The 71,524-nt window shown below is 40.3% G+C and overlaps 4 protein-coding genes across 14 annotated transcripts in view; 3 read left to right on the top strand and 1 right to left on the bottom strand.

Moving 5' to 3' along the window:
* The window catches only part of CELF1 (CUGBP Elav-like family member 1), a 51,863-nt gene extending 46,721 nt beyond the window's left edge, over window positions 1-5,142 (top strand). For 8 of the 9 annotated variants that reach the window (XR_016280947.1, XM_089521666.1, XM_089521664.1 and 5 more), the window contains one exon: window positions 2,245-5,142. The gene's annotated coding sequence lies outside the window, so the exon portion shown is untranslated. Of the gene's footprint in view, window positions 1-895 lie in introns of all 9 variants that reach the window. The other variant, XM_089521659.1, reaches the window with a different exon arrangement.
* Window positions 5,143-16,176: 11,034 nt separating this feature from the next.
* On the top strand, window positions 16,177-39,605 carry RAPSN (receptor associated protein of the synapse). The gene is made up of 8 exons (XM_089523507.1): window positions 16,177-16,671; window positions 22,942-23,280; window positions 26,493-26,651; window positions 27,861-27,959; window positions 28,067-28,189; window positions 29,447-29,500; window positions 33,508-33,707; window positions 38,401-39,605. Exons 1-8 carry the CDS (start codon window positions 16,480-16,482, stop codon window positions 38,471-38,473), a joined length of 1,239 nt encoding a protein of 412 aa, XP_089379633.1. The 5' UTR covers window positions 16,177-16,479; the 3' UTR covers window positions 38,474-39,605.
* A 4,972-nt stretch (window positions 39,606-44,577) lies between these two features.
* PSMC3 (proteasome 26S subunit, ATPase 3) lies at window positions 44,578-56,376 on the top strand. 2 transcript variants are annotated; one of them, XM_089521654.1, is made up of 12 exons: window positions 44,578-44,694; window positions 44,891-44,971; window positions 47,129-47,254; window positions 48,502-48,606; window positions 49,236-49,298; window positions 50,086-50,223; window positions 50,452-50,595; window positions 50,867-51,015; window positions 54,816-54,912; window positions 55,056-55,201; window positions 55,442-55,523; window positions 55,690-56,376. In XM_089521654.1, the coding sequence occupies exons 1-12, from the start codon at window positions 44,668-44,670 to the stop codon at window positions 55,798-55,800; spliced, it is 1,269 nt and encodes a 422-aa protein (XP_089377780.1). In that variant the 5' UTR covers window positions 44,578-44,667; the 3' UTR covers window positions 55,801-56,376. The 2 variants fall into 2 exon arrangements, with proteins under 2 accessions (XP_089377780.1, XP_089377781.1); XM_089521655.1 differs by lacking the exon at window positions 44,578-44,694 and having other exon boundaries at window positions 44,895-44,975.
* A 91-nt stretch (window positions 56,377-56,467) lies between these two features.
* On the bottom strand, window positions 56,468-71,224 carry LOC149314664 (transmembrane protein 178B-like). 2 transcript variants are annotated; one of them, XM_089521656.1, is made up of 4 exons: window positions 70,687-71,224; window positions 60,497-60,610; window positions 58,743-58,880; window positions 56,468-57,967 (listed from the first exon to the last, which is right to left on the bottom strand). In XM_089521656.1, exons 1-4 carry the CDS (start codon window positions 71,201-71,203, stop codon window positions 57,723-57,725), a joined length of 1,014 nt encoding a protein of 337 aa, XP_089377782.1. In that variant the 5' UTR covers window positions 71,204-71,224; the 3' UTR covers window positions 56,468-57,722. The 2 variants fall into 2 exon arrangements, with proteins under 2 accessions (XP_089377782.1, XP_089377783.1); XM_089521657.1 differs by lacking the exon at window positions 58,743-58,880.
* Between the last annotated feature and the right edge of the window lie 300 nt (window positions 71,225-71,524).

Raw genomic sequence — 71,524 nt, 5'->3', positions numbered from 1 at the left:
AAAATATGCCTTCCTTCTCAGTTTCATTTGATTTGTCAGTCTGATCATGTATGCTTTTCAAAGCAGATTTTAAATTTAAGTCCCTCTGAATTAGATTCACTACTGACAAGAAGGTTACTCTTATACACACATGCACACATATGTTTCCCATGTTGTGTTTTGGTGCAACCTGACATACTGTCAAAAAAAATTTCATTAAAGTTTATTTCTCTCCCCTATCCATTCCCTTTTCAAAGCTGAATAGATACTTTGGTAGAAAGCCTGGGATATTATCATGTTATGTTTGCCTCTCTTAGAAAAATTATTAGTCTCTTATGTTTGGACCAATGTAACAGATGGATCAAATAAACTATAAAAATAGTCAGCAGTATATTAACTTAAAATTATATTTAATCATGAATATAATTCTTGATGCTGTTTAGATTAAATCCACTTCTCAGAAAATATGTTCAGTAATATGCAGACACAAGACTGGAATGAGTTAAGGGAGACATGCTATACTAAAAATCATTTCAAGCAGACTTGGCATGAGGCAAATACTGAAGTATCACTTTCCAAAGGAGCCTTATTTTTATAAGAAAAAAATAGACTAGGCAACCACAGATTAGAATTGCCATACGATTATCCTGTTTTTCCCTGTGACTTTTTAAACTTTCTGTGAATCCTTGTAAATGTATTAATGGGTGGGGAATCTACTTTTTAGATTCTACTTGTATACTTCATGTTAAGAACAAAAATCCCAAAGATGCTGTTTGTTTGTTAGCTTGGCATAGTTAACTTCTGTAAATCTCCCCCATTTCCTCACCAAATACAGTGTGGTGGGTCTGTGTGCTCCCCAGCCAGGAGGGTTTGCTATTTTCACCTATTCCCCTTCTGTCTGCATTCCCTATTCCAGAGGTCCTCCCAACCTTCAGGATTAGGTTTTCTGGGGTATAGCCTGTACTGAGAGGAGGAATCAGTGTGGGTTTCCGCTGCTGCTGCTGCTGCATGGATCAGAAGCCTTCTGTTGTTGTAAAGATCTTTTCATCCATGGAACAAATACTGTGGATCCAAAGCCTTTGTTCTTTCTAGTCAACCAAGATAACTTTAAAATAAATTGTGACCTGGTAGTTCAATACCTGTAAATTGCAGATCCGCATGCTTTGGGAATCCACACACACACACAGAAGGTTGCTTTATTTCAAGGAGCTGAAATGTAATGGTATGTTTAAATTGTGCTGTATTATGCCACTGACTGTAATTTGAAATGAAAGCTAGGGCAAATTGAAGAAGCACACTTTCCCAAGTAATCTCATTCTGTTTCAGATAATTTTTCATGTAAATCATCTCATTAACAGAATGCTTAAATGTATTTGTCCTTGCAAATTATGTCTTTTGTGATGTGCCCTCCCTATTAGTGATTATATAAACTCAAAAAATTTCAAGATGCTGCAGACAAAATTTCTTCCACTTAGACTGGCAATAGTGACTGTAGAAGTTCTGAGAGTCCAGAATTCTTCCTCACAAATTCAGGAAGTAGGATTTATTTATTGAAAGAGCTGGAAAAGCAAGTTTATTTGCAGCTGTTATTGTGAAAAGGGCTCAGCCAAAGCAAGTCTTAACTTGCAGTCAAGTCTTAATTCCTTCCTAATTCATAAGGGAATCAGTTCCACTAATATGCTGTATGTCATTTTTTGGTTATAAAGCCAAAAACTAATATTGTATTCAAAACACTAGCTGAAATAAAAGAGTATGGATTTCTAAGCCTATATTGAGTTAAGAAAGGATAAAGTATCTCAACTATCAATCCCCCAAGGATTCCTTCAGCATTTCCCATCTCTTGCAGTCTTAATTGCAAACCATTTTGGAAACATGTTTTAGGAAGTCAGATTCTAGCAGAGTGGATTTACTTTGTTGTCTTCCTCAAGCGGACATAGTAGGAACACTGGCTCAGAGCTGTGATAAAATGCACAGCCATCTGTGTGCCACTTAAGCCATAGTCCATTCTGCAGCCAGTGTCTAAAGGGAATCCCAGGCCTCTCCTTCCATTTGGTTTCTGACAAGTTATGACATTAATTTGGTGTCCTGCACACTTCAACTTTTACTTGTTCATTGTTGGCATGTGCTGCCCTTCCCTGTCAACTCCCTTCCCCAAGAGGTCTCATTGTACAGTGCCCATTCTTGTTCTTTCTCTCTCTCTGTTTGGATGTACTGCTCTGTGTAACTCAGTGGGTCTCCTTCTTTCTGGTTTGTTTTTTTTTCTAGATTCCTGCCGTTTGTTCATCGTTGTGCCTAAAGCATGTCGATGTGGCGTTCAAGTACATCGTCCAAATCCTTGTCTCTTCAGCTTCTCTGATGCTTGAACTCTCACCTTTTGACCTTGTGTTGACTTTTGATGCTGATGTGTATTTTTATTATGTTTGTTTCTTCTTTCTTTTTTTTTTTTTTCCTCCTTTTTTGTGCTGCCAAATTGGTTTTGCTAGAAAGACTGCTGAAGGGGAATATTTAAACTTGCATTTGAATATAAAAGAATTCTATTTTTCTAGAACTTCGTAAGATAACCACTTGATTTTGTGATTCTGATTCTTTGTAATTGTCTTCAGAGCAGCCTTGCTAGCATACCTTGTGGAGTATTTGTATTTCTGTGAACATACAGCCAATCACTTTCTAGGCTTAGTTTTTTCTGTGTGCTTAGTTTTAAAACAAAAATCTTTGAAGGAAAAAGTAAAATGATGCAACTTAAAACTTTCAGGAGGTTTCTGGTCACATTTTGCTGAATCTACATTTTGTGCTTGGGGAGATAGCATGTATTCTTTGACTTGAGTAGCCTCAGCAGAAAACACTTGAACTACACTTTCTCCTGATTGTAGCTGCATTTTTGCCCTGGCACTTACAGCTTTTTCCTTCTTGTGTGATTATCAGCCTTTGTCTGCAGTGACAGTTTAATCAAAGTTGATGTTGTATTTTGTTAAACCCCTAGCATGCTTAGTTTTTTGTAACTACAGTCTCCTCAGCAAAATATGAGATTTTGTTTGTTTTTCCTTTAAAAACTCAAGTAATGCCCTTGTAAACGTTTTGCATGTTTCCTGCTGTTCTTCACAATCTTGTATATAGATATACACACTCTTCACCTCTGTTTTCTATAGTTTGTGCAAAAACTGAGCAATTTAATAGGTTTCAAAGCTATCCTTTTTTGAATGCCAGACTTGTGGTCATATGTCATGTTAGGACATCTCCTGTGCATTTGGACTGCTCAACAGAGTATCTGCACCTTGCTCTATCATCACAGCTATGGAAAGGTCTCAGGGGGTTTGATTGCACTGGTTCTGGTGGTGGCAGAGGTGACAGTAGCAATAGTGGGGGGGCAGGCTGTTGACAGAAGTTCAACAGAAAGTTGTGGGATGTTTGCTAATAGTGCTTCTAAGATCCATTGGAGCTAAAGCTCTTTTGGGGTAGCCTTAATTTGTACCTCTTGTATAATATGTAGCTTGCTGTGTGAGTTTTAGCACCATTAGAACTCAGTGATGCAAGCTTGATTGCTCTCCAGTCTGTACACTTGAAGTAGCATGTTCTGCATTTCCTATAGAAGGAATCTGTAAGCCTAGGCTCAAAACTGCTGGCTCTTTCTCCAAATGACAAGCACAATATAACAGCCTACTAGCTGTTACCTGAACAGGGTACCAACCCCGGCTCCTTTTCTCAGGGGCCTTAGCTGGGGAGTCTCCTCTATGGAGGTTTTTTTTTAAGTTTTTGTTCTTAAATTGGGTAAGGAGTCATGCAGTTTTTTCTTTCTTTTTCTTTCTTTCTGACCTGATGAAGAAATAGGACAGATTATTCTTCTCTGGGAGGTGTGCCTCAGCTTTGCTATACATACAATCTGCTGAGACTTAAGTACTCAGTTTCACAGCACCTGCAAGGAAGTCCTGTGGTAGGTGTTTTATCACAAGGAGCAAAGGGATGGGGAAGTCATGAAGAAAACTAAGAGGAAGAAGTGTGAAGCAAAATGTTTGCAGAGTAGAGGTGTATAGGCGACCTCTCCAGGTCATGTGGAGTGTTAACTTGCCTCATTGCTAGGGACAAAAAAATTCCCCACCCCCTTGTTGGGCAGAGCAGTGTTTCTCCATGCTTCTTAGATAAGTAAGCATAGGTAGCTTTTCCCCCAACCTTGTAGTCATCACTTCTTGAGGACAAGTGTTTGCTTGAAAAGGATATGACTGCATTATCTGGGAGTACAGCTGTGAGATGGTTGCTCTTAGGCTCACGGTCGCAATGCACAGGGATGTCCGATAGCAGGGAAGTTGAAAACCTGCACTGTATAGATTAATTTTGCCAATACATTTCTTTACAATGCTCATACAGTTTCATGAGGAACTCTGGAGAATCCTGTGGAATAAAAAATCTCTGGAGAAAACCAAAATGCCAAACATTGGATGTTACTTTTCTTTTCTTTCCTTCTTCGGTTGTTTTAATTATTCTGTGGTGGTTTTAATGGATTTGAGACAGTAAAGCAGCAGCTGCCTTTTATTTCTGGCTGCTTTTTTGTGAATAATTTAAAAAAAAGAAAATTTACATTTTGAAAACAAACCTGTGGGCTTTTTTATTGGTACAAACATTGTATTTAACACTAGGGGTTTTGTACAGTTTTTTGCCTTTTCTACTAGAAAACAATGTAAAGTGATTCACAAATGTGACAAAAAAACAAATTGCCACTATGACCAAATGTAGAGTCTGTTCTGCAGTAACAGGATTTAATCAACTCAGAGTCGTGATTCTGTTGTAGCAATGCTTTTCTTTACCTTGTTTGAGCTGTTCTTTTTTCTTGTTTGATTTGCAAAACGAAATGTCTTTTTTGTGTGAAATTGTGTTGTACTCTGTAGAAAATTATGAATTTTACTTTAATGGTTTAAAACAATGGAAGCACATGATGCTTTTTTGATCACGGAGTTTGTGTAGTGGATTTAAAAATGAAAGTTTTGTTACAAGTTTGGAACGAGCGAGTATGTATTAAGGAATTTTTTTCCTTTTGTGTGTGGTTTCTTTTTGTCCCACTGGGGAACTTAAAGCTGTTTTAATTGCACAGACACACAGATAAGAAGTCATTTTGTATATGCCAAGTGTGGTACCTCCCTTTGTTTATTTGCTATTAAACTGTTTGAGAAGAAATTCCTGTGTCTTCTTCATGCTTATTTACACATAGCAGATGAGTAGCCCAATATTTGTGATGGCCCTTCTTTTCTGTTTGAGTAGTTTTTCTTGCCCACTCTACCTCTGGCTTTAAATTAACTATCTTGGTGTTTTCTGTTTGAGATTTAGTTTCTTTCCTAAAAATTTTAAACCTCAGATGTAATCATGCACCAGGTTTGCTTTGAATGGTATTTTATGTACACAAAGAAATTGATTGTTTCATGCAGTATTGGAAATAATTGATAAATGCACTTCCACACACCCCTCATTATCACACATTGACTATTTGTCTCCCTCCCTGACCTCCACTGCAATATATAACAATGTAAATTGCCAGGCTGTTTTGGCCCGGTGATCCGTTAAGTTTCGCACTCTGTTATTCATGACAATGCTCACTCAGATACTGCAAAATACAACAAAATCCACTAGCAGCAAACCCTTTTTTTGTGTAATCTCCAAAGTATAAAATGCATTCTTTGAAGCTGACCCCAAAAAGGTATTTCTGCTTTTGGATTTTGTTGTACGTTGCTGCATGCCCAACCAGAATATTTTTTTTTCCAGATACAGTGGGAACTCAGTATCCGTTGGGGTTTGATTCCACAACCCCTTATGGATACCAAAAAAAAAAAAAAAATGGATGCTCTAGTCAGTATTTAAAATTTTAAATTACTTGTGATCAACTGCTACCAGGCCAAAAAGTGATCCCAGGACAGTAGCAGATTGTAGTCCTACGTATTACAATTAAAGGTGAAGAAACAGTAACACAAAATACAAAAGCACTTTTCAGAGAAACACACACACATAAACGTTAAGCATTAGCAATGGCATTCAAACACTTTGAATAAACTCTCAGATGTTATAGCCACTAGCTTTAATAATTGTTGTTTTAAGAAGTGCTCTTTTAAAGCAAGTTGTTTTGGTTTGAACTTAGCTTAATTGAAGGATTTGTTTCTAAATGGCATTTCTTGCACTATAAAATAAAGTAATTAAAAAGAAGCAACTGACACTGGATATCTAACAATGAAAAACTACCAATCAACTTAGTTAAAATGTTAAAATTCAAGCAGTCATTGCTTTTCAAGTAATAGGGTTAGGAAATAGTAATATAATAATAATAATAATAATAATAATAATAATAATATGAATGTATTTGTATCCCACCCAATCACAGGGAATCCAGGCAGCTAACAACAGTAAAAAAGATCCCGTATAAAAAATTACTATAAGATTACAATAAGAATAGTAATAGCCAGGTTAAGTCATTTGGTTTAAACCAACCTAGTTTAAACCAGCCAATTTTTATTTGTAGCACACTGGTCTGTATGTAGAGACAAGATTATCCATCCTACAAGTGAGGAAGCGTAATTTAGAATGGAATTGTAAGGTCTGAAGACCACCTGCATTTTTATTGTGTAAAGATGTAATAAAGATGGATACCAAACTATGTTTTATTTTTAACCTCAAAAATTACTTCGGAGGTTTATTCTCTTGTATAAAGCAAAGTAGACTCTTTGCCTTAAACAAGATCATGAGGTTTAATGAGAAGTTCATTTAGAAACCAGTTGAGACATAACTTTACTACTCCACAGAAAAGTACAGCTGAGCCACAATTACATTTTCCTATGGTCTTTTTGTTGTGTATTTCTGCAGTATTATTTTTTTTCCTCCCGGGTCAACACTTTTAGAAATATTTTAAACAATATTGTTAGGTAAATTAATGGTAATTATGAATGCAAAGAGTTGTGTATTCAGTCATGCATTCTATCCAGTGTCATCTGCAGAGTACACAGCAGGGTTCTGTGTCAGCTGTTTTGTGCAGAACAGAAAAATGAGCAGCTGTTCAGAAGTCCAGTTGCTCATAAGAAGGGTGAGTAGAAAATGAAGAAAACAATTGAATACAATTGCCTATCAGTGTGTGATGGTAAGAAGGCATTATGTTCATTGTGTGTTAATGCCAAAGTAAAGCCAAAGAGAGTGATGAGAGATGGGCCCCAGAAACAAGCTTTGTAATAAAACAACCCTGTGCTATGCTATTGATTTCCTATTACCCCTAGAATGCATGCTTTAAAACAGTTGTTCCTAAAGTTGGGTACTCCAGGTATTTTGGACTACAACTCCCAGAAGCCTCTGTCAACTTGGATAAGAGTCAAGAATTCCTGGAAATGAAATCCAAAAGATCTTGACCAAAGTTTGGGAAACATTGCTTTAAAAAGTCCACCCACACATCAGGCTATCGCCTCACTCTACTGTATATGTAAAGGAGGGACAGTCTAAATGTCTAAGAAGAGAACTAGTCTGGAAGGAGGCAAGTATGCCTAGAGCAATGGGATGTTCTTCCTGCCCCCAACCTTGCATTTACAAACAAGCACTTGTAAATTGCCAGAAAAGTGTTGTATGTTTTCTCTTGCACTCACTGTCACCAAAAACATATAGAAGTCTTTATTTACAACCTCTGTCTTAAAAGGGAATTAAGTAAAGATGTTTCTGGCCTCATGCTTTCATTTACAAATACTTAGTTTACAAGAGGGTTGCTTGTAGAGTTAAATGTTTAGGGTAAACTGTAGAAATTTTTAAATCTCACATTCCATATGTACCTTTAAAATAAGCTGCGCACTTCTGTGGACTAACAAGGAAACATAATTCCAGAGGATTAGGTTTGCTGTAGATATTGTTTCCAACTTTACAGGCAATATTGTATATGTCATGTTAGCAAGCAAATGTATGTGTAGGTTCTTTATTTGTCCATAATTCTTTGGGCTAAAAGGCAAGAGAAGTATCTCAAAAAATACAGAGAGGCAGAGATTTTGACAAACACACCTGGTATCAGTGCTGTTAACAGTACTTTGATATGCAGAAATCAACCAGTAAAAGTTTTCAGCATATACTGTATATACTCATGTATAAGTATAGAAATTTAGGTCAAAAAATTGGCCCCAAAAACCTGAGTCAACTTATCCACAGGTCAGTGTAAGTACTGTACTTTAACTCTTATTTAAAAGAAATAACCATCTCCTGATGAAAAGCAAAATTATAATATGTGAAGCTCTGACCCCCCTCTACTCTCTCCATCCAGTCTTAAGAACAAGCACATAGAGTTATGCCTGCTGGAAGTTTATAAGTTCTTTGATATTATTTTGCTTTGCTTCATCCTTTAGATCGGGGTAGGCAACCTGCGGCCCGGCGAGGCCTTGGGACCGGCCCCAGCCTGGTCCTGCCGCCGATTGCCGCCGGGGCCTTTGGCCTCTCATGCGCAGGGGCGATTGTCTAGAAGCCTCAGAAACATGCATTTATATTAACATTTTTTAAAAAAATCAGCAAATTTTTTCACGTGTCCACTTTTTTTAAAAAAGTGTCCACCATTTGAAAATTTTGTCCTACATTTGTCCCAGTTTATTTATTTATTTAAATTTTTAAAATAATTATTTAATTATTTATTTTTTGGCTTCGGCTCCCCAGTTGTCTGAGGGACAGCAACCCGGCCCCCGGCTCAAAAAGGTTGCCTACCCCTGCTTTAGATCCTTTGTTATATGCCCCTAAATTTTACCCTTGACTTATCCACGGGTTATAGCAAAACCCCATAATTTTGGCCCCAAAACTTGCCCTCGACTTATACATGAGGTCGACTTATAGTTGAGTATATATGGTAGATAAATCATTATTTTTATTTATTTATTTCAAGGATTTATATCCTGCCTTTCTCCCACAATGGGATTCATACTATATTACATGTTAATTGCTGCAAATCAGCCATTTAAAGGCACAGGGACAACGGCTGGTGAAAAAGGTGGAATCTTCAAAAGCAAGTAGGATTTCAGCATAGGCTTGAAACCCAATTTAATTGTTTCTTTGCCATGAAGTCACTGTGTCATCAGACAAATCCCATCTGTAAGTAGCCCCCACACACACACACACACACACACTGTCATTCAGAAATATACATCCCTCTGACTTTCCCACATTGTGTTGTGTTACACCTTAAAACTGAAATGGACTTAAATGGCTCAGCCTCTGGCCATGTGTTTAGCATCATCATCCTGCTGGAAAGTAAACCACCAACCAGTCCCAAGTCCCTAGCAAACTGAAAGATTTTCCTCCAGAATTCCTCTAGTACAGTGGTTCTCAAACTTGAGGGGGGCATGATCCTCAGGGGATGCATGATAGTAGGTCAAGGGGGATGTGAGACTCAGAGGCCTTGATCCCTCCTGCCCCTGCACCTTCTGATGGTAAGAGCTGTTCAACACTGAAGCACACTACCTCAGACTTCTGGAGACTCCTTTGGCCATCTGTTAGTAGTGATTTGATTGTGTATTCCTGTTCCTGCATGGGAAGGAGTTGGACTGGATGATCCTTGTGGTCTCTTCCAACTCTTGATTCCTCTGCTTCCAGACCTTTTGTGCCCTAGAGGGGAAGAAAAAGGTGAGGATAGCACTTGGAGCAGCTACCTCCATCTGAGGGAGGAGAACGGAAAAGCTTGCTGGATTGTGGCTTCCAATAGGGCCCACCACAAGCCATCACTTCCCCACCCTTCCTGTCACTGCCACTGCAGCGTCAACCAGTACAGCTGCTCAATGTGGTGCACTGTAGATGCATAGTGGCCAAAAGACCCAGCAGCTGTCCGTGATGGTCTCCAGCAGCAGAGGAGGCCAGCAGTGCCTCTTCCTCAGGACTGATTCCACCACCATCATGACCTGGCTCTGGCTGTGCCCTTTCAGAGGCAGAGAAGAAGTGGCCTTGGCCATTCCATTCCTGAATGACATGTTGGGCTGGCTAGTTAAGGAAGAGTGGTGGAAGTGTGCTGTAGCATGCGAGCCTCTGAACCACAGCATTTGTCTGATCTCACCACTGCCCTATGCTGCCACTTTAGTTGGTACCCATTTGCAGGCATGTAACTGTGGAGTAACTTAAGTTTCCTAAGGCTTCAGCCTTTGCTAAGGAAACAAAAATATTGAATATCAAAAATGTCAAAGCCAAGCCTGTTAGGGTCTAGCTTTAGATTAGCAGAGTAGCAGAAATGTGCTCTTGTCTAAATATGCTTTCCTAAGAACTAAGACTGACTCCAAAAAACAACAAGCACAAATAATAGTTTGCAGTTTAAAACAAAAGTTTGCTAATGGCTTTAATCTATGGCCCTCTCCAGACGGGCCCTTTGTGGCACGTCCACAACGTGCTAGGGTTGCCTCGGGGTGGCGTGTACACATGCCCCGCAACCCTAGCACACCTTGCACACGCTGCCATTACGCAGTGCCTTACACACAATGCATGTAACTGTTACGTCGCAGTTGCGCAGCTTCCATATGGAGCTACGCAGCTGCAACGTCTTTGGCGCTTTGCGGTGCAGCTGCACTGTCTTTGGCGCTTTACGGTGCAGCAAAAAGGAGCCGTTTTTGCAGCAGAGAGAGGTGCCGAGGAGGCGCCTCTTCTGGGCGGTCTGTACCCTGCCTATATTTATATAGAAGCTACATCCTAATCTAGGTAGCGAATAGTTCAGGTAAAAGAAATATTTATCTCGCTATCTTTCCAAAGAAAGTTGAGAGAGCAGGAAGATGAAAACAACAGTTTGGGAGAAAATCTTGAGAGAATGTTAGTCCCGAAGGGGGAGTGACCTAAGTCACATAGTTTGAATGAGAGAGAGAGGGGAGAGTTTGCATGCAGGAATTCCCTATCTATCTAAGGAGGGAGAAAGACTCTTCCAAGAGTAACAAGCAGCTCATCTGGTCTGTTAAGACAGGTGGCTGGATGCGCTCAAGGAGAAGAGGAACAAGCAAAAACACCTTTGAGCAGCCATTGAAGATATCGGAGCAGTGGACAATTTGAGGGCCCAGTGGAACCAGCTTTCAAGAGGCCCCATTTCTCTGCCCCCCCCCCAACGCTTTTAAATGTACACTTGTTTTCTCACACACTCAGTCACATTGTTTGTCTTGCTCTTTTTCTTTCATATGCTCACTCTCATGGGGGCTCATTTACAATAATTCTCTGACATTACATTTTTTTTCATTCTCAAAAGGTGCTACACAGGATTACTTTATAGAGATAAAGTAGTGACACACACAAATCTCTCTCTTGCACACACAAACACACACACACACACACACACACACACTCACATACATGGTTTGTCTTGCTGCTTTTCTCTCTCACACCTTAGCCAGTTAAATCTAACACACGGACATGGTCTGTCTCCATCCCTCACAGACACTGATTCATGCACATTCTCAAACTCTCACATGCTAATCCTCACACACGCACACACTGCAACACTCTCAGTCATAGGACTTTATCACACGGGGAAAAGCAGGGGGGTTAAACTGACATTATCACATGATAATTGCACGATCACGGTGAAGGTTTTCACATGACATTGCAATTAAAGTGTACTTATCTTGGCAATAACCAGGTAATACTAGCAATAAATCATTCACGTTATTACCTTGTTATGCCGGCATAAGTCCTCTTTAATCACAATGTGTATGAAAATTTTATAAATAAATAAACTTTTTTTTATATCCCGCCTCTCTGTACAAGCAGTCGAAGCGGCTTACATACAATTCCAACAATATCTTAAATGACCCACAGTTCCCTCCCCCCCTTAAGATAACAATTAAACAAGTGACAATTAAAATAATCTGGTAACAGACTATAATTAAAATGTCATAAAATTAACAATAACAGTAACAACAACTTTCCAAATTGGGCGAAGGCTACATGGGGTTTAGCAGGAATAAGCTCTATTGTTATGGCTGGATTTTCCTATTCAGGAAAGGCCTGCTGGAAGAGATCTGTCTTGACAGCTTTTTTAAAGCTATCTGGAGTGGTAATATGACAGCTCTCCTCCAGATTTTCACCATGATCATGTGATTTTCACGGGTTATTGTCAATTTAAACCCCTGATTTTTTCCCCTGTGTGATAAAGTCCATACACACATTAATCTATCGGACAACCTTGGCCTCTGTCAATGTGTGAGCAGTTTTCTCTCACACACACTAATTCTCTCAAACACACACTGGGGCCTTCCTTAAAGAGATGTATATGTGAGATTCTGTGGAACTGGAATTGCACACTTGGACTCCCGTGAATGATTTGTGTAACGTCTAGAGGCAGTAGGTTGCACCAGAGCTGATTTGGACATGTCATAACAAAGGGGGTGAATATTTCTATCACCAGCAAGTATCAATTTGCTTTTATTTACTTAATGTTTGTGCCACAATAAAAATATTTTGCACTTCCACAATGTTGAGTGACTTGTATACATCAAGTGGTAACAACGCTTATTAAATTCATTTCTATTCCATGTTGTTACACAACTAAATGTGGGGGGAAAGGCAAAGGAGACGATGACTACTTCTGTCAGGCACTATAATTGTGAATAATTGTGTCTTGCACATTTTTGGGGAGGGTGATCTCAATAAAAATAGTAAAGCTATTTGTAAATTTGAAGTTGCTATGTACTGGTTGCATTTACATAGAACCCCCATCTCAAATTTACCAGTGCAAACAGTTTTTAATGTAGCTCACTTTTTTCACAGTAGATTGCTTCCTTTTATCTCTCCAATCCCCCCCCCCTTTTTTTTGCCTTCATATCTCTGTTATTTTTCTGTGTCATTTTCTAAAATCTTGTGCTCTTCTCATTTGCATGAATTATGGATCACCGGATCAGAACCACATAAAATTATCACCCATCTGCAGTGGCCAAATTAAATAAGTACAGCTGTTCTCTACATGGAAAGCATCGTGTCATCTAGTAGTTAAATATGAGGAGGCTGTCACAAAGGGGGGAAATGGCTGCTGTTATTCAGCACTCCAAACATGATGGGATACACAGGGATTTAAAAACCAGACTTTTAAAGAGCTTCTCGTTTTGAATGTGCAAATCTATCAGCTTTCCTTTCTTCTCTAAAGTACATCCAGACATTCCTTCTGCTTACAAAGAGATTCATAAATTGTGGAAACTTCTTATCTAAAAGTAAAAGGACATATTTTCCTATCCCTAGTGCACAAGACGTTAAGGAGCCTTGTCTGCTCAAAGTACCACCTAATGAAGAAACATGGCTGTGTCACCTGCTGCAGTCTAAATTAATGTTTTTCTGTTGTGGTGATGGAGAACGTAGTGTTCTTTTCTTTTTCCCAGACCATCACTCTTAGTGTCCTTCCATAGGTTGGTGGAGTCCAATTCCCATCTACTCTAGCCAAAAGTATGGGATGATGGGAGTAGTAGTTCAATAGGATCTAATGAGCCATAGGTTCCAAACTCCTGTTCTAGACATTATGCTGTGGTTGTCCCTGTAAACAGGCTGCCATACTTTTTCCCCTTCTATTGAATATTACACTTACCACAGTTGAAGAATATAGTAATAAGCAGATTGTGCTCACAAAAATAGCAATAATCCAGGTAATCCCAGCAGATTTAAATATAATAAATAAATAAAGTAAGTCATGGTTCATTGCTTTTTAAGATTTCATTGCCATATTCCATCCCTAATATGCTGGATCTTTTCATTCTACAGATAGTTTCTACTTTTCTTCATGGCTTTGCAAAGTTTTAAGCTAGATGGGATGCCTCCAGATGGATGTTGACCTCTTCTCACATGCAGGAACAGCAGTACTGTGAAGAAGGGATCTTTCTGGTGGGCTTTGTGAGATTTAGGAGTTTAAAATGAGTTGCACTGCCATGTTGACAACTGGATACAGACATTTTCTTGCCGATTGCTCTGACCAGGAGAGGCACCATACGGAGGTGGGGTCATGTAGATCCAAATGAATGAATGGCTTGGCTTAGCGAGAAGACATAATGGAAATGCCTTGAGTCAAAAGCAATGTAAAATGAGAGGCAGCTATTTACCAGCTGTTCCACCTGCTCACAGTTTATTGTCCCCAGGAGACTGCACTCCTCTCTCAGTCTTCTCCACAGAATTCATTATTTTATTAACCTTTTCATAGTCTCCTTCTAAGTTGTCTGCCTTTGCTTTTATTGTTTTTTCAATACCACAAAAGCAGATCAGACGGTATCCTCAACACACCCACACTTCCCCAGGACTGCTCTCCTCCACCCTCCTCTGTAACCCCATGTATATCCCCATGACTACTGTTAAATTCTACATCAGTCACACAAGTAAAGACAGACAAGTACAGAAAAGATGAAAGATGGAACAAGGCAAAATTGGAAGTGATGAGCAGAGAAGGTGGTATCAGTGTAAGAATTCTTAAAATCCTTGGTTACATTTGCCATTCCTTGTAGGGAAAATGTTCTCAGTCTCAGTCCTTTTGATTCCCTTTTCTGCATTTTTCCAACTTGACAATAATCTTTTTTCAGACTGAATGTGTTTAAACTTATATCCTGCCTTTCTCCCAGTACAAGACCTCAACCTGGCTAAAAGTTTATAAAATCTTACACCAAATTTAAAACAAAACAAAACACGCAAACAATCTATTAAAAGCAAAAATTAAAATAATTGAAAGTGTTCAACTATGACTCTGGAGACCAGGGTTTGAATCCTTGCTGAGCCATGAAACCCACTGGGTGACCTTGGGCAAGTCATACAGCCTCATCCGCAGAGGATAATAATGGAAAATCTGCTCTGAAGAAACTTGACAAGAAACCCTCGTAAAAAGTTCACCTTAGGGTCTCTAAGTTGGAAACGAAGGCACACAACAACAACAAACATCTAAAATAGTATTTTTTTTTAAAAAAAAAAAACCAAATGTACAGCACATTCCATTAAAAGACTCCTATTTCACGTGAGTTAAGAGCCAAGGTTTTGCCTAAATAAAGCCAGCTGGCAGAAAAAGGGTGCAGATGGAGCCAAAGAAACTCCCATGGAAGGCATTTCGGCAGTCTGGGAGCAGCCACTGAGAAGGCTTTTTCCATGTCCTCACTCAATATCCCTGTGATTTTGGTGAAAGCAAAAGCAAATTCATCCCCCCCCCAAAAAAAAAAAAAAAAAACCAAGGCCGGATGGCCATCTGTCAGGGATGCTTTGTTTGTGAGTTCCTGTATGGCAGGGGGTTGGACTGGATGGCCCTTGCGGTCTCTTCCAACTCTATGGTTCTATGATTCTATGATTCTAGTATACCACATTCCAAATTCATTTGTATCAAGGTATTACAACATCATTTTTAAAAATTATTACTTTACCCCTTTCTCTTGAAAGGGTTTGTCCTTTTCAAGATTTGCAGTTAGCCAATATATTTGCAGAGCGATCCACCACCAATTTAAAAAACCTATTCTGACTAGGTATTACCTGTTCTGACCTGATCTGTGTCTATATAAAGACGAGAGAGAGAGATTTCTTTTATCCTCAAGTGAATCATGTAGAGCCAGTGTGGTATTGTGGTTTGAGCATCTGGAGACAAGATTGGAATTGCCACTCAGCCATGGAAACCTACTGAGTGACCTTGAGCAAGTCACACTTTCTCAGCCTCAGGGAAAGGCAATGGCAAACCCCTCTGAAGAAACGTTCCATTAAAACCCCATGATAGGTCACCTTAGGGTCGTCGTAAGTCAGAAACAATGTGAAGGCCCACAACAAGAGCAACAAACTGTGAATCACATTACACGTGCATTGAACTTAGAGCTTGGTAGAGATACTGAGGGGCTTACAACCCTCATCAGTTCCCTCCCAGCACAGTTACTGGCCATGCTGGCAGTGAGGAGGTGGATGCTGAGAGTTTCAAGAATTTGTGGAGTCCTTAAAAAGTCAATTTCCCAAGGGTTGTCTGAAACACATTTGCTCCTGAGCAGGAACTGGCTCAGGGTCTCATTGAAGAAAGGTTTGACTTGTGCTGTGCTGCCACAGACAGTTGTGCCTTCTCTAAGTATATTTATATAAGCAGCCCAGAGGGAAGGAGGAGATCTGGCTTCGGCTCACTTTCTGACCTTGGGAGTTACCAAGACTGACATTCCTGTGTAGACATGTGACTAGGATTGGCGGGCACAGCTGTCACCAGCGTGGCCATTCCGATTACATTTCAGTCCAGCTACTTAGGGGTTTTCCTTCCTTCCTTCCTACACTTTTTGCCTTCCGATTCTTTGTCTTCCATGGATTTGGGTCAGAGAGAATTCCGAGAGGACAGCACCAAATAAGATGCCAATCTAGAAGCGTAAGATGGTTGCTGTAACATCTTGATGGCCTTCCTTGCCCATCTCCTGTTGACATTCCTTTGTTCTGAATGGCCTGCGACGCACATGATCTGAACTTCCAAAGCATGCAAGCCATCCAGTTTTCATACTGACTTTGTTGTAGTTTTTTTTATTATTACTTGGACCTCCTATGTGTCTGCTCTCCTGCCAGACTGGTATATGAAGCTCTCGAGCACAAAGGATGGGTCAGGACCAGACGAAGCAGCAGATAGAAAAAGGACTCCAACTTTATCAGTCAAACCAGACCGAAAAGGCCCTCCAAGTCTGGTTGAGAGTCTTGGAAAAGAGCACAGATGCTGCCGGCAGGTTTCGAGTGCTGGGGTGTCTCATCACTGCTCACTCAGAGATGGGCAGATACAAAGATATGTTGAAGGTAAAGCAATCTGACCTGAATGTGTGCGTTTTTCTTTCACTACAACATAGAGATGTAGTGGGGAGGGAAAGGACAAGCTTTGAAAAGCCATTCAGATAGTCAAATGTTACTTATGTAAATTTATTTATTAAATGCGTTGCCATTTTTCTGTCCCCAAGGGATCCAGAGTGATGTACAACAGAAACAATAAAATATTCTATAAAAAACAGATTTAAAAGCCAGCATTCCTCAAATGTGAAGCACTATCAATTGCATAGGTATAGGAATTGCCAACCTGCATTTCTCTATCCTGAAAAATTCATGAACTGCCCTTCTGCAGCATTCATCTTTAGTTATGTTTCAATGTTAGCCATCACAAGGCGTGAAAAGTAGTGTTCAGTTTTGGATGTGGCAGGATTGCTTGTGGCTCGGAGACAATATTGTGTGGCTATCCTTGGCTTCAGTGAATCATCAGCACTACGAAGTAACAATAACCAGACACTCCTGTCTTTATTACTGTTATAAATCTGCATATACTGTATGATGACAATAAGGGCCACTCCCAAGTGAGATATCAACTGTTTACCACTAAGCCTAGTAATCATACAACAATTTCCCCCGAATTATTAAAGTGCTTTACATGTATTCAGTTGGATCCAGATATTTTTTTTCTTCTGGATTGTTCTCCCTGGAGGGGTGTGATAGAGAGAGAGGCTGGGTTAAGACAGACCCATTGTCCATGGCTGAAGTGTAATTTACACAGGATCTCCCAGACTCACTAATCATTCTCTTAATGTCAGTTAAGATGGTTTATATCAATGCAGGCAGAGGCCATTCTTGTTCTTGACCATGTGGGAGCCAGGGACAAAGGGCAATAAAAGACAAGTAATAAAATTTCAATTCCTTTAGCAACAGAAAAATAACTTCCCTTGAGATCCAAGCCCCCCAGTCCTGTGCAAAGCTAACACATTACACAATGTTAGCTCTCTATTACAACATACTGGATGCTGCAAAATAAATAAATGTAAACAGATACATGTTTGGATTCTGACATTTGTTTTCCTCCTGGTGGAGGAACTGTATAATCCTTAGGAAGGGTCCTTGAAAAAGAAAACATAATCTAAAAGCCGTTGTTGAGGTTTGATCTGAGCACTCACAGAGAAAAGGACTAAGCAACATTCAAACAAGAGAAACTAATACTTAAATTGGCATGTGTAAAACATGAATATATAGATGCATAGCTGATTCAAACAGCATACAATCTGAATAGTCAGGTACAGAAATGTGTTTAAAAAAAGCAGCTAATGACCAAACAGTAAGATAGCTGCACAGACAGTTCAATAGTATTTCCTGATCTTAGTGGCTTTTTTTTATGTTGTTGTGACATGTTGCACAAACCAAGAGGATTAGCATTTGTCCAGACCACTTGAGTGATGCAACTAGATTTTTACTATGTGACGACAGACACACTGTTCCACCCGTCGATCCATATGCAATGCCTGGAAGCATTCAGCTTTGCAAATTAGGGCTGTGGGTTGGCACAGGAGAGATCTCATCCATGCCCACAATCACCACTACCACCTCACCTAGCAAGACTTTTGTCAAGGTGTGAGAGTGCAGCTAAGAGCCTCTGCAGGCTTTCTGTGAGAAGTAGTTACAAAAAATATGTGAAAATTCTAACTGGTAAAATCAGGGACCTAGAAGTATAGAAACAACGTGTGAAAGGAGAAGGGTCCCAACTCACTAACACACTGGATTGTGCTATTGTTGTTCAATCATGTTAATATAGTGCACTAAGTACAATGTACCGCAATACCATATAGATACATATGAATAGCCAAAAAATGCACAGCTTATAAACAGAGTATAAAAATCTAAATAAAAATATGAATATGTACTGGAAGATATACAAATAAACAGGTAAGAATAAAAATGGTAAAACAATTGAACAGTAATGTGTAAGATAATTACCATAGGAAGTAAAATAGAATTAAATTGGGAGGTAGAAATAACATTAAACATCCATCATCATATGTCAAATCTCTTCATCACCCTCACAGTTAACACCAATCATCACCACATATCTAGATCTCGACTGTATTGCTTTATGAAGGCACTGAGCTGTGGCAATAGATATTTTTTAATCTTGTCCACTCATAAAGTATGATATTCTGATGTGAATATCCCAGAATAGATTGTGCTATTGCATGAGTGGAGGTCCAGCATTGGATGTAGATTCTATAAGGTGAAAAGATTAACTTTTGATGCATTACTGAAAGAGATATTAATGTGGATGTCTTGAAAGAGGGATGAATATATCCAGAGTACTGGACAGATCTTTTGTAAGTACTACAATCTAAGTGGTTGGGCAGGGCAAAACTGAAGAGTAAAATCAGTCTGAAATAAGGTTATTATATTTATATCAGATTTTTTCTCTAAGAAGCTCATAGTGGGGTAGGTGGAGCTGAGAAATAATGACTATATATATTTTTAATTTACTGTATAGAGTCATGTATATGTCTAGAAATTTTAATTAAAAAATTGATCCAAAATCCTGGGTCAGCTTATCCATGGGTCAATATAGATGCAGTGGGTCCTTCATATCTGCTGGGGTTTGGTTCCAGGACCCTCCCTATGAATACCAGAATCTGTGGATGTTGAAGTCCCATTATATACAAAGGGTAGTAAAATTGTGTCCTTTATATAAAATGGCAAAATTAAGGTTTGCTTTTTGGAATTTATATATTTAAAAAAATGTTTTCAAGCAGTGGATGCTGGAATCCATGGATAAAAAATCCATGGATACAGAGGGCCGACTGCAATGTACTTTAATTCTTATTTTAAAAAAAGAAAAAGGAACCATGTGAATAGAGTGCAAAAGACAAGAGCCTAATCCATCCTGGGAGTACCTAAAAGACTGACCCTCTTTACTCTTCACCGCGGTTCTGCACCTAACCTTTTGGAATCCCTCAGTGGAAAAATGGCAGCAGCAGCTTTTTGATGCTCTCCCCCAAGAGAATGGCAAGAGAGAAAAGGATTCTTCTGTAATGTCATTCCAGTGGTGAGGAATTGGGCTGTGAAATATGTGAATAAGACATCTGTGTATGTTTATCAGCTTTTATGGGTTATAAACAGGCAAGCTATCACATTAAAGTGAAAGGCTGCAGTCACTGCTTAGGAACTGTAGTTGCCTTTTGCTTTGCTTTGCCTTTACATCCTTTTTGATATGTGCACATTTTCTTAGCCTCATCCACACCTGGTTGCCTCCCCCCCACACACATACACCCCAGATATCACACTGTGATACTGTAGTTCCCCCCCCCCCCCATCCATCCATCCTTTAGGGTAAGCACAAATAGTTTTGCCTTCCAGAATTTTGTAAGTTCTATGGCATTGTTTTCCTTTGCTTTGCCCTTTACATCCTTTGTTACATGCCCTTAAGTCTTACCCTCGAATTATCCACAAGTCATATCAAAATCTATAATTTTGGCCCCAAAACCTGCCCTTGAGTTATATATGTGGTTGATTTATAGTAGGGGGTCTATGGTATATTAGTTACAGTACTATATGTCACTTTTATATATGAGCTGCACAGCTTCCTCTCTTCATTTCATCCTCACAATATCCCTGTAATGTACATCAGATGGAGACAGAGGGACTGGCCCAAGATCACTCCGTTTTATGTCATTGCTCTGACCAATATGTATATAAATCTGATTATATCTGAATAGATATAAATCTATTCAAGACTAGCAATTGGATTTAAACGTCTAACTATTATAACTGGACAAAGTCAGTCACTGGGCTTCATTATCAACCAGGGATTTGAATCTGTATCTCCTCAGTTCTAGCTTGGCAGAGTCAGTCAAGGAATTTTACTGATTCTTTAACGGAGTCTTAAATTATATGCTAATAGAGAAACAGAATGAGTTCTTCATACTGACATTCATCTCAGAAAATGGCTTGTTACAGGGTTTACTGTTTTTTTCTAAAAAGAAAAGAAAAGAAAAGAAAAAGAAAATACAAAGTTATAAGGTCAAATTAAATGTAGATAACCTTAAGCCCTGAGATAGCTGAGATGGTAACTATGGTGTGAAAGAAGGAACAGAAGGAAAATATACATTGTGAGTTTCAAGGAGAAGTTGGAAACCTTACAGGAGGCAAAAGATGGCACTGTCTATGGTGTGAATGTGAAAGCCCTACTTCAATATTTCAGAAAATGTTGAAAAGCAGAGAAACTTGTTTGCCCTGTCATCTGAGGCTAAAGATAAACTTAACTTCTGAAATACTGCAGAGGACATCTTTTCCAGGTCCTCCCTCCTATTCCTCAGAGTTAATGTGCAACATTTTATGATTGCTTCCCATGGTTTAAAAAAACATAAACAAATTGAAAACCCTGCCTGTGGAAAATGGGCATGCCCCAAATAGCTGTTTTAACCTAACCCTTTCCTTGACTTTTTAGTTTGCAATGCATAGAATGTTAAAGGACTCAAATATGCCCTTCTTAAAACATTACTCTCACAAGAATTGGTAATTTGGTCCATACATAATGCCATGTTTATATGGAGCCATTCTGCCTGCACAGTAACATTTGAGCCTTGTGTATGCCATTTTTTGTGTGTGTCTGTCTCAGGGGTTGGCATCGGGTTGGCATTACTTGACAGTATAGGACAGCCACCAGCTCTAGATGTTTCTCTTTACTATTACTGACAGCTCACTAAAAGCTGAGAAAAATGAATGAGATGCATAAAATAATAATGTAGAAGCCTAAATACCCTGAAGGCACCTGATGCCATCTGATTTTGGAAGATAAGCAGGGTGGTGCCTAGTTAGTACTTGAATGGGAATTCCAGCTGCTGTAGGCTATATTCCAGAGGCAAACCACCTCTGCATAAGGAAACCTTATGAAATTAATCGGGCTTCCATTAGTAGACAGGCAACCTGAAGGCACATGCACACACAAAACAATCAAACAGGGGGGAATAACTTGCTAAATATTTAAAATTGTTAAGATAACTTCATCCATGCTTCATCAACATACTGAAAATGATACAGATCTTACATTTAATACTTTGGAATCTAAATAAAGAGTGCTATGCTAAGTTTGGAGACTCCTTATGAAATAAGTTTATAAACAGAAAGTCTTGACAAACATTTCTCTGTGTCAGGACTGAACATGGGAAGACAGAGTCAATAAGAAGGGAGGATGTTGGTCTCCTCAGGGCTTCATATCTCCTGTCAGGAAAATATATAATTATTTGCTTAAACTCTAGCTAACAAGCTGACTTCAGTTAGCCTGAAAAGTAAGGAGACACTCCAGATAAATGATACAAGTCGCAAGGAGCATAAATTGAAGAAAAGCTCATCTAGAATCAACAATCTAGCTGCAATTAATCCATTGCTTAATTATAATGTGTAGAAGCAATTGAGTATCATGGTTGTGCAATTAATTCAACCGGGATGCTTTACCCACAGGACACAACAATGTGGAAGTAAATTAGTTCACAATATAGAGATAAAGTAAAGTGGAGGGTTCTGTGGATTGTTTTCATAGTTATATCCAATTGTGATTGGTGATTCTGATGGCAATGGGGCTGTGAATCCACTCTGGGTTTTATTCCAGACTTTACATGAACTACCTGGGTTGTGAGTCCAGTCCCCAGATTAGACTCAGCACCTTGAACAGCTTCTTGAAAGTTCAGCCTAAAATCCAATATGGATTTGCTGCCCCATTGATGTTAGAACTACTAGTTGCCACAGGTTATGTCACTGGTGATGGCTGTGAGGTGGAAGCTTTCACTTCATCCATCCTGCAGCAGTACTGACACAGCAAGGATTACTGCTTCTCCACTGTTAGATAGTTATCTTTGGTTAAGATCGTGGGCAGAAGAAGCTTTAACCTCACCCCACCCATTAGATCAGCAAGGGCATTTAACTTTAACCATCCTCCCAAGTTCACTTACTGGAAAAGAATGTTTGCACAAAAACCAAAAGTGGGTTTTTATGTGAGTTACTTGTGAGTTTGGTTCTGATGCAAATTCCTGGACTGGGCATGCATCCATTCTTAGTGTATGTGCACCTGCCTGACTCATGATGACAAATGTCATCATAAAAATAAAACAGTCCCATCCCATCCAACCTTGCCATCCTTATGTAGGTTGCCTCTTAATTTGGCTCCAAAATTCATGATAAACTGTGCATTTGGTTAATTTAACATGCTGTGAATATCTCATAGGTGATTTCTTGCAACTAGAATGTTGGTTCTTTAATATTCTGTTCTCTTGCTCAAAGTTTGCAGTTGTGCAGATTGACACAGCCCGGGAGCTAGAAGATGCTGACTACCTTACAGAAAGCTACCTGAATCTGGCACGGAGCAATGAGAAGCTCTGTGAATTCCAAAAAACAATATCCTATTGTAAGACCTGCCTGAACATGCAAGGCACCACAGTGAGCCTACACCTAAATGGCCAGGTCAGCCTCAGCATGGGCAATGCCTACCTTGGCCTCAGCATTTTCCAGAAGGCTCTGGAGTGTTTTGAGAAAGCCCTGCGTTACGCACACATCAATGATGACAAGATGCTTGAGTGTCGAGTCTGTTGCAGCTTAGGAAATTTCTACACACACCTCAAGGTGAGTACTCCTCAAATGATGTAGGACAGGTAGGCTATCTGTCAGGTATGCTTTGATAGAGAGTTCCTGCATGGCAGGGGGGTTGGACTGGATGACTCTTGTGGTATCTTCCAACTCTATAATTCTATGATACTAGTATTTTGACAAGTGTCTGTGGGCCTATTCAGACAGTGGTTTAGGACCCAGAGTATGATATCATTGCTCTTTTGAATAACTCCCTGAATCCCCAACTACTGTGGCCACTTCAGCAAACAATCCTATTAGCTGTAATCTAAGGTGTATTGTTTAATACATAACACTACACTACAGGTGAAATCACCATCTCTTGAAGTCCAGTTTTGGAAAGATGTATTGGACAAAATCCCAGATGAGACATGGAACAATAATAACTGATACAAAAGATAACTTTTCTTATTCAGTTCAAAAAGTGGAAGAAGATGCTTTATTCGTTGTTTATAGACTCATACACTGATGCACACAGTCTGTTTTATTACTCATTCAGTTTATTGTTAATTATTATATATAATTAAACATTCAGTTTAAAACTAAAAATAAATATTTGTCCCACATTTAAAAACATAACACTGGAGTTGGTCATTAAGTCATAATTAAAACAATTTAAAAACAAGTTAGACAAATAAAACAGTTCAAATCTCCATCTTTAAAATTATTGCACTAAACAGTAATCATTCTATTTTTTCTAAGGTTTGTTTTGACACTGAGAAAATGAGTGAAGTGTTCTAGGGAAACGGAGATGCCTGCACCACCAAGATACCACCACACAAATTGTCACAGATCCCAACAGTCTTTGTCAACCAACAGAACTAGCAGCATCTCTATTTATTTAGCAGAGTCAGGACTGCTGAAATACAGTTCCTTAAAGAAGAGACTAGAGGTTCTTCTTTATATTAATTTTTTCATACATGGGTGTTATCTTCCTGAAGGAAAACCTTGTGAGGCTTCTATTAGCAGTCTGCATTCAGAAAAACTGAAATTAGACAAATACAATGTTGAAAAGGAAAGTTTGCTACACTTTTTTTTTTTTTTTGGTCAATACCTATTTATCTTCAGATACTGTCATATACTGGCTGACCGTAGTTCATAAATCCAAGTCTCAGTGTCAAAACAGAAAGCTTTATTCAGATTACTAAAACAGTTCACAGCATGAAACTGCTTTAAGACTAAAGCAGTTTCAGCTACACAGTATATTAAAGTACATAATCATGCAAAACTTTTTGCACACTCATATTCCATTTGCTCCCATTTCAAAACCTCCATTTTCCAGGCGTGCCCTGCAGTGTCTCTCCTTATCAGACATTCCCATGAGACTGACCTTGGCATCTCCCAATGCATATTACCTCCCCTTCACATCTGCTTATTATCCATCTCCAAGAAAGATAAACATCCCTTCCATCCAGCAACACCATGACATAACCCGCCATGCGCTAATACAAAGCAAAGCAGATTCAACATGATTGACAAACAGGAAATCTGAGGGAGTATGATCCTGACATATACTGTGACTGGGAAGACAGTTTTATCAGTGCCCAGAGAGGCACTGACAAATTACAATACACATCCATCATATTTTTAACTGGCCTCCTAACATAAATGTCAAACAGGTGAAACCATTTATAGGAGTTTATTTACACAATTTCTTTTTATCATGTTGCATCTGCAGTTAATGATCCAAACATGGTATGGTTACTTCTCACAGGGAAAGTGCTTTAAATAATGTGCTGCATTGTCTATACTTGTTGCTTTTATTTTTGATGGGCATGGTTTTAATTGCTTATAATTCTATTTGTGGTTTAATTATATTTTAACGTTTGTATGATATGTACATTCAGCTGTGTTGTTTTAGCTTTTGTGAGCTGCCTTGAGTCCTAGGGCTGGGAGAAAGGCAGCATATGATTATGGGCATTCAGCTGTCTTGAAGAGCATTTCCTGACCAAATGAAGTAGTGTCCATCCATGAAGTAAAGTTAGCAATTGCGGAAGGCAGGGCTGCAATGGCCAATGGTCCCTTGGCTGATGGATGAGTCCAGAGTGTACAATTAGTCAGAGCTAACATCACAGGTATTAGGGCTGACTATTCTTTTCTGGCAGGGAGGAGTTTCTAAACCGAGGAACTAAAAAAAGACTAACCAGGAAAGTCAGGTGCTTAACAGTTCTACAAAAACTTCTTTAAACCATAAAGAGCATGTGTTTACTATAATAATACAATGTTGGGCATTCAATGGAATAATGAAACTATATAAACCATTTAGAAAATCATCATACAGTAAAAAATATTATAAAGTAACCATAATGTGAGATATCTCATTTTAAAAGTGTAACAAATCATCAATAGAACAAATGGAAATAAGTAAGGTAATGTCCGTAATACAAATGCAAGTCCATTCAAAGTTTACTAAAACCTGAGTTCTGAAGATCCTGTGGTTTGAAGAAATCTTGGAAATGACTTTTTAAGACTTAAGGTTTAGAATCCTGTGGCTTCAAGGAACTTGAAGATTATGATTTTAGTAGAACTTCAGGTTTGAAGATCCTATGGCTTGAAAAATCTTGGGAAAAACTTTGTTAGAACATAAGGGTTAGAATCTTACGGCTTCAAGGAACTTGAAGAGACTGTTATTTCAAGTATCTTTTACAACCGTTTCAAGAGGTCTTCATCAGTCCATGCCTTTACACGTCTTTTACATTACTAATATTTAATCCTGGAGGCTTTTGTGTATATTTTTCGCCTTGCAACAGAAGAATATGTATGCAGCTTCTTCCAAAAAATCATATTATGCTTACATTACAATATTATTCATTTTCTAAATGGTTTATATAGTTTGATTATTCCATTGGATGCTCAATATCGTATCATTATAGTAAACATATATTATTTATGGTTTAAAGAAGTTTTTTTTTAGTATTCTTAAAAAACTATTCTCACCTAGGCCAGAGATAAAAATCATGAAACCTTTGCAGAGAAGGCCTGCAGCTCCCAGCATTCATGCTTTTGGGTATGTTGGTTAAGGCTGCTCGTACGTACCGTCCAACAACATTTGAAGGGCTAGGTGATTTCTATCTCATACTTAAACTGGTTTAGGGACACAAGAATAGGCTCTCTCATTATTGTCTTGACAGTTTTTCCCCCTGCATGCAGCCTTACTGCATTTCCGCACCAACACCAATGTCTTTGCCTTTTCCTCTTGTCTTTTCAAGGACTATGAGAAAGCCTTGTTTTTCCCATGTAAGGCAGCTGAGCTGGTGAACGATTATGGAAAGGGCTGGAGTCTGAAGTATCGTGCAATGAGCCAGTTCTACATGGCTGTAGCCTATCAGAAGCTGGGACGCTTGGGAGATGCTATGGAATGCTGTGAGGTACAAACATTGACCCGTGAAGGTCAGATGGCTCTTGTCACCAGAAGTGGTATTTTATCCAGTTTCAGTTTTATCCGGTTTTAGTTTTAAATTGTTTTCTGGCACATGCTTTGGTGAACATATTATATTGATGGAATAATATGATCACTTCAACTGAAAGTGAAGCCAAAGGTTTTCTGAACCCATCTCAAGGTGCTGCTTCTTGTTTATAAAAGCCCCGAACAACTTGGGACCAGAATATTTAAAACATTACCGCCTTGCATATAAATTTGTCCCACAGAGGCCCATCTATATGTCCCACCACCACAAGAGGATACCTTAGCTGGACCACAAGGCAAGGCTTCTCAAAGAGATTCTATAAGTTGGTTAGACTGGCCTCTTCACTGTTCGGTACTTTCTATTTTGTAAGGCCTTTGAGCAATTTTAAATGTAAACTCCACTCTGGTGTGCCTTTAAAGATTCCTTTTCTAATGTTTTTAACTTAGCATTTTATGAGCATTTAAAAACACCATTGTTTTGAAACAGTAAATTATATGTCATTTTAGACACCAAAATATGAGTCAGAAATAGTTTGAAGATCGGACAGAGGTGAAATACTGTATGCAGAATTGTTCTATACCATCATAGCTTTACATGCAGAAAGTTACAAGTTCAGTTTCTGCTATTTTCTGTTGAATGAATCAGATAGCAGGTGATAGGAAAGTCCATTCTCTAACTGAGATCCTAGAGATCTTCTGCTAGTCAGATTAGACAGTACTAGATTAGAAGGACAGATATTCTACCCTGATACAAGATAGCTTCTTGAGTAGAGAAAGATATCTGAGAAGAGACAGCAGTATACATCTTATAGCTAGTTCAGGCTTACATAACCTCCAAGGTTTTGGACTTCAGCTCCCATCATCCCCAACTTCCATTTCCATTTATCTGGAAATCTGGGGTTTCCAAATGATCTGGAGGGAACATGTCTGGGGAAGACTGTTCCTGTTACTACTCAATTTGAGTACTATTGGAAGCTGGGATGAATGATCTTTTGAGAACATGAATTATCAATCAGTTATCTTTTGAGAGGGAGGGAGGGCCTCTTAAGATATAGTAGGAAGAAGGGGAGTACAGTTTTCTTTCAGGTGGATACAGGGTTTTTATAGCAACCAGGATCTAGGGTGTGATAGAAAAGGTTCAAATTCTGACTCTGCCGGTGTGTCTTGCTAGGAGTCCATGAAGATTGCCCTTCAGCATGGAGATCGTCCTTTGCAGGCACAGTGTCTGCTCTGCTTTGCTGATATTCACCGCAGCCGTGGAGATGTACAGGTATGAACCATGAACTGATCCTGGGAAACAGGAAGAAAAGGGCAGAGTCAATCTGAAGGGATGGATTTAAGGCTTGGGTGGTTTTAAGAGTCTCTCTTGTACCACAGACAGCTTTCCCTCGCTATGATTCCTCAATAAGCATCATGACAGAGATCGGAAACCGTCTGGGACAGATTCAAGTGCTGCTGGGTGTGGCCAAGTGTTGGGTGATTCAAAAGGAGCTGGACAAGGTGAGTGATAGACTGAACTGGGAAGGTGGAATAGATCAGTGGTCCCCAAACTTTGGCCCTTCAGGTGTTTTGGACTTTAGTTCCCAGAATTCCTGACTGTTAGCCACCTGGCTGGGGCTTCTGAGAAGGAAGTCTGAAACATCTGGAGGACCGAATTTTGGGGACAACTGGACTAGATGATGCTGGATTCCTCTCTGATTGCTTCACCCTCAGCTGTTTCCCTTCAGTCAAGTGCTTAAAATTTATCTGCATTCAATCTTTTATAACAATAAATATACTTTGTAGCAGCCCAATCTGTGGCTTGATTTTTTTAAAAAAAATTGAAAGTGATGGAAAAGGCAGAGTAGAAATTAAACCAATGAATGACTACAATAAATAAATAACTAAAATTGATCAAGAGGAAAGGCAAAACTCCCTAAGATACCAACAGAGTGAAAGAGGATGAATGTAAAGTCCGTTCATTTCTTCTTCAGCTGATTAGTTTGTTTCTTGAAGCAGTAATGCCGCTGTACTTATCTAACTACATTTGATGGACACACCATACCATGAAAGGTTTTCAACATGCCTTTTACACAGAAGATTGCATCTAGTTCTAAGTAGTTGGAAAGATGCAGTAAGACCTTGATGCAAATTTAGCAGAAAAGACAATGATCTTTTTCAAATCCTGAAATCCTTTTTTTCCCTTAACTCCAATCCCTGCACTTCTTGAAGTTTTACAGAAAATTTACCTGGGGCTCCTTCCTGTTGTGTTCCATGTTCATGCACATTGCCCACAAAACTCTTTTAAAAAGCCTCAGACTTTAAATACACGGAATACAAGTACATTGTATTTAGTTCTTTTATTCCTGGCACCCCTCAAAAAAGGCTACTGTCCCTACAAATTTTGTTCCCCAAAATAAAATAAAGACATAATTTGTCGACTTGTTTGCTTTTATGTTCATGAAGATGATACTGGAGGCTTCAAACAATGAACCTAGGTGAAGTTGAACTTGGACCTGAACAAAATATTTATGTCATTCAGAGAGCCTAAAGTGGAATGTCTTCCCTCCCAAAAGAAAAAAGCAGATTCCAGAATGATGTTCTGGACAGACCTATTAATCTACTATGAGCACAGATGGGAGTTCAAATAGAAGTTAGCAAAATGCATAATTGTTTTGCAGTCATTTCAGGTGACATGCAAGATAAAAGCAATGGACACAAAGTACAGTAATTTCTGTTACGTCTGTCGTAATATGCTGCCTGTCTTGTTTTCTACAGGCACTAGAAAGCATTGAGAAGGCTTATGAGCTGGCAGAGGGACTGGGAAATAAAGTAAGTTCTCTTTTATTTCTTTGCTATACCAATTAGGAAGCATTTGTTGTTATTTATTACAAATCTATATATCAGTCCATTCACCCTGGCTTCACATATGGGGGGGAAAGGTGGGATATAGTGGCCTCATTCCCACTACCTTTTAAATCGGATTGCAAATTGATTTCAACTGGTTCAAACAACCCTGGTCCCCACTTAATCCGAATTGCTGAAGCGATTCCGAGAGGGGGTCCATGCTCCAGACCCATTTAACCCACGTCGTTTTGACACTGATTTTTTCTGCTTCCTTTTCAATAAATCAATTCCACACAAATGTGAAACACAAGTGGATCAGAATCAATTCTAATTTCCCCTTCGGCCAACTGGAACCGAATCATTATGAATCGATTCATTAATAAATGGGAACCACAAGGGGGTTATTTTGATGTCAGAAAATGACAGAAAATGCAATTGGGGCAAGTGTAGCGTAAACCATGATCCGATGTCAAATCAACCCATCAATTTGGATCACATACTAATTTATCGGTAAGTGGCAATGAGGCCACAGTATGTTAAAAAATAAATAATAAATACCAACCATTTCTCTGCCTGGCAACAAGACGCCAAGGCAGCAGACAAAAAGTGAAAATGAAAGAAAAATAACATGCAAGACTATTTTTAAAAGTTAGTGGTAACTTATGAAGGCACTGGAAGGACAGTGATGGAACATAACTATTTTATATGGGCTTATAGTTCTTCTCACTCCTGCTATAGCTGCTGCTCTTTACAGGTTTGTGGGGGATAGAGAGAACAATAGCCTTTTCCCTAGACATATGCTACCTAACAACCAGGACCAGGTAGCACCAGATATTTGGGAGGCCAAAGATTTATTTGATTTGAACTAGATCCTGCCTTTCTCCTTAAGTAGCTGAAGGTGGGATGCACACGGGGGTTGGCCCCGGCATGGTACCACCGCCACCGTGAACATATCAAGGAACATAATACCAAAGCCCAATCAAATTATTAGGCAGAAAATCCTGCAAGCTTCTTGGGACCTCCTTTGCAAGGAATACAATTACAGGTATACCATAGGTAACAATGTAGATGTGTTCCCGGGTTTTACTTCTTTAAGAGGAACCTTTATATTAGAGGTTGAAATAACATGGGAAGAATAGTGATAGGTTCCCATACCACAAAAAAGAAAAGCAGTTGAAGATGTTTCAGCAAACTTTTTATTCAAAGCTAACAATATGCACATGTGAAATGAAACAACCAGATCAGGTATAAGTAAACAAAACTTTTTAAAAATATTCTAGAAACCACTTGAAGGCATTCTGAAAAATGTGTCCAGGGGTGATTTTTTGTTTTTCATCAGCCCTCAGTTTTGTTATTTTACTGGCCAAACTTACAGATCTATGCTTTTTTAACTTGACGTGAGTAACTAGTGAAGCAGGCTTATTATCTCTCCCTTTTCTCTGCTTTGCTATTCACACATACTCACTAAAGATTCTGGAGCTTTGCCAGTTGTAGGAAGGTGCACACAGCTACAGTAGATGGGCTAGAGAAGGATCCCAGTCTTTTCTAGTTCAAGTTTTATTGCATTGTTTACTGTAGATGAGCTTCTGCAAACCTGCACCAAACGTCTATGTTTCTCCAGCCCTCCTTCAGCTAGTATTAATGCTGCAAAAAAGATTTCCAGCAAGACAGAAAACAAGGAAGAAACTGGGGCTGAGCAGTTTTTAAAAGACATTGTAAAAAGGAACTTCTTTATCAGAGGTTTTCTTAACTGAAGTATGCCTGTACTGTATTGATAAATTAGTAACTAATGAAATGCAGCAACCTCACTGAGAGCCTAATCACATGAGAAAAGAAACCCAGAATGGAGCAAGAGAGTAGTGGCATTCTCTGTGCCTCTCCGCATGCTGTCATAACACTTTCATTCTCTTTCTGAGGAAGACAGTTGTAAAAATGTTCTTTCTGGGGTGCTGGAAAATCTGCTTGACAAAAGGCATGCTTTTAACTACTGTCTCCCTTGGGAAGAGAATGGAAATGCTACGACGGCATGCAGAGAGGCACAGAGAAAGCCGCTACTCTCCTGCTCTGTTTCAGCTTTCTTTTCTCATGAAATAAAGCTAATACAGGGATAGTAAAAATGTACCTGTAGGCAACATGTGACTTTTTGCCCCCCCCCCAATTGTTCAGCCCCCCAAATAATTATTTTGAATATTTTGTTTGCTCCAACAAAATTGTGACATCATAAATTTCATAGTATTTTCTTAAGCAAGGAATGGAACACTCAGAGGTGCTTTTGCCAGTTCCTTCCCCTGAAATATAGTGTACAGCACCTGGCATTTTTATCTGGTCTCCCATCTTAGTACTAATCAGAGCTGGGCCCTGCTTAGCTTCCAAGATCAGACAGGATCTGGTGCACTGAGAGCAGAGAGCGGGCCAATAAGACATATAAGAGAGACAAAAGAAGAAATAAATAATATAATAATAATAAATATTTATTTATATCCCGCCTCTTCTGATTGAGGATCGAGGCAGGTAACAACAGAGAAAATACAATATACAACAATAAAAACAACAAGCCCCACAAAACCCTGACCCAACCCTCCCTCCCAACTATAAAATTAAACAGTAAAAAAATGTTTAAAAAATACATACAATATATCAAAGTTAAAAACAAATCACAAGTAAGAAAATAATAAAAAGGGGATTCAGTTGGTTCTGGACATTATCAATTGGGGAAGGCCTGCCGGAAGAGAAAGGTTTTTGTCGCCTTTTTAAAAGCCTCGAGTGAGGATAATTGGTGAATCACTTCCAGCAGGTCATTCCAAGTTTTTGGAGCGGTGACAGAAAAGGACCTCTGGGAGGTCACCGCCAGCCTGGCCTTTCTGGATTGTAAGGTTTTCCCTGGAGGATCAGAGTGTACAGGAAGGATTGTATGGGAGGAGGCGTTCCTTCAAGTAGACTGGACCCAGGCCATGTAGGTGATAACCAACACCTTGTACTGTGCCCGGAAGCTAATAGGCAGCCAATGCAGTGATTTTAAAATAGGTGTAATATGGTTGAACTTGGATTTTCCGGCGACCAGTCTGGCTGCCTTGTTTTGAATCAACTGGAGCTTCCGGACATGGCACAAAGGTTGCCCCATGTAGAGCACATTGCAGAAATCAAGGCAAGAGGTTACTAGAGCATGTACGAACGTTTCTAGGTCCCGCTGCTCCAGGTAGGGACGCAACTGGCATATCAGCCGAAGCTGATAACAGGCACTCCTGGCTGTCGCATCAATCTGAGAAGACAGTTGAAGCAACGAATCCAGGAGCACCCCCAAGCTGCGGATGCAGTCTTTCAAGGGAAGCATGACCCCATCTAGAACTGGCGAACTTATCTCCATACCCGGATTGGGATTACCTATCACGAGTACCTCCTTTTGGATTCAGCTTAAGTCCATTTTCCCTCATCCAATCCATTACCGACTTCAGGCAGTCATTCAGGGAGGAGATACCCTCTTTGGTCACTGAAACAGCCCGAGACATAGAGAAATAAATTTGGGTGTCATCAGCGTACTGATAACACTCGCCCCATGTCTCCAGATGATCTCACCCAGTGGCTTCATGTAAATGTTAAACAGCATGGGGGACAGAATGGCGCCCTGAGGGATGCCAGATGTCAGCTCTCTCGTAGAGGAGCAGCTGTCCCCCAGCATCACCATCTGGAATCTGCCTGAGAGGTAGGAACGTAGCCACTGCAAGGCAGAGCCAGCAATTCCCAACTCTCTCAGGCGTTCCAGAAGGATACCATGGTCTATGGTATCGAAGGCCGCTGAGATGTCCAAGAGCACCAACAGCGCCACACTTCCCCTGTCAATGCACAGATCAATGCACAAATAAAGATGTCAAAGGCTTTGAAAAAGGTATTTGTAATCAGGATGGGGACAGAGTGGTTGGATTTACTGAGAGGTTCTCTATGGTTCCTTGTTTCTTTGTGAGCCTTTTCCTTCTCAATTTTCCCTCTCCACACAGCTTGGCTTGCTGAAGATTCACTGCCTTTGTGAAAGAATCTATCGCACCAAGGAGCAGCAGCGGGAGCTTCGCAACCATGTGGTGAAGTTTCATGAATGTGTTGAAGAAATGGAGCTTTACTGTGGCATGTGTGGTGAATCCATTGGAGACAAGAACCACCAGCTTCAGGCATTGCCCTGTTCCCATGTCTTCCACTTAAAGTAAGGAGCAGAAAAGGATGGAGTATTGGTCCAGGAAGAACAAGAGAGGGGGTATAAGGCCTAAGAATGGATAGATCAAGGCAGATATTCCATAGGGATGTTCATTATTTCAAACATCTTCTCAGTCATTCTGTGTAACTGCTGCCTTAAGTGATGGGGGAATGCTGGGAATTGCAATCTAACACCAGTTTGGTGAAGAATGCATCAGTGTATGCTCAAAGTCAAAGCAAGCATGAATAATAAAAAACAATAGAAAATGTTATGAATATAAAAATAGATAGAAAACCAAGTATAGTTTTGTTATCATTATATAATTCAGAGAAATGAAAAAAAGAAAAAGATTTGATAACAAGTTTGCTTACAGCAGCAAGATTAATTATAGCAAGGTATTGGAAAACAAAAATAGATGTAGAAGTGGAGGATTGGTACAAAGAGGTATGGAAATTAGCCATTAATGATAAATTGACATGTAAACTGAAAGTAAAAAAGGACTAAAAGAAATGACTTCAAGGGGATTTGGAAAGAATTTATTGAGAAAGTACTGAGAAAAGAAGATGGAAGATTACCTCCACAAGATGAACTGAAATTCTGGATGGAATATAAGGATGGAAATGGCTCCGGGGAAGGGCGGCACTGAGGGGTATATAAAATAATTTGTTAAAATGTAATAGAATGTAGGGATATATTTATATATGGAAAATTAAAAAAAAAGCATGAATGCTAATCAGAATCATAAAGGGAGGGGCCATAAATGCACATGGATTTCCCTTGAAGAAATATAATTTAACCAAACATTCAGGTGAAAAAATAATTCTTAAAACTTTAGCCTGCATATCACACCATTTTGTAATATGGGGATATTTACCAAATCCTGATATTTTTGTTTCTTGCATTGCTTGATGGCTGTGGACAGGGTTCCAGAAAAATCTCATCTAGCATCCAAGTTCAGTAAATGATCTTGAAAATATTCCCCTTCTAGATATAGAAACTATGAGCATAGCCAACAGGAGGGAATAACAGAGGCATGGAAGAAAGAGATACAGATCTGCACTTGCAGGATAGCTTCTACTCTGGCTGTTGCAAACATAAAAGCCAGAAGTTCCAGCTCCAGCCACAAACAAGCAAGTGTGTCTGTGGTTGCACATTCAATTTAATATAGTAATTTGCATATCTTTGTTATGGAAAATGAAGCCAACTACTGTAGTTGCTGCTTACCATTTCACTTCAATTTCCCAGGAGAACATTAGGGGCAGTTGCTTTCTGCTTCCATGAATTCTTGGCATTGTTTGGGGCATGGAAGAGAAGGAGGGGAAGGAAAGTAGAGAAGACAGAGTGAAACGTATCTTTTAAAGTTTTAAAGCAAAGCTTCATGCCAATATTAAAATCTCATTTGGGAGAAGTATTATGTTTTATAGAAAGAATTTGGAGGGTGGTTTTTAATGAAGTCTCTGTTAACGAATTGCCATTTGAGAGAGAAAAGAATGTATGATTTCTTATCATGGCTATTAATGGCATTATTGTGACTTTGTAGTGGAGGAGAGAGAACGGAACATTGAAATTTGTGATACGTTGGCAGCTAGACTATATTGCACCACACAGTAGTAGTGAAACAAGGGAGAAGGAAGAACAAGGGAGAAGAACTGTTGAGTTGTGTTAAGGATCTGCCCACTGAAAATGAATACACAGATGCTTAAAACCAGATGTTATTTGAAGGTCAACCATTCCAAACTCATGTCTACATTCAGGATACAGCATCCTTTGCACACTAAAATGGACCAAAAATGTTAAGCATAGTCTGTTGAGATAGTGAATAGAACTGCATGCTGGGAGCTGTAACAGGCAAGTGAACTGAACCAGTGGTTGGAGCATTACTTCAAGTATGGTACTTCCACATTGGAAAGGCTCCTATCATCAGCGATTGTGTCTTTCTAACAAGTGATTCTAACAAATGATTCCCTTTTATTTAATTTTTATTCTTTTAGTAAGGGGGGAAATACTTGGGAAGGCTACAAATCCAAGATGACATTGTCTGGAGACCCCATAAAATTCTGTGCATCAGGCATGCAGATTGCACAATGAAAGCCTTGTTTGAAACCATCCATGGAATAAATAGGCAAGTTAAGGGACTAGTTTGGAAGCCTGACTGTAAACAAAGAGTGCTTCAATGCCAGCATCAAAAGGAAAATAGCAAATGAGCTCACGGCTGGATGATCTTGGCAGCCACTAGCTGGCAAGGCTAACTTTAGCATGTAGTAAATAGCAGAGCACAAGTATGCAGAAACTGTCTGTTGGGGGGCAGGATTTTTGTGAACAAGCTGATAGCTTAGTCAAGGCAAATGTGAGTCCTAAAATATAAATTACGGCAGAGTTGCTCAGCTTCCTTCAATAGAGAGTAAAACATCCTCTATAACAGATCTGGAAAACAGAAATAGCAAAAGGGAGTAAGGATGGAAGTGACTGTGTTTTTAAATTCCATATACAACCTTAAATATATCTTTAAGGGGAAATGAGCCTTATAGTTTTTTCTTACTATGTTTAAAATACAGAGTCATTATATTATTAAAAAAGTGAATACAGACGGAACCCATTATAGAAGGTGCAGATATCAGGTATCTGCCTTAATCGGCTGATTTATGTGATTAGAAAATTCTATACCAGAAGAGACTGAGCTGGATCCAGACAAACTTTGTGGAACTTGGGTCTCATTGAAATCACGTGGACAGATTATTCATTACACAAGTCCTGTTGAAATCATCTGGTACTAAATTCATGTAATCTAGGCTGCATGCCTATATACACTTAGACAAGAGTAAATCCCACTGACCAGAATGGGATTTACATTTGTTTTAACACATATAGTACTGCACTATTTTGTCTGAATCCAACTCACTGCATTTGTACTAATGTTTATACTATAAATTTAATATTGTTAGGTGCTTTCACTTGTTTTAAAAGAAAAATTAAATTTACTTTTTAAAAATGCATTTGCAAATGTTATACACATTTAGATACATAACTTTTCTCTACAAATATATGGATAAGGAGTGGATTTCACATAAAAAAAGCATCAGCATCATGTCCAAGCCAGAGTTTAGCATGTCCAAATTATAAATTAAGCCATATATGATATTAGAATTTATATCTGTGTATTTTAAGAACTCATAGACAAAAACCAATGCAACAAGTATGTCAACGTTTTAGAACAACAGGAAAAAAACTGATTGTTACTGAATTTGCATCCTAACCCCCAAGGCAACCTAGCTCTCAAAAACTAAACTATTAAATGCTCAGTGTTCCAAGGTTAAACTAGACAACGATATGATGTATTTTTTTTAGCACAAATCCTAAGTGTATATTTAACTATTAAATTCCCCCTTACTTCCACTCACTGAAAAAACAGCAAAGAAGCTTGCCAGGAGCTCCCTTGCTTGATGGGGGAACCCCTGCAGGCCACATCAGTCCCACCGGCTGGTAATTCCATATCCCTGGTATATAGACTTATCACCTTAGAAAATTTAGGGCTCTTAGCAACTGTGCCTCATTTCTTAGCACAACGGACACTGCTGGAGGAATAGATTTTTCATTCAGCTTCTTAGGCATCTCCCAAACCTGCTTAAGAGGACTCAGGGTCCCCCCCAGAACAGATCAGAGGAAGATGAGGAGTGGAAAATAATATTTCATTGGAATCCTTACAGTCGATCTAATCATTAATTTTAAAAATTCAAGGGAGTTTATCAGACAAGGGAAATTGGAAGTATAATCCAATGGCAATCCGAACACAATCATGGGGTTTCACGTTATTGTGTGATAGACTACCATATGCAATTTCGGGCAATGTCAAGCTATTTTCGGACAATGGGAAGCCAGTTCGAACACAATTCGAATTCACGTAAATTCGCTGAACTAGCGAATTCACGTGAATGCGTTCTGGCCCCACTTTCTTTTCATTCGAAATTAAGAGAAATTCCTCCCATGTGATAAACTCCAAGGTGTCTTAGTCTTGCTTAAAAAATTATAGTATTTCATTTTGGTGCCCAGTTAAAACCAGACTTTTTATTACTGCCTGTGGGTCCCCATGGATTTTCCCTCCACCCCCACTGCCCAATGTATGTGTACATGGTGTTAAACAGGCTGTTTTAACTCATTAAATGGTCTGAATATTTTTAGTCTAATTACATTACATTTTGTTGTTTTAAATTCATAATTATGTACTTATACACCATTCTGAGATACCCTGATAGAAGATGAGATATAAATATTTTAATAACTATAACACCCGGAGTTACATATAATTGAAACATGCCACAAATGCCAAAACAGCAGTTACAATACTTTTAACACTTTAGGTTCACATCTTGAAGTACGCAGTTTCATATATGGAACTATTAATTTTTTAAAAATCCAACTAGAAAATTTAATTTAATTATTTCAGTTTTAATCATTGGGTTGGTTGAATTAATTTTTTTAAAATTAACAAATTGCCTATCTTCCTTGTTCCATATCCTACCTTTCTGTTCATGACAAAAATTTCCTTAATAGTTATTTAAATTACTGTACTTGGAAAGTGCTCCTATGAGAGAAGGCAGCCACAGCAGAAATAGCTATCAGATCTTCCGTTTCCATGAGGACGAGAAATTTAAATCTAAACCTTACTTGAACTCATGCTTAAACTGTGTTATTCTTTCCACTATAGGTGCCTCCAGACCAATGGGACACGTGGTTGCCCCAATTGCCGACGCTCATCCGTTAAACCGGGATTTGTGTGATCTGCTGAACCTATGATATGAGTTCTTTTTATAGGCACCAAAAAGCAGAGCATTGAAGCATTTTTTGGCACATAGTGATATGGAGAAGGCAAATCCACAGCCTAAGCAGAGGATCTTCTGCAACATGTCAACCTCGATCTGTGCCACTTCATGTTCCACATATCTTAGTTGTGGATATCTATGAGGAGTTCTGTGGCATCTCCTTCCACAAAGCCAATTATCACAACCAATATGTCACCTCTGATTCTTTAAGGGCGTTGTCTGCCATGGCTTCCCACAATTCCAGTCCTCTCACTCTCCTGTGCTGGTAGCTTCTGGTAGCTTCCACCAGATCTGACTCGCTAACCCCACACCTTTGTTCGTATTCATTCCTTGTGGGAAACCATGTGATCGTGATAATGTGATGGTTTATTTTTTCCTCTTGGATTTACTCACCTTATAGCTTTTTCGTAGCTATGGGAGACAGCAATCCCCCCCCCCCCCCCCCAAGATACTGTTCTAAGCTGCCATTCTCTTAACATTGTTAGACTCTTCTTAATAGCATACTTTGGATGACTAACAGCAATTTCCCATCTATGCTTTGGAAAATTAATAAGAGATTTGAAATGTAAAATATGCTCTTTCTGAGCTTGCCTAGTGTATTACATTAGTTTTGAACCTTTGGCCTTCCAGATGTTTTAGACATCAGCACTCAGAATCCTTGACTATTGACCATGCTGGTTGGGTTTTCTTGAAGATAAGCATCTGGATAGCCAAAGGATGAGAACTCGTCTTAGAACATTCAGATCTGTGATCTTCTCATCTGCCCTTCAGCAATGTGCTTCTCTTGTTTTGTGAGTATGTATTTTCACTGTATACTGGTGGTTCTTCCCACTGTATCAAATTCCCTTGACCTGAGATCTACACCATCTATTCTGTTCCCACAAAATGTTCAGTTGCTCCATGCACTGTGACGAGGAAAGGCTCTCTGTGTGGGCAGTCTTAGGGAAGGGTTTCTTGTCTTTTATTTCTTTGCCATAGTTGTGCTATTAAACAGTCAGAAACAGTGATCTGTCTGCAATTGTGGTGTTGTCAGCAGTATATTTATACTTTCTGTAAACTATTTATATATACAGGAATCAATAAAGCTGTATCAGCCTTTAGCTCAATGTGTTCAAATTAATTTGACAAGGTTGTAGCCTCCCTGACCAAAAGAAAATTGGACAGGGAATTGCTCACTCAGCAGTCCTTGAACAAAAAACCTACAAAGGAAGATTAGATAGAGAAACATCAGAATTGGAATACATCCACAAACTCCAGACAGTGGGTTGAACAGAGGCAATGGTTTCCTGGCAAATTACACATATTATAACACTAGTTAAGAATCCAGCCTCATGAGGGCTTTCTTGGCCAGTTTATCATAATTCCTTTCTAGTTCCCAGACAACATCACACAACAGTCCAATAATTTCCTCCATCATTCACATGGTTATCTACTCACCTTGGCTTTAGGCAACACCTTTCCTCCTGCCTTAGTTCCCCCACCCATTGTTAAAACTGATTTTAACAATGTGTTGGAAATGTCAAAAAACAAAAGGGAACTATTTCCACAGCTGGTGGAAATGTAAAGAGGCATAACAATTCTGGAAAAGGATTCACGCATTAATGTTGGAGATCCTACAACTGGAGATTCCCTATGACCCTTTACTTTTTTTATTAAACATGGTGGACTGTGAAATATTAAAAATAAAGGTGGAACGATCATGTATAATATTATATATGGTCATACTAGCAAGAATTTTATATGCACAATATTGGAAACCAGATAAGGAATGGCTCCTAAAATGAATGCAAGCAAGAATTCTAGATATCTTAACAGCTATTCTAAAAGACAAAACTAAAAATAATGTCGAAAAAGAATGGGGATGCCTAAAAATTTATGGAGAAAAAAATGTTTAAAGTTGTGAAGTTGAAGGCTTTCATGGCCGGCATCCATCGTTTTTTGTGGGTTTTTCAGGCTATGTGGCCATGTTCTAGAAGAGTTTCTTCCTGACGTTTCACTAGCATCTATGGCTGTCATCTTCATATACCCACTCTTCATATATACCCACTCTCTTCCAGGTCAGCATTCTCTGAAGATGCCAGCCACAGATGCTGGTGAAACATCAGGAAGAAACTCTTCTAGAACATGGCCACATAGCCCGAAAAACCCACAAAAAAACTAAAGTCTGAAGTTGATTTAAAGAAAGAAAATGTTGGTTTTGTAATTAATTAAGGGATTAAGTTAGATGAATATAATATTCAGAATAATTTAAGTTTTGGTATGGTATAACATTAGACAAGGGAAGACAATTCTCTCTTTTGAGATGATTCTGATTATTAAGAAGTGTTAAGATAGAAAGATAGAATTTTAAACTTGATCATTATGTTTGTTATTGGATAAGTATTGTTGATGTTTTTTAGTCTTGGCTTATTTTGTCATATGTGTATATATGTGTGTATGTTTTTAAGTCTTAATAATAAATTCAAAAAAACCCAACCTGATCTTGTTACCTCATCACAATACTCACATATTTTACATTTCTGTTGCTATTCACACATTCAGCCAGTTCATGCATAGATGTGTTCCCACGCACGCTTCACTCCATCCATCTGATGAAGTACACTTAAGACTACAAAAGCATGTGCTACCAACCTCTTTATTTAAGGTCCAAAACACACTGTTGAAATAATCCAGTCTGAGATCGCTTTTAAGGGCCCTGGCTTAGCACCAGGAAATCCTGGGAACTGTAGTTTATTGTGGCACCAGAACTCTCAGACGGAGAAGGCTAAATGTCTCACAAAACTACAGTTCCCAGAATTCCCTAACACTGAGCCAGGGCAGTTAAAGCAGTCAGACTGGATTATTTCTGCAGTGTGTTTTGGACCATAGTTAGTCTCAAAGGTCATACAAGATCCGTTTACATACTGATCTAGGCTAACATGGCTATGTCTTTGAATTCAGAAATGCATGCTGTGGGTAGGAGAAAATAACATGGGGAAAAAGCATTTTTCTTGTTGCAAGCAAGAGCCACTGGGCAGAGGGTAACCACAAATAAACATATTAAAATTACCCCAGTTCTGGCTTTGTTACTGGCTGCTGATGCCATTTGTTCAAAGTGAACAGTATATGGAAAATCAGAATACCATGAAATCAGAAGAAGACTGAGAGTGGAGAGGGCAGCTAGGAAAGAATTGGGAAAAGGTTCTAAAATGCAAAGATATACAACTTAGCACAAAAGTTAGACTCATACAAGCCATTGCATTCCCTATTACCATGTACGGATGTGAGAGCTGACAGTTAAGAAAGAAGATAGGAAGAAAATCAGTTCATTTGAGATGTGGTGCTGGAGGAGAGTGCTGTGGAAAAAAGACAAACAAATGGGTTCCTGTGCAGATCAAGCCAGAAATCTCCCTGAAAGCCAAGATGGCAAAACTGAGATTGTCGTACTTTGGACACATCATGAGAAGGCACGACTCATTACAAAAGGCAATGATGCAAGGAAAGGTCAGACGTAGTAGAAAGAGGAAGGCCGCATGCTAGATGGAGGGACTGTATTAAGGAGGTCACAGGTATGAAATTGCAGGAACTAAGCAGAGCAGTGGAGGACGGGGTCTTGGAGATGTCTCATCCACAGGGTCCCCATGGATCAAGATCATCTCAAGGATGGTTAACAACAACAAATACGAAAACCCAGTATACAGAAACACATCTTAGACCTGGCTGCATGGTTCTGTGTTGACACTGTTTAAATAAAAAAATGCAACCATATCTGAAGAGCAGCTATGTAATCAGAATCCCAAATCATGACTAAAAAGTTTAGATTTTGTTGAGGTTCAGAGTCTGTATTTTACTTTTGTGACAAAGGCTACTCCAGAGAAAATGTATACTCTCTAGCCCAGTGGTTCCCAACCTGTGGGTCGGGACCCCTTTGGGGGTCGAATGACCCTTTCAAGGGGGTTGCCTAAGACCATTGGAAAACACCTATTTAATTACAGTTATGAAGTAGCAACGAAAATAATTTCATGGGTTTGGGTCACCACACAACATGAGGAACTGTATTAAAGGGTTGCAGCATTAGGAAGGTTGGGAACCACTGCTCTAGTCAACTCTCATGGTCCTTACCTTATTCATTGTCCCTACTCATCTCTTCTCCTATTTCCTAGGAGAGATTCAAAGTATTGACATAGGAAGTTATGAATGACAACAAGACAGCAGCTCAAAAGATGAATGGAGCAGGGAGCAGAAGGTCCCTTGGAACAAATTTCTTCATTGCAACTTGCTGTGGGAGTTACACCAGTGCTGTATCATAATCTTGCAACCAACTGCTATCAGCTACTTGGCCTGTGGAGAGCCAGCATGGTGTTATGGTTTGAGTGTTGTACTATGACTCTGGAGACCTGGGTTCAATTTCTGCTTGGCCATGAAACTCACATTAGGCAAGTCGCACACACTCAGCCTCAGGAGAAGTTAGGGTCACCATAAGTGATAGGGTCACTTTAGGGTCACCTTAAGTCGGAAACGACTTGAAGGCACACAACAACAACAACAAACTTGGCCTGTACTGGTGATATACATCATGGATTTTGGTTCCACAGCAATATTATTAGCAGGGTAGGTGTTTGTTGTTACAGGCCCTCAAGTTGTCTTTGTTTCCAGCTTACAATGACCCTAAAGCAAACCTATCACAGGGTTTTGTTGGCAGGTTCCTTCACAGGTTTGCCATTGCCACCCTCTGAGGCAGAGAGAGTGGTCACACAGTGGGTTTCCATGGCTGAGCTGGGATCCGAACACTGGTCTTCAGAGTCATAGTCCAGCACTTAAACCACTGCACCAATAGGCATTTACCCATGCCCCCACCAAAAAAGAGGCCACTGATTTGCATAAGATGCAAGCGCTGGCTTATATGGATAGATGCAGAATTTATTTTATTTTATACTCTAAATAGAATTGCAACAAAATACATCTAAAGTGTGTTTTGGACCCTAATGTAGCCCCTCATCCTCACTGCAGAAATAACTTGGTTTGACCCCACTTTAACTGCCAGGGCTCCATGGTATGGAATTCTGGGAATTCTGGGCACTGTACCAGCTCTACTCTGGTGCCACAACAAACTACAGTTCCCAGAACTCCACAGCATGGAGCCATGGCAGGTAAAGTGGGTCCAAACTGGATTATTTCTGTAATGTGGATGCAGCCTAGAAAATATTATACTACAACTTCTTCCTCACAGTTCGTCTCAAAGGTGCTGCAAGAAGGTCCCTTTGCCATAATGCAGTGGCCCCCAAACTGTGCCCTTTAAGAGATGTTGGATTTCATCTCCCAGAATCCTCAGCCATGTTGGCCAATAGTATGGAATTCTGGGAGCTGAAGTCCAAAAAAATCTATTGAAGGGCACTGTTTGGAGACCACTGCTTACTGGAAGCGAGGGAATCCAGTAACACCCAATGATGCCTTTATGGGGCCAACCAAAACACACAAATCACATGTTGCAAGCTTTTGAAGTCACACTGGCTTCTTCTTCATCAGGCAAAGAGGGGAAAGAAATGGAAGATGTTAGTCATAATAGGCCTATATTTGTGTCTCATGTTGTTTAATCTCTATTTTATTGCTCTTTGACTATGATTTTATGATGGGGGAGGATTGGGATTGGGGATTGTTTATAATTGTGCATTTTTATTCTTATGATAGTTTATTGTTATATTTTGTGTTGTAATCCGCCTTGATTCCCTCATGATAAAGGCGGAATATAAATAAATTATATGATGATGATGATGATGATTATTGTTATTATTAGTTCAGATGTTAGGGAGGGCTATCTGCAGGCCATGGAGTCACTGACAGATTTTCAAAGCCAAGGCAATTCAACGTCCATTTACAACTCAAAGCCAGGGAGCGCATATAGCCCTCTGAGGCTTCCGTCGTTGCCCCAAACCAAGATGGCGGCGGCGGAGACGGCAGCACCATTCCTTACTTTCTCTTGAGCGTCGTCACGTGACGTGAGTCCGCGGAAGACGACTACTACTCGGCAGATTCGACGCTGCCGTAAAGCTGGCCGGCAGGAAGGCGGCGAGGGGATTACGACAGTTGTGAGGCGGCGGAAGTAAAGCAATTTCCCCCGAGTGTGTGGAATCCGCCTTTTCGAACGCGACGCTTATTTGCTCAGCGAGAACAAGATGGCGTCGGTGTGGGACGAAGCGGAGGTGAGGGAAGCGGAGCCCCGTTTAAGGAGTGTTCTAGGAGAAGGGGCGCTTTATCGGCTTGTAGCCGTGGCTCCCGAGGGGGCTCCTCCTCCTCCTCGGGCCCTTCTCGGGGGAGGAGGCCAGGGAGGGTCCCGGGCGAGGGAGGGAGCAGAGGAGCACGGACCCGCCATCATGACGCTGTGCTTTCTCCCTCCAGGACGGCATCGGCGAGGAGGTGCTCAAGATGTCCACCGAGGAGATCGTGCAGCGGACCCGCCTCCTGGACAGCGAGATCAAGGCAGGCGAGGGACCTTCCTCCTCCGCTGCCCCAAAACACTCCGCAGAAATAGCCCACTCTTTTCTGGCTCAAGGCTATGGAATTCTGGGAGCTGGAGTTTGTTGTGGGCCTGGAGCGGAGCAGGAGGGGCGGGTCATAGAACCATAGAGTTGGAAGAAGTGCAAGGGCATCCAGTCCAGCCCCTTTATTCTGCCATGCAGGAACTCTCAATCAAAGCATCCTCTTTGGCAGATGGCTATCCAGCCTCTGCTTAAAGGCCTCCAAAGAAGGAGACTCCACTACCCTCCGAGGAAGGAGTTTATCCACTGTCAAACAGCCCTCACTGTCAGGAAGTTCCTCCTAATGTTGAGGTGGAATCCTGGAGCTTTACATCCATTGCTCTGGGTCCTAGTCCCTGGAGCAGCAGAAAACAAGCTTGCTCCCTCCTCAGTATGACATACCTTCAAATACTTAAACAGGGCTCTCATATCACCTCTCAGCCTTCTCTTCTCCAGGCTAAACATCCCCAGCTCCCTAAGTCTCTAAGTCTCTCCTCTTCAGGCACAGTTTCTAGACCCCTCTGGACATGCCTCATTGAACTGCAAACCCCAGAATGCCACAGGAGGCAGCCAGAGCAGTTAAAGCAGAATAATAGCACTATAACCATGTAGTATGATAACGTCCATAGTTTCTAGTGTCTGTTTAAAAGCAGGTGATGAGGGATGCAGCCAGACCTCTTCGGATGTACTATATACACACAGCTATAAGCTGACTTTGTGTTTAAGTTGAGGGCAGGTTTGGGGATCACAATTCTGGATTTTGTTATGACCCGGGAGTAAAACTTGGGGTCATGTAGCAAAGGATCTAAAGGATGAAGCAAAGGAAAATAATGCCAAAGAACTTAACAACATTCCAACACTAAAGGCTGGATGGATGAGAGAGTAGAGCGGGTTCAATGGTCCCAGCCTCCAGATTACGCTCTTGCCTTTCCCCAGGAGATGGTTCCTTTTTGTATAAGAGTTAAAGCACAGCACTTACATTGACCCACAGATAAGTCGACTCAGGTATTTTGGGTCAATTTCTGAGTAAAATTTGTAGACTTATACATGAGTATATACAATAAATACAACCAGCCTTCATTATCCATGGATTCAAGCATTCACTGCTTGAATTTATTAATACATACATACATACATACATGAATTCCAAAACGCAGACCTTGATTTTGCCATCTTATATAAGGGACACCATTTTACTACTCCATTTTATTTAATGGGACTTGAGCATCCACAGATTTTGGTAACCAACCGGGGATCTTAGAACCAAACCGCAGGGGATACCAAGGGACCACTGTATTCTGTTATGTAGAATAACAGAGGGAAGAGGGAATTCCAGTGAAAGGAGGGAATTCACCAGCATTTTTGTCAAAGACAGTTCAGGATTTTAAAGGCTAATGCTAGCACCTTGAATTGAACCTAGAACCAGAAAGACAGCTAGTGAAGTTCCTACAATATAGCAACAAAACCACTGTATAATCACCATAATATGGTTGGTTCTGATAGCCCCCATTAACAATCTGCCACAGCATTTTTAGATTAACTGACATTTCCAGACCATTTATCATAAATTGAGACTATTACAGTAGTCATATCTGGAAGTAGGCAGGTCCGAGTTCTCCCACAAAGGATGCACTTGGTGACTTGAACAGAGCTGGAAAAAGGCACTTCTGTTCACTTTCATTGTCTGCGCATCTAAAAACAATAACAAGCTGGGAACCTGTTGCTGCCGGACTTGGAGCTTGTTGCTTCAGGAGGAAATAGCCCTATATTCAAAATGGTCTGGGCACCTTTTCCAATATTATCAGCATTCCCAGCGGACAGCACTTCTGCCTTACTTTGGTTAAATTTCCATTTGGTCATTCTTGTTCACTAAAAACAAAACCCCCACCCCTAAGCATTCAGGATTCCCACCACCTCACTAGGATTTGATGGTGGAAACAAGAAAATTTTGCAGCCCAAATCTACATGTAGATGTTTTAAAAAAGCATTGGACACAAGATGGAATATTGTGCTAAACCTGAATGCTAAAGTCCATGGGTAGAACAGTTCAGGCTGGATTGTGCTTTCAGGATTGACCACACTTGGTTTAAAGTAATTGTTTATTTAAATGGATTTACAGATCATGAAGAGTGAAGTATTAAGAGTAACCCATGAGCTACAAGCCATGAAAGATAAGATCAAAGAAAACAGTGAGAAGATCAAAGTGAATAAAACCCTGCCTTACCTTGTTTCCAATGTCATAGAGGTGAGTAATTTTTCTCTCCCCTTCCCTTTACTAGGAAAAGTGACACTTAATATGATTGTTTATTAGCACAGATGGTTGTGTAGTGCTTTGGAAGAGGGTCTTCAATTATTTTAATTTGTTTATTGCTTTAAAGAACATTTTTAATACACTTGTCATGACAATAAAGTTTTCTAACTATGAATGAATTGGCATGATTCCTTAGTAAGACATTTTGGCTGAAGTCTTAATAATAATTGTGGAGGAATAAGCACTGTTGTGTACACTGAGCATATAGCTAGGACTGAGTAGTTGTCTCTTTGCTTGTGCTTTAATGTTTTATCTGAAAAATTAAATGTAGTCTTAATTCTAAAGTGTAAAGACGAACCCACATTTCAGGATTACAATGATCTACATGCTTTCTTTCCATTCCTAAATCAATTTGCTTGTTCTCTTCATTTGAAAATTCTAAAGAAGATGTCGAAGTACAAGTTTTTAAGGCCATTTTTCTTCATCTGAAACCAGGGTGGGGGCTGTTTGGCATATGCGTGATATTAAAATATATTAAATAAGTTCTATCTTTCTCTTATTTTGCTCTAAGCTTCTCAAAGAAACAGAATCATTTTGATGCCTTTGGTGGGGTACACGCTGCCAGAAAGAGGCGCATCCCCGACGCCTCTATTTGCTCCGCAGGAGCGCCGCAGCAACCAAATTGCATGGTGTTCCTGCACAGCAAAAAAGGAGCGCCGGGAAGCGGTTCCTTTTTGTGGTGCACTTTCACTGCCCCAAAGCACCAGCAGCGGTAACATTGCAGCTGTGCCGCCCCATTTGGAGGTGGCACAGCTGCGATGTCACCATTATGTGCCACGTCTGGTGGGCGCGCTGCAGCTGTGGCGCCCTCGTCACTTGTGAGGGCTGCTGGGCGTGTGGGCACTCCACCCACCAGGCAGCCCTCACACATGACGAGGGCACCTCAAAGGCCCGTCTGTTCCAGGCTTTTGTTTTCTTTTCTTTACCCTCTGGACTAAAATGTGTTACATATTTCTTTTCTAATCTTAATCCTAATGTATTTACCACTTATCCCCATGAGATTTCTGTGAATCTCATTGGTACTTCTTTATGAGTAATAGTCCAAAATCAGTTTAGAGGCCGGACAGACTAGATCCTAATTGATGATTGTGAAATATCTATTTGTCTCATCCTGTTTCTGTGCATGGAATATGCTGTGTTCATGAATGCTTGACCAGTATGACTGAACCTTTCACCTCTAGTTGCTGGATGTTGATCCCAATGACCAAGAAGAAGATGGAGCAAATATTGACCTTGATTCTCAAAGGAAGGGCAAGTGTGCTGTGATCAAAACTTCCACACGTCAGGTGAGAGTAACATGATGAGAAAGTGTTTTCAGATATCATAACATATGGGAAGATTCATTAGTATACTGCGTTGTTCAGTATTATCTTCTCAGTCTGGTAGCTCCCCTCCAAAGTGTTTACTAACAGTAGTTGTCTTTAACTGGAGAGTCCAGGGATTGCATTAAATACATATGTGCCAAAAATATACACTTGGCCTGTCCCACCTGATTCTAATAAGCTTGTTACAGACAAGATCATGGCACAGCCTTCCAGAAGGGATCTACCTGGCTTTCAAGCATGTGTTTATTTAATCACATTTTATTTCTGTCACGGAGCTACTAAGCAAAATGAACTGTTGGTTCTATTCTTGTTGCAGTTTTAAGATTGTGTATGAAAAGTAGTTGATGTAGAGTTTAGGCTTGGTATATAGTTAGAAACAAAAAGTCAGGATGTAAATTTTGAAATAATAAAAGTGTAGTAACTCTGTTCCTGTCAGCAAGTCCTCTTTTTAATTTAAATCCAGAGCATCCTGAATCTATAGCAAACATAATACTTTCAGAGCAAAAAAGCCAGATGTTTGGAAAATTCTGAAAGAACCTAAACTGAGTCAAGTTGTAAATAGCATCATTTTCATTGCTTTTCTTCAATAGACTTATTTTCTGCCTGTGATTGGGTTAGTTGATGCTGAAAAATTGAAGCCTGGAGACTTAGTGGTGAGTAGTTTGTGTTCTATACAAGCCCGAATAACAACAAACATTTATTCAGTTTGTTTTATAATAAATGAAACATTGTCAACAAACACCCCTGAGTTTCCATGAAAGATTTATAGTAATTCTTGGTGCATATTAAAGAAATCTATATTTTATTTATTTATTTAATCACATTTATTTATTGAATTTATACTCCACTTTTCTCCCAGGATGGCTTCCAAGACAGCTATGTACTTTGTGCATCCTGAGTTTATTTTGCAGAAGGATTCCCTGATGTTGCATTAAGGGGCTCTTGAAAAATATATCTTGCTTATTCATCTCATACTGAATCGTGGCGTATTGGGTACAAGAATTGTTTTCTCAGTTCATGCCTCAAATTGACTGTCTGTTATGACTTAAACAAAGATTCATTTCCTTCTATGGCTAATATTCTGTATTCTTCCTTTCTGTAATGACTGGCTACATTAAGATAATAAAAGTTGTCTCTTTTCTAAACAGGGCTCAAAATGAAAGCAATGCAAATTTGGTTGTCACGTCTTCCAAAGTTCTATAGGTGACATGAGCCATTTCCCCCAACTGTTGGGAACTCTTGAGTTACATTCTTATCCCCCCTTTCCCCCCTCTTATTAACACACATTTCTACTCTAATATGGTATGACCCACATATTAATTTAGGGATTCTTGATTTACCGTTATAACAGTTGAAAATGTGCACACCTGCCTAGTGAAAGGGCATGAAAAAATGAGTTTCTGGAGTAGAAAAGGTCTATTAATCAATTTATCTCTGCAGGGAGTGAACAAGGACTCTTACCTGATACTGGAGACCTTGCCCACAGAATATGACTCACGGGTAAAAGCCATGGAGGTGGATGAGAGACCTACAGAACAGTACAGTGATATTGGAGGACTGGATAAACAGATTCAAGAGGTGAAAGCAAGAGGCTGCCTTGTTATAAAAATAAAGCTATCTTTCAGATTGTAACTCCACAGGCAAGATTACTGTATCTTGATTTTAATCTTTGTGCAGCTGTACATACATTTTGGTGCCTTTATAAAGAGTAATTCTTTTTACTGAAGTATGGCTTGTTCTTTGTATTCATTAAGGGTATTAAGTGGTTAAGTAGAGGAGGTCATTAGTATTTTTCTGTCTTGGCAGCTAGTAGAAGCTATTGTCCTGCCAATGAATCATAAAGAGAAATTTGAAAATCTGGGTATCCAGCCGCCCAAAGGAGTACTGATGTATGGACCCCCAGGAACAGGGAAGACCCTCTTAGCCAGAGCATGTGCTGCACAGACAAAGGTAAGTCCTGCCTGTTTGTAGTTGTTTTCCTGAATTTCTCTAGGAATAGTCTTCTGTCTTTTGTCATGGAGGAAACAGAGACAGTGTTGGGTAGGGTTCTGTTTAGTTAGTTCATATCTATGTTACCAAACCCTTTCTTTAATAAGTATTTTTGCACTTTTACTTTCAGCATCAGGGTTCTAGGCTGTCTTTGCTTTATGAAAGCTGACACCATTAGGATGCAAAATATTTTATTTTAAGAACACTTTTTCTTTGCCTGCTTGCATCCTAGGCTACATTTTTAAAACTGGCTGGTCCACAGCTGGTGCAGATGTTCATTGGGGATGGAGCCAAGTTAGTGAGAGATGCCTTTGCATTGGCCAAAGAGAAAGCACCTTCTATCATCTTCATTGATGAACTTGATGCCATTGGCACTAAGAGGTAAGACCTTTGGACTTTTTCCTGTAACATTTGGGATCACTGCCCACACCCAAATATGAATGTGTCATACATTAAGAGGCATATTTGTAAGCATGCAAGGAATCCTTGCTGATTCTGCAAGAACATACATTAAATGAGGAGGTATCAACTGTCTTTTTATTCCTTTTTATTTATTTATTTTTTGGTGAACTGAATGCAACAGTGGTAACCTGCATAAAATATATGTGGAGAGCTCTTTTTAAGGCGACAGTAAGCTAACCATGCTCTCTTCCTGGAAACTGTATTCCATTCTTATCTTTTTCCATAGACAGCAGCATTCTGTGACCACAGAACATACTCAGTCCTCGTTGGGCTGATTTTTATCTGTTTTCCCTATTGGGATATTTTTTTCTACAGTAGTTTGAGGGGTGCCACTTTTGCACATCTTGCACTAGCCTACTTGTATATTTCTTTTGAGTGGAGATGGATTAGAGAATAGAATCAGAGAATGAGTTCATGGTTAATACAGTGGTACCCCGGGATACGAATTGCTCGCGTTACGAAATTTCCAGGGTACGAAAAAGTTAGATAGGAAAAAACTGTTCCGGGTTACGAAGATTTTTTCGGGTTACGAAATTTTTTTCGGCGCGAAATTCAAATCTGAAAGCGCGGCTAGCGGGCGGCTAGCGGCTTTCCAGCGCCTTTTCGGGTTGCGAAATTTATCGGGTTACGAACAGCGCCGCGGAACGAATTAATTTCGTAACCCGAGGTAGCACTGTACTTCAATATGCAGCATACCTCCTATCACCAATAATGGGTGCTTATTTTTAAAACCATACATGGTAATTTTGTATATGTTGAGAAAAGAAATAAATGAGTTTCAGTTTATACAGTAAAATTAGGATCATCCCTGAAAGGCATAATCCAATTGAAGTTTAATTCAGGCAGCCCAGAGGTGTTGCTGATGATAAAAGGGCCTAGTTAGTTAATTGGGCTTCGGCTTATATTAATAGGGTAGCTTTCCCATTGAAGCATCAGACTTGCATCTGCAGAGTTCTCCTGATTCCAGCCTTGCTCATGGCTGTTTATGTTGTCCATGGCCAGGAATACCTCTGCTTTTGTTTGGCTGTTGTGCAAAATCGTGCTTTTACAGGAAGATGTACTGTAGCCATGGTGACACATACCATAGGAACAAAGGAAGCTGCCTTACTGAGTCAGATCACTGGTCCATCTACTTCAATGCTGTCAGATCTGACTGGCAGTTCTCTCTAGGATTTCAGGCAAGAGTCTGACTGGCTGGCCAGGACATCCCTGATCAATATCTGGTAGTCTTCTATCCAGGTATTAACCAGGCTCATCCAAGCTTATTTACTGAAATCATACAATACTGGTATATCCAGAGTGGTATGGTATTCTAGAATAGATACTGCACTGCACTCTACATTTTTTTTGCCTTTGAAAAATCTCTGAAAATATTGGTTTGTTGGTGGATGATTGTCCTTGTGAGCATGTGATGCATATTTTATAACAGCTATACTGGCTTCTAGTCCATTCCAGACACAATTCAAATTGCTGGTGAAAACATTTTATAGTCTTAAATGGCTTAAATCCTAAAGGTTTCCCATAACATCCTTCCAGCTCCTTAAGATCTGCTGAGGAGGCTCTTTGTGCCTTAACGAACTGTAACATTACTAATTGGGATGTGGGAAGAGACTTTTGTGTCTGTTTAGTCCTTCTACTACTACCACTGGGAAAGATGTTGTTTTTTGTTTGACCTGTTAGACTACAGAAATATTAGTACACTGTGCCTTTTTAAGTTGCTTTCTAGCAGTTTCTGCTCTTTTAAAATTGATTTCAATGGCCTGTTACAGACTGCCAAAATAAAGCTGCTTCGGGTCTCTTTGGAGGTATGCTGTTTAAATGATGCCTGCATCCTAAGAATCCGGAAGCTGCACCAAAGCTGCACTCCAGTGCTTAGGAATGGAGTGTGGCTTTGGCGTGACCTCCGGACTCTTAGGACCCATGCCTCGTTTAAATAGCATACCTCCAAAGAGACCGGAAGCAGCTTTATTTTGGCAGTCTGTAACAGGCCATTGTTCATTATCTTGTAAAATTTCTATCCAGTTTGATTTGTTTGTGTTGCAAGGTATCCTTTTTAAGTTGCTTTCTAGCAGTTTCTGCTCTTTTAAAATTGATTTCAATGGCCTGTTACAGACTGCCAAAATAAAGCTGCTTCGGGTCTCTTTGGAGGTATGCTGTTTAAATGATGCCTGCATCCTAAGAATCCGGAAGCTGCACCAAAGCTGCACTCCAGTGCTTAGGAATGGAGTGTGGCTTTGGCGTGACCTCCGGACTCTTAGGACCCATGCCTCATTTAAATAGCATACCTCCAAAGAGACCGGAAGCAGCTTTATTTTGGCAGTCTGTAACAGGCCATTGTTCATTATCTTGTAAAATTTCTATCCAGTTTGATTTGTTTGTGTTGCAAGGTATCCTGAGTACTGCAAATGGGTGCCAACATGGAAGCAATTTTGGGAGAAAGGCGGTATATAAGTGCAATAAATAAATAAAATAAAGGTGTAGATTATATAATCAGCATATAAACTGGGTGGACAAGCTTGAAGGGGGGGAAAGAGGTGTTTCCCCCCCTCTCCCAAGGCCCTCATGGTTGCTTCTGGCACAACTTGAAATGACATCAGATCATTTCCAGTTCTGGGAATCAGCTGAAATGCGATTTTCACAGTGGCAGGCAACATGCAACCTGCAGGCCCCTGCTGCACTAGAAGTCTATCCTTCCAATAAATGTATCTGATAATAAAAATATAGTTCTCTGTGAGCCAAAAGCAGTTTTTAGGTGAAATCTGAAATTTTAGATCTCTCCATTCAGATTATAATGAGACCCAAATAATTTCACACACTTCTTTGAGAGGCCCCTTAATGTTCCTTCAGCATATAATATCTCTGTAGCACTGCCACTCAGTCTTTGAAAATTGCCCATGTCAAATTTGAGCCATGTAGGATTGTAGGCAGGGGTGGGGGTGGCAGTCTGAGCTTAAATCTGACCTCATCGGTGGAGGCACCGGCAAAGGACACTACTTCATCCAGTTTCCCCACCTGTAAAATGGAAGTAATAGTGGTTTTCTTCAGGGTTATGTCAAGGACAAACAATGACAGTAATAGATCTTGCCATCTAGAAATACTGTGCCAGTGCAATTCTGATTGAAGCAGCAGTTCACTATTTTCCACCTCTGCCCGTTTCCAGATAGGGCCAGAAATACAGCAATGGCATATGTGCGCACTCTGTTCTATAGCAGTGACTCAGCCTTACTTGAGGGTTTAGTACCATTCTGTCAACTGCGGTGGAGGAGGATGAACATGACTGACATTATCTCCTCCCCACTTCTGTGCCAGTTGCCAAACTCCGTATTAAACATGTAGTTCAACTTCATGACCATATTTTAGCAGCCTTGTATGGACCAGTAGCACATGGTAGCTACTGAAAAACCATGCCCCCATAAGCTACCTCCTGCAGTATTTCATTTCCCACATCAGTTCCATAGACCCATTCACCACCTGAGTTGGTACATTAATTTTGACAAATAAATTAACAGTTTGTTCATGCTTCAATATGTTGTTATGGATATGTGCAACCAGACTATGATGAAGGAATTTGTGTCTTTTATTATAGTACCGCAAAACATGACAAAGTCATATTTTGTATTAGACCTATTCATTGACTATATTTATGTCAAGGGGCAAAATGAGGTTTTCTGAAAGAGATTCTGAAAGCAAGTTTGATTTTCTACCTTATTTTCTTTTAGATTTGATAGTGAAAAGGCTGGTGATCGTGAAGTACAGAGGACCATGCTGGAATTGCTGAACCAGCTTGATGGATTCCAACCCAACACACAAGTGAAGGTAAGTTTACCCTTGGTTACAAATATGAGAAGTCATATTGCGAGCAGATTACTAAGTATTAATGAGGAAAGTCCTAATGGTTTCTATTGTATCTGAGTAGAATTTGCACTCTGCCTCATTAAAAAGTGATCTCCTTTATCCAGGTGATTGCTGCCACCAACCGTGTGGATATTCTAGATCCTGCTCTGCTCCGTTCAGGACGGCTGGACCGTAAGATTGAATTCCCAATGCCCAACGAGGAGGCCAGAGCTAGGATTATGCAGATCCATTCACGCAAGATGAATGTCAGGTACATTGCATTGTTTCTTACACTTCCTGTTAAGCAGCAAACCATAATAAGTTATACATTATTAAATAAAACAGATATGCATGGTTTATACAGGCTCAAAAATGTGGATTAAATTCTGGCAAAAAGTTCAATTATTTTTTGTTATTAAGTACACATGGCCCTAGCTTTGGAGTTTTAAGTATTGTCCTGAAATTTGCAGTGGTCATTTCCTCCTAAAAACTGTAATTTCTTTCTCTGCAGTCCTGATGTAAATTATGAAGAGCTGGCTCGTTGTACAGATGACTTCAATGGTGCACAGTGCAAAGCTGTGTGTGTAGAAGCGGTAAGTATGTCTTCTCAAACTCCTTCCTTGTCTAGTTTTATTCCTGTTTCAAAAGCTGGCGCTGAGCAGGGATTATAGGGAGAAGGATTTCATCCTGAGAGTGGCACTTTACTGTGTCTGGCTATTTGTATTTGTTCCTTGAACTGTACCTTTTTTACTGGGACAGGGAATGATTGCACTGCGACATGGAGCTACTGAACTTACCCATGAAGATTACATGGAAGGAATCTTGGAAGTGCAGGCCAAGAAGAAAGCCAACCTACAATATTATGCCTGAATCTTTCACCTAAAACTGTTTACTAAGGCCTTGACTGAGAAAGCAGGATCAAAACAGTTGGAACTGAACTGTCTAATTTTCTTTTATGTAATGGGGAAAAATAAAGCATCTGTTTTGATGAAGGAAGTTGTGTTGCTGTAACCTGAGGAAGAAAAAATAATTCTGAGTTGGTTCGTTTATGAGGCAATATTTGGAATTGGGGGGGCGAAACTAAAATGACAGAGAAAAAAATACTCAAAGTGACACCAATACCTCAAATTAACTGTATTCTGCTTGTGTGATTGAATTCTTGATAAACTTTGAGAGGTAATCATTTGCTGTTATTATGCTGCTGCAGTTCCTTGCCTGTGTATATTTTAAAGTCCCCTGTTCAGCATTTGAACTAAAGCCAAGTCTGTTAAGCTCACTGCTGTATGTACTGTTGTACCAATTAGCATGTTTCATCCCTGTAGCTAGTAGGTTTTTTCCTTTAGCTGGAACTTGCTCAGTGTTCACATTAAGCTTTGTTAGAGGAAGATGAGCAGACCAATTACTGTCTGTTGAGAGAAAGGCTCTATAAATGAAATTTCATATCTACTCCTCTGGTGGGGTTTCTTGTCTTTTATAAAGGGATAAAGTAGGCAAGATCTTCTCTACAGGGGTCCCAAAAGGTGGAAGTGCCTATCCATTCACTGTATCCAAGCCTTTTAATTTAATATCTCTTGAAACATACAACTTCCATTTAAAAATCACACTTTCCATGAATACATTGACTTTAGCACAGATTAATTAATTACATGCCACTTAAAAATACAATGTAAACAGCCCCTCTAACCAAGGCTTCTGTGCAGTCTTTTGGGGAGACAGGAAAGGAGTACAATGAGGAAAGACCAGTGCTTCCCCTCAGCACCATTGTTGATGTTCCTGAGTTTAGGTTCAGCTCTTATTCACCTGCATACAGCAAGCCCCTTTAATCAAGAGTGCTTCCTTTTCAGTCACGAAAGGTTGCCATCAAGGGGGCGAGTTTGTTTCTGTGCTCATCTGTCAAAAGTAGTTTCTTCTACAATCAGCCTGGAAGGATTTGAAGTGGAATTATAAATCACAATTTGCCTTAAAAAAAAAGTTGGTAAGACAGTACTTGAGGAAGGCATCCTTGATATCATTCTGGCCCCAGCGAGAAACTGGTTTTATCCTATTAAATTAGTATGTGTTTTTATCTAACAGGAATGTCACAAGTAAGTAACCCAATTAAATTCAAACCCTTATTCTTGTATCTAACTCAGGTATGCCCCCTTGTGGAAAATCCTTGTAGGCATCTGTTGTCTAATTAAAATCCACTTCCCCTTGTATCCTATGCACTAATCTTGCAAATTACTTTATGAGCTGCTATGCATATTTGGCTTCCAGAAGTGACAAGGTTCAGATACTGAGTGGTCCAGAGGAAGAACTTTCTAACCTCCCTGTCTGACTAAAGCCCCCTCTTAAAGCTGATTTCAAATGCTGCTGGAATGCAAATACAGGTCTCTGCTGCAAAGGAGATTCAATACTGAGACTAGATGGGTCTCCCTTTGGCCTCTGACTTGTCCTTAAAGAGTTCCTGGAAATGGAGTTCCTTTGAGTCACTGGACACCAAACAGAATTCACAGTGGCTTCCCCTAGCAGAAATCTGGTTCAGCTTAAATGGTACACAGATCCTACAGCAACACACCCTATTTAACAGAAAACTTCCCATTAGGCAAACCAGGAATAAAAATGAACCTGATCAGTTTGTTATCAGAGACAGGCAGGCTGAAGAACCAAGACACCGACAAAGCAACTGAACCTCTCAATTTGTTCCACAACAGGGACCACCATTGTTTCATGAATCTCAGGTGGTCACACCGCTTGGTGGGAACCTACTGCTGTACTGTGCTTGCTGGAGAGTCCTTTTTGTGGTTTTCTCATCACACGGCACCATTTTCCTGTCTGGGTTTCTGTACAACAGTCCGGGGGCTATTCAGCGAGGGAGCCAGTGTGCATAAGAATCCTGCCAGAAGGGTCAGTCCCAGGCCCCCCCAGGCACAGAACATGGACCAGCCATAGCCATGACTGATGTCTTCTGGCAACCCGTAGACGTAGCGGGGGTAACGAGACAACTCAAAATTTATCCCGGCCACACAGGTGCAAAGGGAAATGATGCAGCAGGTACCTGAGGAAGTGAGGGAGACGAAAAGAGTCAGTCTTCACGTACAATAGTAACATCTCTCAATTTCCCTGCAAAGGGCAAGGTGTCTAAAAAAAAACAGTAGAGAAGAAAGAAAAAGAAAAACCAAGGTCTTGCCCATTACAGTTGACTCTTACTGAAGCTCATATTCAATTTGTTAGCTTTTCCCCCATCCCATCCTCTGCATGCTGCTCACCAAGGCTTTCATATTTCTTCTGTCTCTTTGATCTCAACAGGAAGTAGCACTGGTTTTGCATGCTTGCCTCTATTTTTCCTTGCCCATCAACTTCTTTTCCTTTCAAAAAGCCTTCTCTATCCTAATGCCCTGCAGATGTGCTAAACTACATTTTCCATCAGCCCAGCCAACATGGCCATGCTGGCTAGAGGATGATGGGAGTTTTAGTCCCAAACATCTGGATGACACCATGCTAAGGGAGACTGGAAAAGGGCTGCATCTAACAATGGAACAATATGCTTTACACTGTTTGTACTCCTATAAACAGTACTGATCTGGGCAACTACCAGCACAGCACCAGGTATGCAGAGTGTAGTGAACAGCATTATCTGACACAGCCTCTTTTCATTTCATTTCAAAGTTTTGCCAAGTGCATTAAACTCTAATTAACTGAAACTATAGTACTGCCTGTTTCATGACTTCTTGTGATGGGAACCCAGTTCCACTGCCCAGGCTTTGATTCATTACATACATGCACCAAACCAACTAATTGGCTCTTGGACGTAAGCAAAAACGAACTCTCACCTCCCATAAGGAAGAGTAGCCCAGCTACATATTGCATGAGCTCATGCTGTTTACAACAGCCCAGCATGCCAATAATCCATCCAAACAGGATGATGGAAACTGCCATACCAATGAAGCCAGCTGTCATTCTCCGCAGATCTGGAGAGAGGTGTTGGTTCAGTGAAGAAAGAAGATGGAACCGAGGAAGAGAGAGAGAGAAAGAGGAATAGAGGAGCTCTACATTAAATAAAGAGACAGAATCTTGCATTGCACAAATCTATGCTGAACCGAAGTGCTCCTTATGTGTGAAATCTTTGAAGCACACTTCCCTAACTGGGGGCCCTCAGAAAGTTTTGGACTACAATCCCCATTATTACTGTGACTGGGGTTGCAGTACAACACAATTGAGAGTGCTAAACTGGGGAAGCATTTCAGAAGGCAAAGCTATAATATTCCATAAAAATATTGTGCCTTTGTCAATCGCTGAAAATAGCAAAACTCTTTGGAAAACTGGGTCTCCTCATGGAAATCTGTCATGTTGGATATATGTGTGTGGGTGTACACTCTCACATATATATATATATGCGTGTGGGTGTACACTCACACACATATATATGCTGCACCCCAATCTCCACCCCATCCCATCCCCAACCATCACTCATGGCTCTTGAATATGGCACAAGGAGCCAAGATCCAAGTCATCAGGTTGGCTTGTGTTCAGAAGCATGACACACTAGCATAGATGCTGGCTGGGTGGCTTTTTGGCAATATGTTTCTGAGAAGTCTTGAAAGGGGTTTGGGAAGTTTAACATAGAGTAAAAATGGGAAGAAAACAGGAAGATCCTAAGTGTTTCAGGTTAATCACTAGGCAGTTACTGTCAGGAGTAGAGAAAAGGAATGAGGTACAAAACAACCAGGAAGGCATATTCTCTGGGAAGTCAGCTATTGAATTACAGTACTGAGCAAGCGAATACCTATTTCAAACACACAAAAATCAGAAAGCCCTGAAGAAAACCACACAGATAAGTATTTACCACCACAGATTTATGAAATGTCAGGGTAGCTCAGAGGTCAGGATAAATCTTGTACCTTACAACCAGTCCAAGAATATCTTAACCATGTTTTGGATGACATGGACTAGTGGGGAAGGGAAGAGCATGAATATTAACATCTGACTTTAGGATGGTCAATAATTTCAAAGTGATCCTTTAATATAATTATCTCCTTTCTTCAGGTTTATTCTACCCCTTCCAGTTTGACAATCCCGCAGTTTTCAACCATTGTAGAATAATTTATATTCAGTTCCTCGGTTACAGCAGTACTCAGAACATTGTTCTAGTGCCAAAATGCCTTGGCTGAACTCAACTTCTTCTCATTAAGAGATCAGAATGTGCTTAGATAGGTAGATAGAACTACAGACATATTATTGTATTCTCAGGTGTACCCAGAGGTTTAATCACTCCTGTCCATCAAGATGTCGTACACAGAAAGTTAATACATCAGGAAGAAGGATAAACTTCTTGTGTGCTACCTTTCGTGCATTTTCTTTCTTCTTTTTAAAAGGGAGGGTCATTCAAGCAGACAATTTCTTTAACCTGCATTCCAGAGCTTGAAATAGTTACACAGGCCATGCAAGCAAAGGGATTCTGGGAGTTACTGACCAAAAAATAGCTTTTTTACTGATACCAGGAGGCATGTGTGATTCTTCTGAATCTTTGGTTGATTCTGAGTAAATATAAATATTAGAACATTAAGCAATTGCTTGGGTTACTTACGAAGGGCATGCCATTCATCCTGGCGAATAGTGTTAGTAATATTCACTGGCAAATTGTGTGGCAGAGAAGATGAGGTGTAGTGATACTTCACAGCTGTGCAGCGCTGAATGATTCCTGAATGAGACAAAAATACAGCCTTCAGTTGGAGATGCCTTATCTCAAGGTAGGCTTCTATGATGTTGCTTTCTCTTCAATACCCATTAATGCTTGAGATGCTTTACAGAATCATAGATTTGGAAGGGGTAGCAAGAGCCACCTAGTCCAAGCCCCTGCAAGTACAGGAAACCTCTGCTAAAGCATTCCTGAGAGGTGAACATCTAATCACTGGCTGAAATTGAGCCATAAATCATGAAATCACTGAATCTCACATTTCCTGCAGACCCATCACAGGGCCAGCCCAAGAAACTTTTCTGCTTGAAGCAGAACTGCAGATGAGACCATGAAACCACCCAAGTCAAGGTGCACAGTATCCAAAGCTAGCCAAGTTACTTTGTCAGAGATGGCACAAAACCCAACAAATGCTTCTCTCCATTCTCCTCCTTCCCTTTGTTTTGGTCCAGAGTTTTAATTTGTATTTTTTTTATTGGTACATTGTAGTCCTGAGGGCAGGGAACTCTCTGAATAACAATTTCTAAGCCACTCTGAGAGCTTTTCTGAGTGAAGTGCAGGGTATGTAAATACTATAAATAAATGAATAACTAAACGCCTTTCTCAAGAGGCACCCCTTCACAATACAAATACAACAATGAGAAATTTAAGTACTTGTTGTCCACCCAAAACCTACTCTCCAAGACAGCTGCCTCATTCTGTCTAATTGTATCAGAGCTGGTGACCATGATGGTCCATTAGACAAACCACTGAACTTCAGCCCTATTTCTGCAAAACTAATAGCAACGGGTCTTATAAACATTGCAGCTGGGTGAGGAGAACATGTGACCGTCCAGATGCTGTTGGACTGCAAGTCCCAGCAACCTTAGCCAGCACAAGCAATGGTATGAAATGCTGAGAGTTGTCGTCAAACAACATATGGAAGACATGATTAATGGAATCATAGAGTAAGAAGCAATCCCAAGAGCCATCTACTCCAACCCTCTGCCAGTGGTAAAACACCTTTGAGAAGTGAACATCTAAGCTCTGTTTACAAACATCCAATGAAGAAGAATCAAAGCGCCTTCCAAGGCACTCTATTCCACTGACAAACAGCTGACTTACAAAAATATTACATATGTGAAGCAACTTTTTATTCAGAAGTACTATATAGATGCTAAGAGGCTGCTTTTACTACCCCTCTTATACATTATTGCATAACATAAATAGGAACTGCAGACACTCAATTTGCTAGCCTGACAGTTCTCGATACAATGACCAAATAATATAGTATGATTTCTGCTATGGAGGAAAAGGGCAGAAGCTTAAAGGTTTTCTTTTTTAAAAAAACTGGACATAAGCTGCACATAAGAATTTGAATGAGTATTTTAATTTCGGTCTCAGTCTTGACTATGATTCTGGAGACTATGGTTCAGCCATGAAAACCTACTTGGTAACCTTGAACAACTCACACTCTCTCAGCCTTAGAGGAAGGCAAAAGTAAACTCCCAATGAATAAATCTTGCCAAGGAAACCCCCTGATAGGTTCACCTTAGGCTGTCATACTTTGGCCATATCATGAGACGACATGACTCACTAGAAAAGAAAATAATGCTTGGTAAGTTAGAAGGCAGTAGGAAAAGTGGAAGAATGCATTACAGGTGGATAGACTCGGTCAAGGAGGCCACTGCCCTGAGTCTGCAAGACCTGAGAAGGGCTATTGATGCTAAATAGGGTGACTTGGAGGTCTCTCATTCATAGGGTTGCCATATGTCGAAGTCAACTTGATAGCAGTTAAGGGCATCAAGGGTCACCATAAATCAGAAATAACCTGAAGACACACAATAACAATTATGACTTCACTTTTGGAAGTCTTTTGAGTTTCTATTTATAATCATTAACAGACTTATTTACAATGTAAATAATAAAATCTTTATATGAGATCTTCCCACAAGATCTTTTCTATGTTAGTTTGGACTCAAGCAACATTTGGAAGCCAAACCAATGTTGGGTTTTATTGCAAAGCTCATAATGGCAAGAGCATTACACCTTTCCAGATCTCTTCTCAGATCAAATCAGTTTCTATTGACTTTAGTAAGCCCCAAGATTATTCTGGTATCATCCACAATTGCTCTATATAGAAGCAAATTAAAGTCTTAAACTATTTTTCTCCATACTGTTTCAACAATATTTATCATCAATAGCTTCAGCCATGAGACACAGTGAAGGTGTATTTAATTATCTTCGATCCATTGTTATCCATTTCAGAAGCCTAAGGGAACATCAGTTTGTTATCCTATCTTGATGATTTTGCTGTTGACTCTTACGTTATGGACTTTTTGTAGAAAATGTTATTTTATATTAAGGTAATTTAGTTTTGTATAAATTGAATAGAGGTAATCAGGTAAAGAGCTAGCAGGAGAGGGGCAACATAGTCTTTGCAAATTTCCATTTTAGCTATTGCAAATATCTTCCCCTCCTTTCTGAACATGAGATAAGCATCATCAGCATTATTATTATTTTTAAAAAAGAAATCAAACTCATTCCTGATGAAAATAGGTGAAAAAGAATTACTCGGTTGCACTTACTCTTTCTGTTTAAAAAGCATCTATTTAATAGTTTTGAACATATAAAGATGAATACTTCCTAGTTTTTTAGAAATAGGAATGCTAACAGAAAAGGATTGTTAAAATGGATGAATATGAAAGCCAGCATGGAGACCAGTTTGAATTTCTGCTCAGCAGGGAAACCCACAAGTCACATTCTCTTAGCCTCAGAGGAAGGCAAAGGCACACACGCATACCCCAAAGAAATCTTGCCAAGAAAAGTCTGTGATAGGGTCACCATAATTTGGAAACTACTGGAAGGCACACAACATCAGCAAAAGTGTAAATATGGTACAGCTTTAAAAAATACTTCAGGGGTTACACAGCCAAGCAGAATTTAAGCCAAAAGATATCTGAGGGTAGGGGTAGTACAAACTAGTAATACATCGCTCAATCCCATGAAAAATAAGTTTTTATTTTAATTCTGAAATTACACCTTGGCTCACACTGGAGATTTTCTAGCATGGCCACATTACCACCCTTTTTTGTTTAACATAAATAAAATTAATAAAAATCATATAATCATATATATAACCTGGAGTTGGAGTTGAAATTGAAAGAGACCCCCCCCCATCTAAAAAAACAAAACAAAACCTTTTTGCTTATTTTGTAATGGTTTGTTTACAACTATTTAGCTGGCTCTAATATATAACTTGTTAATTTTTAACAAAAATCTAAGTGACTGATATGCTTTAGTTTCTTTTCAGTCCCTTTACTAAACCTCATTATGTATTGGGTTTTCTGTTTCATATTTCTAGGAGCCAGGTGTAAATGAATGGAAGGAAGCAGCAGCAGACTGCTGAATTTTGTGATATGTCCTGCATGTCAGTATTAACATTCCATCCAAGGCACTATAGTCTTGCAATCTGAACATGAAATTATCAGTTGAGCCAGTAGAGACGCACAAAAACCAGGCCAAAGGCGGGCAATTAACGCTCCCATTTTACAGGTGAGGAGCAATAAGGCTGAGAGATAATTGATTAGCACAAGACCAGCCATGGCAGAATTCCATCTTAAACTTTTAGTTCTGCTTGACATTGTCAGATCATTAGAAAGCCATGTAAATTCCCTAGAGATCTAGAGAGACTCATCTGACATCTGCCCAGATCCCCAAACTGTAGACATTATCTGTTTATCAAGCTCCATGGCAGGCCTATATGGAACTCAGTGCCTAGAGCAATATAAAGGTATTTTGTATATGACATCCCTGTTATGTGAAAACCTCAAGGAATGAACAAAACCTTTCAGTGCTAACCTGCATACTTTGCCTCTTTCATTTCTCCTGCCCTCTCTACTTGTCTTGTTGTACTACTTTGGCTTGCCTTGTTACAGCTGTATTTGTTATTATAAGTTAAAAATAGAACTCAGTAAAAACATCAAACTAAATAAAAAATATTAATTAAAATACTGTAAATCTTTACAGATTCGAAAAGGCCATTCCATCTTTCAAAAAGTGACTCAGCCAAGTGAGCTTCTGGGGACACTGTTCTAATGATTGTAATGCTCAGTGAGCTGTACATCTTTTAAAGAGTGATTCATCCATCTGAACTTTGGGGGACACTATTCTAATTATTACAATTCATAGTGAGCTACATGTTAGCTCATTTACTTTGATATTCTGAAAAACTGAAATTCTGGACCAAAAAGTCCACCAGACCTGACTGGGAAATAAGCAGTGGTGCAACTGAGGCCATTCACAGAAAAACCTTTAACATCAAAAGTTACACTGTAGAGATGGGTACCACATGGCTGTCTGAATGCTCTTGAATTGCAGATCCTGTCATTCATCACCACTGCACTCTTAGGAATGATAGGAGCTGCAGTCCAACAACATCTGGAAGATGACACCCCCCCCCCCCCTTGTACTAGAAGAAGTGCTCCTAAAGACATGCTGTCTTGGAAGGCTAGTAGCTTTCCAGTATAGAGTACAAAGGAGCCTTTAAACACAATCCAGTACAGAGGCATGGTTATGTCCAATGGGTTTAGTGGCACAGGCACATATATCTCTGTAGCAGATTGTGGTCCAGTCATCCAACACACATTAACTTCTGGCAAAGCCTCAAAAAAGACAAAACACATTAAAACAGAAAATGAGTAACAGAGTTGGTTTTAAATCTCTCTGGCAGCATCGATGAGATAAGGAAGCCTTTGACTAAAGGAAAAGAGGGGGAATCAGAGATAAGAAAAATAAAATGATGCAGGAGTATACCAATTAATAAAATGAAATAAATGAACTGCCTCTTAATGGATGCAATCAAAATAGAAACGCAGAAAATGCAAAATAGAAATGCAGAAAACTGATCTTAGTGAATTAAAATTCAGGAAAATAGATGATTATTTCATAAAGGCCTCTATAATCAGAAGTCAGAGCTGTATCTGACACATAATCCAGAGTTACAAACAGAAGATCTACAATATTAGCATTGTTCCTGCTGGGTTACATCCCATTATGGACAATGACACTTTCCTCTTGCCTCCCTTTGATGGTAAGCCTGTGTTTACTGCTCCTAGCTTTAAACAACTCCTCACTAACAAAAAAGACTGCACAACAGAGATGCAAGGGATAGGACTCTGATACAAACCAGATGTCCTCAGTACCTAAATCTCCTCTCCCCTCTCCCCTGCATGGTGTCACCTAAAACATCAAGCATTCATTCACTTGCTTATTTTCTCAGTGGGAGCATACCATTCTTGGTCAGCAACAGCCTTTATCATCCTACACAGGACAAATTGGACAACTGCTATGCAGAAGAATAAACAGGACAAAAATTTGGCACCAGCAATGATTATATTTAAACAAAAAGATATATAATTGAATACTAATTGTCCATGCCACTGTTAGGATTGCCCATGCCATTGTATCTTCCATTTCTATGTATGGCTGTGAAAGCTGTAGTGAAGAAAGTTTACAGGAGGAAAATGAATTCATTTGAGGTGTGGTGCTGGAGAAGAGTTTTATGGATACCTTGGACTGGTAAAAAGACAAATAAATGGGTTCTAGAGCAAATCAAGCCTGAACTCTCTCACTCAAAGCCAAAATGACTGAACTGACACTGTCATACTTTGACCATATCACAAGAAGACAGGACTCATTAGAAAAGACAATAATGCTTGGTAAGGTAGAGGGCAGTAGGAAAAAAGGAAGACTGCATTACAGATGGACTCAATCTAGGAAACTATGGCCCTGAGTTTGCAAGACCTGTTGATTGCAGAGTGACTTGGAGGTCTCTCGTTCATGGGATTACCATAAATCAAAGTTGACTTGACAGCAGTCAATAACAACTGACAATATGCAAACCCCAGTAGTAGAACACTTTTCTGCTTTGGTCAGGCCTCACCTGCAAGACTGTGTCCAGTTCTAGGCACCACAATTCAAGAGAGTTATTGACAAGGTAGCGTGTATACAGAGGAGGATGACCAAAATGGTGAAATGTGTGGAAACCATGCCCTATGAGGAGCAACTTAAGGAGCTGGGTATGTTTAGCCTGAAGAAGAGAAGGTGAAGAGCTGATAAAATAGCCATGTTTAAGTATTTGAAGGGGTGTTATATTGAGGCTGGAGCAAGCTTTTTTTCCTGCTGCTTCACAGAATCGGACCAGGAACAAGGGATGCAAGCTACAGGAAAAGAGATTCCATCTCAACATTAGGAATAACTTCCTGACAGTAAGAGCTGTTTGACAGTAGAACATACTCCCAGGAAGAATGGTGTACTCTCCTTCTTTGGAGGTTTTTGAACAGAGGCTGGATGGCCATTTGTCGGGGGTGCCTCTGTGTTCCTGCATGGCAGGGGACTGGACTGGATGGCCCTTGTGGTATCTTCCAACTCTGTGATTCTATGATTCTGTTTTCAAGGACATTCTATTGCTGACTTCAACATGGTTCTTATGGAGTAAACAAAAAGCAAATGAAGATTACATAGACAGCCATCTGAATAATGGCATATTGAGAAATTCCCATTTGCCATTAAATGTTTGAATCAGAGTAACATTTTCTTATCACTTTACATGTATTACTGGGCTGGGTGCCACCACAGTTTTGTGCATGCTAAAGATACAACAGGACGCAGGGTTTTGCATACAACCAAATAACACAGCTACCCTTTTGGAAACAGGACAATTCATTGTGAAGTCAAAGGCTTTCATGGCCAGCATCCAGTTTTTTGTGGGTTTTTCAGGCTATGTGGCTACCTGTATTTTCTGAGCAGTACAGTGGACCCTTGTTATACGCTGGGGTTTGGTTCCAAGATCCCCCATGTATAACAAAATCCGTGTATGCTCAAGTCCCATTAAATATAATAACATAGTAAAATGGTTTCCCTTATAAAAAATGGAAAATCAAGGTTTAATATTTGAAATTTATACTTTTTTTGAACATTTTCAAACTGTGTATGCTTGAATCCGTGTATAAAAAATCAGTGTATAAGAAGGGCTGATTGTACTACTTTTGGGTTCTAGAAGAGTTTGTTTCTGACGTTTTACCAGCATCTGCAGCTGGCATCTTCAGAGAATGGTGGCATGGAAATGAGTGGGGTATATATGTCCCACTCAGTGATATATTGCGCTCAGGATGATTCAGGGTCACACAGTATATATACATACACCCCACTCATTTCCATGCCAGCATACTCTGAAGATGCCAGCCAGAGCTTTTAGCACCTTTGAGACTAACTGAAGTCTACGAAAGCTCATGCTGCCAATTTCTTTCTTTCAGTTAGTCTCAAAGGTGCTACAAGATCTCTCTATGTACTCTTTGTACTTGAGATACAGAAGACAACAATTGCATGGGTTTCTGGTTTGGCACTGTAGCATGCAGTGTACCCATCCCAAAAGTAGTACTGCTCATAAAATACAGGTACATTTCCCCTCAGGACTGTAAGATGCTCATTGTAGATAAAGAACATCCTGTTCCACAAAATGTCTTCACCATCACCTGTATGAGTAGGATGTCAATGAGCACACACTAAAGCACACACTTGCTTGTGTATCTTCCAGCTTTAAATAACAATGTGTCAAATATTTTGTTTATAAGCATACCTTTGCATTCCTAATCACACGCAGACAGAAGATTCTGACCATGAGGAAGTATGAATACACTGGAGAAATGTATTGTGTCAACTGGTTAATTACAAGTACGATCAGCATCATTCTCCTTAGCTGCTACATTCATAAATTCTTGCCAACTGCATTCATTCTCATTCTGTTTTAGGCGCAGCAGCTGTGCACAGGGGAAGGCTCTTCTATACAAGGCACCTCTGTATGCAAGAGAGGCAGGGAATGTCAACCAGCCCCATGGAAATCCTGTGAGATGGAAATAACCTCTGTTGGGGAATCAAGTGCTCGTGAAATGCCGATTCTACCTCCAGCTCCTATTTAGATTTCTTGCCACCATGTGAGGAAGAGAAAAGTGCCCAGGCCCTTGGATACCTGTCACTTTGCTGGGAATCAGTGGGAGAGAATAGGCCTGAAAATCACCCTAAAAAGAAATAGTTGTTGGGTCTCAGACTGTGGTACAGGACCCAACTGGGGGGAGGCATGAGAGTTGCTCAAGAAGGGGGACAGACTTGGAGGCTGTGACTCCTCCCCTCAAACCATTTCTCTCCTGTAGGGGAAAAGAAAGGCAAGGAGGGTGTTTGGAGCCTCTGCATGAGGCTCCTTACAAGATGTTAAAAAATGAATATAGATGAAAGTGCGACTGAGAATATGCACACTAAACAAACAAATATTTTTATTCATATCAATGTAAATTCATAAAAATCATGTGGGAGGCATGATGTCTGGATGTAGATGGAAAAGGGTTCAGAAGGGCAGTGGCCTCCCTACACATGGTCACCTGTGGCCTCTGGAGGGCCATTTGGGGTCTGGAGCACCTGCTGTCATGCCAGAGCCCAAACAGTAGGCAGTAGCCTGGGCTGCTGGAAGGCAGCAGTGCTACAGTCTCTGGAGGGCTGTTTTGGGGCTGGTGTGGCTGCTGGGCAAGTGAGAAAGGGACGTGGTCCGCACCCTCCTTGTGACACCACTGTACAAGGGTAAAAACATGGGAGGACCACTGACCTACCCCATCCCACAAAGGAGCAGGGTGACCCGATGTCCACACTGACAAGGACGATAAGCCACTGCAAAATGCAGGACATTCCAGAAACATGGAGGGTATGACCGTTAAAAACTAAAAACACACTTCTACAAACGAAAATCCATGCTTCTTAGTCCTGTTCAAAATGGAGGACATTTTGGCATTCCTCCTGGACAGGAAGTGGAAATGGAGGCTGGCAGGATGAACACATGCCCTCGCCACAAAGGAGGACAAGGGGAAAAATGGAGGACATGACCAAGTAAAACCTAAAAACATACTCCTATATAAATATAAATCCATGCTTCTTCCTTCTGCTCAAAATCATGGAGGACATCTTGGAATTCCTGCTGGACAGTTCCTGGAAATGGAAGAAGTCCAAGCCCACCCTCCAAGGGAGCTCAGCAACAGAAGGCGGGGGCCTATCATCATCATCATCATCATCATCATCATCATCATCATCATCATCCCTATTATTATCACTGCTATTATCATCATTATCACCATCCCTATAATTATCACTCCTATCATAATCATCATCATCATCATCATCATTTCTATTACCATTATTATTATCATCACTATTATCATTCCTATCACCATCATCATTCTTATTAGCATTCCTATCATCATCATTCCTACTAATATTATTATTAACATCATCTTCATTATAATTCCTGTTGTTATTATTAACATCTTCATCGTCACCACCATCATTATCATTCCTTGTTAGAATTCTTATCATTATCATTATTCTTATCATTCCTATTACTATTATCATCATCACTCCTCTTATCATTTCTTGGAGGTCTTCAAGCGGAGGCTGGATGGCCGTCTGTCGGGGATGCTTTGATCTGGATTTCCTGCATGGCAGAATGGGGTTGGACTGGATCAGGGCCCTTGCGGTCTCTTCCAACTCTATGATTCTATGATGATCATCATCATCCCTTTATTATTATCATTATTATCATCATCATGATCATTCCTATTATTATCATCCTTATTATTATCATTCCGATCCCCATCATCATCATCATCATCATCATTATCATAACCATTCCTCTTTTTATCATTCCTGTCTTCTTCTTCATCCTCCTCCTCCTCCTCATCATCATTCCTATTATATTTCTAATGTATTTTGTGATTGTAACCCGCCTTGATCCTCTGGGAGAGGTGGGCTATACATTTATTAATTACTATTATTATTATTATTATTCCGATCATCATCATCATCATCATCAGTATTGCTATGATGATGATGATGATGATTCCTATCCTGCTCCTCTCCCGGAGGCTCTGGGGCCCCGCAGGAGCCCTGGCACCCTGGACAGCGCCACCCTCCCTCCCTCCCTGGAGCGGGGCCTAGGCCTGGGAGCCCTGGCTGAGGGGGTCCCTCCTTCCTTCCTTCCTTCTCCTCCTGGCTGGGCCTACCTTTCTGGATGAGCTCCTCGCTGTCGGGCTCGAATCCGTGCCGGTGGCAGCGGCGCCAGAGGCCCGAGGCGGTGGAGTTGAAGCGCCGGCCGCAGTGGGAGTCCAGCACCAGGGAGGCGGGAGCTGCGGGGGCTGCGGGGGGCTGGGGCGGGGGTGGCGCCCCCTGCTGGCCCCCGGCCCTCTCCCCTTCTTCCTCCTCCTCCTCCTCCTCCTCCTCCTCGTCCTCGGCCTCCCGCCCGGCCAGGAGGGCCCTGGGGGGCCGGGCGCGGAGGGGCAGGTGCGGGACGGGGGCCGACATGGAGCCCGGGGGGTCGCTGCCGGCGGCGGAGGCGGAGGCGGCGGAGGCGGAGGCGGTGGCGTGGCGCTTGTGTCCGAAGCCCCTGCAGCGCTCGCGGTGCCTCCGGGCGTCCGTCTCGTACCAGGAGTCCGTCCCCATGGCCACGGCCAGCAGCGCCAAGGCGGCGGCGGCCAGAACCAGCCCCGCGCAGCTCAGCGCCTGAGCCGCCGCCGCCGCCATCTTCGCCTTCCCCTTCACCGCCCAGAGGGCTCCCCGGCGCCCCCTGCAGGACAAGGACACAAACAGCAGCAGCAGCAGCAGCAGAGGCCCGGCCCGCCCCCTCCTCCCCCCCCGCCTCAGGATGAGGCCTAGCTGCATGACAGCCCCCTCCTCCTCCTCCTCCTCCTCCTCCTCCTCTGCAGCACAGCTAAGGCCCAACACAGCTAAGGTCCACTTTATTTGTATCATCATTATGATGATGATTACACTGCATGGATTTCATTAATAGGTTCTCTCTAGGAATATCTAGGTCCTCCAGAGCAACTCTATGCTCAGCTTTAA

Source organism: Sceloporus occidentalis, unplaced genomic scaffold (assembly GCF_023333645.1).
Source record: "Sceloporus occidentalis isolate IW3139 unplaced genomic scaffold, rSceOcc1.0.p SCAF_4, whole genome shotgun sequence".
NCBI lineage: Eukaryota > Metazoa > Chordata > Lepidosauria > Squamata > Phrynosomatidae > Sceloporus > Sceloporus occidentalis.
This window is presented reverse-complemented; position numbering and strand designations above follow the sequence as displayed.

Excerpts from the sequence above, each read along its gene's own strand:
- RAPSN (XM_089523507.1), top strand. The coding sequence starts at position 16,480 with ATGGGTCAGGACCAGACGAAGCAGCAGATAGAAAAAGGACTCCAACTT. Across the intron at positions 26,652-27,860 it reads ATGCTATGGAATGCTGTGAG|GAGTCCATGAAGATTGCCCT; the intron begins GTACAAACATTG and ends GTGTCTTGCTAG. Across the intron at positions 27,960-28,066 it reads GCAGCCGTGGAGATGTACAG|ACAGCTTTCCCTCGCTATGA; the intron begins GTATGAACCATG and ends CTTGTACCACAG.
- PSMC3 (XM_089521654.1), top strand. The coding sequence starts at position 44,668 with ATGGCGTCGGTGTGGGACGAAGCGGAG. Across the intron at positions 54,913-55,055 it reads AACCCAACACACAAGTGAAG|GTGATTGCTGCCACCAACCG; the intron begins GTAAGTTTACCC and ends TCCTTTATCCAG. Across the intron at positions 55,202-55,441 it reads TCACGCAAGATGAATGTCAG|TCCTGATGTAAATTATGAAG; the intron begins GTACATTGCATT and ends CTTTCTCTGCAG.
- LOC149314664 (XM_089521656.1), bottom strand. The coding sequence starts at position 71,203 with ATGGCGGCGGCGGCGGCTCAGGCGCTGAGCTGCGCGGGGCTGGTTCTG. Across the intron at positions 58,881-60,496 it reads GGATGAATGGCATGCCCTTC|ATCTGCGGAGAATGACAGCT; the intron begins GTAAGTAACCCA and ends ACCTCTCTCCAG. Across the intron at positions 57,968-58,742 it reads GCTACTCTTCCTTATGGGAG|GTACCTGCTGCATCATTTCC; the intron begins GTGAGAGTTCGT and ends TCACTTCCTCAG.